At 38.9% G+C, this 72,089-nt stretch overlaps 1 protein-coding gene across 1 annotated transcript; it reads right to left on the reverse strand.

Annotated features, from left to right (window-relative positions):
* Positions 1–11,096: 11,096 nt before the first annotated feature.
* Positions 11,097–37,384, reverse strand: LOC124158151 (muscarinic acetylcholine receptor DM1). Its single transcript, XM_046533335.1, has 6 exons — positions 37,197–37,384; positions 31,561–31,731; positions 28,859–29,278; positions 21,040–21,310; positions 19,599–19,826; positions 11,097–18,690 (listed from the first exon to the last, which is right to left on the reverse strand). Exons 1-6 carry the CDS (start codon positions 37,382–37,384, stop codon positions 17,905–17,907), a joined length of 2,064 nt encoding a protein of 687 aa, XP_046389291.1. The 3' UTR covers positions 11,097–17,904.
* Positions 37,385–72,089: the final 34,705 nt, after the last annotated feature.

The following is a 72,089-nucleotide window of genomic DNA, read 5'->3' on the forward strand; positions in this document are numbered from 1 at the left end:
GGAAGATATTAAAGGGTCTGATGATACCAGAAGAATGTTGAAGAGGTCTTCATTTACCGTAGCAGTAGAGATTTTTCTCGTGATGCTTTCCCTGTAGCGCCTTATATCCTTATTTCGGGACTCCTTTGGCTCTTCGGACAAAACACCAATTGGTAAGGGAGCCGCACGAATGATATCACTTCCATTAATTAGCATTTTATGCACAGATGCTGGCATATAATACCATCCGTATAGCTCCACGCACAACCTTGCCGTCTCCAAAGCATATTGCTTAAAAACTTCCACATCAACTGCGCGTTTTGACGCCACTGTTTTCAACACGATAGGTACCTAATCTTTGTATTCGTTCCTTGCTGATTCCAGTGACTTCTGAAGACAAATCTGGTTGGGCGAAAAATCTCCTCGCTGCATTGCCATCATTCGTGGAGCCAGTTCCCTGCTTCGGAATGTCCACAATCAACCCCGTTTCCACTCTAAATCTGTCCTGGAAAAACTTTTTTCGTGCTGAAAGAATGGATTCATCTTCGGCGATTTTATTTTGCCATTTTTTAATGTCAACTCTATACGAAATGTGAAGCATGCACTCAAAACTCCTTATCCAGGCGTGAAGAGGTGAATGGCCAAACTCGAGTACATCTGTGTTTACGGGTCGTAATAATAATAGTTTTATATCATTCATTTGGTAAGGAGTAGCTTTGCAGACATTGCAAGTCTGGGAAGAAATACCAGTCATAGAACTGACGGCTTTACCATCGACCATCGACAAAACCAAATGATGATCAACTGCCACATTAAACCAATTGGACGGCCTCAATTTATTTATCTCTTCGTCCATGTATGCCTTTTCCTCAACGATTAAATTACTAGTTTCCTTTTTAAAAGAGAACTTGATCGGTAGGCAATATCTTGGCGAAGATGGCCGTGGATTCTTCCATACGGTCAAGTCACTCGATGGTATATACAGACGTAATGGCACAATTGTGATACAAAATAAATCACTGGTCGTGAATTCTTTGTGGGCTGAGTCGGTTAAGGAGTGGGTGAAGAAATGATTTGACCATTTGCTTTGGGGAAGGGGAACTTAAGGAGAGGAGAGTGAGTGAGTGACAAATAGTAGTTCATTCATAAGCATATTTGTATCACTTTGCACAGCTTCAAATTGCTGTAAAAATAACTAGCCTTTTGCCTTATTTTCAAGGTGTAGAATTTCAGGTTGGGAATATTGTAGGGGATCAATTTTTTCTGAATTTATGATATCTTTTACTGGCATATTTGATTTCTCCTTTGTCAATCCTGCAATCAAGGTTACGGTTCCCAGTCAAGTCTAGTAAGATCAAACCATTCTCACAATTTGGCTATTTGCGTTTTCTTAAGGTGTTACGGGTAGTGTCCACAACACCCATTACCTCATTCCAGCTAGTAAAGCAACTAATGTAATCAATCAAAAATAAATTAACAATTATTTATAATTTTATTACACAACGCAATTTTTTATAATAAACTAAATATAAAAATAAGTTTAGATAAACAAATTACACATAAAGTCGTTCCCAAGAATATTTTAGTGCTGATGATTTTTCCAATTTCGCGCGTATCTCACTAGCGCCACTCTGCGGTAAGCTGAAAAGTACCGCTCGAAGATTCGTATGTCACTGTAGAAATTACATTATAATTCTAAAAGGCGCAACTAGGCGCAGCCAATTTTTGCTCAGCATGTTTTATAAAACTATTGCCTACAATAATCCGTTAAAATTATACTGGGGCCCTTCAGGGCTTTTTTTAAATTCGAACACAAAGTACGTTTATAACAATTTTGGTCAGATTGTTTTCAACAGATTGATACTTCAGAATAACAATAAGTTTTGTCCAAACTATGAATTAAGTATAAGGATAAGTCTATTTACTTCCACTTTTCATTAAAATATTCCATCATTATGGTTTCAGTACCTCTGATACTGATGCCTAAAAGTCAGTGACCGGTACAGTAAAATCATGACAAGTCCCGAATCGAAATTTCTAGCCATTACCGTGGATTGCATTTGAAAGAAATCCACAAAAACAGCATACTATCTTAAACTACAACTCATTACCTATTCAATAAGCACATTTCCACGTTATTTATCCAAACTTAAATATTTGACTTTTGTCCAGTCAGATCGGCCGTTCCGACCACTGTGCGCTGGTTGGACGGCAAGCGTCCGTCGTTTGTTTATTCCGTGCCTCATCTTTTAAATAAAACGCGGGTGTTTATCTCCTTATAATTCATGATCGCATAATACTATGGACGGGGCTCATGGTCAAATAATCTGCTGATTTGTGAAATTCAGAAATTAATGGTAAGTAATGATTGAAGTTTTTTTCCCTAGGCCGCTTAGATTCTGCAGAAATTTTCGCCGTCTTGCCTGTTGGCAAGAGTGATCGTCATTCAAAAAGAGTTAAAGACACCGTATTTTCCTCCGATAACTTTTATTTACGTATACATAATTAATACAAATCCATAATTTAAAAAGTTGAGGAACCTGCCACTTTGGGGATGACTAGAGCTCTACAGCGTGGTCTATATTATATATCTACTATTATATCCATAACGGTAGGTGGAATCTGGTTGCAGCATTCAGTTTAAACGAAGTTTCTTTTGAAACATTCTTTCTCCATGCTGGTGCATTTAATAAAATAATCTTCATTGACCTTGTTACAGCTTACAGTACCGTGGAGATCATATCAATATATGCTCCAATGTATAGAAGGTTGTGTTGGGGTAAAGACAAATTTTCTCTATGTCAGGTAATTCCAAGAGCCTATTATGAGAAGGGACAGAAAGAATCCACCTAAACTTTCACCACCCAAATTACCGATGCATTAAATTTTCCAGTTTCAAATTCCGTGGATTCTTTCCATATTTAGTCACTCAAATACAACTCAAACTCAACAACAATCGATGGTCATGCCTCATAATTTATCAAAATAAATTGCCCCATCTTCTCCTAAAGGCTTTTAGGAGGCCTCTATTTTCTAACACTCTTTTTAGCACTTCCTCATTACTTTACTCGGTCAATACATTTTCTGTAGTAAATCCTTGGTTGTAACAGGAAGTATCTGTAAGCTTGTGACCCAAAAATACCCATACTTTGGGACTAAAAACCAAGGAAATGATATGTAGTTGGAGGTTAAAAGCAGAGTGTAAACATTTTAAGGATTTGTATTATTGAATTTCCGACAGACGAGACGAATGAAGAGGCCAAAGCCAAATGGCCAACGATTGATGAAGCAAGAAAGAAATAATCAGTTGAATTACGGAGGCAAAGAGGGCCCTCTTGAACACTGGTGTTCAACAAAAAGAAGAATCTTCTTACAGCTGAGTGTTAAAGCATAGAATTAAGGAAAAAATTCATCAGATACTACATATGGAGCATGTTTCTCTATGGAAGCGAGGCTTGGACGTTGACAGCAGCAGAGAAGTCAAGAGTGGAAGCATTGAAAAAGCAGCTCTTTCAAAGAATTGTGAAGGAAAAATGAATTGACCGAGTAAGAAATGAGGAAGTGCTAAAAAGAGTGTTCTCGCATAATTTAAAAAAACTTAAATCTCGACCTCGGGATTTTAATCGGAATAAATGTTTCCATTAGTCTTGGGTTGGTTAACAATAATAAATCAGTGGACTAGGACTACGCTTTCCTGACATTTTCCCCCTAATAATCTATTTTGCCTCGTGGTTAGAAAATAGAGACCTTTTAGAAGCCTTTAAGAGAAGATTGGGCAATTTCTTTGGATAAATTATGAGACATGATGGCCTGATGACAACAATAGTAGAAGGACAGGTGGAAGGGAAGAAGGGTAAGGGACAACAAAGAATGAGTTACATAGGACAGGTTATAAAGGATGTAAAGGAGAAGAAATACATTGATAAGAAAAGGATAGCGGACAAGAGAGAGGAAAGAAGAGCTGCATCAAACCAATCTTAGGAATATTTACTAATGATGATGAGACGAATCAAGTGTTGCAGCTGAGGTGAGCATGACGCCATGGGGAGGGCTTAGGAGACTTCAGCACGCCCCTAAATGTTTTCCCTGGTGGAAACTACCTGCAATACATCTGCTGAGTAGACCAATGGTCCTGGGATATCCATTCATCCTCTGACCCTCCATTTTTTGATATGGTCACATTTCGTAATAGAAACTTCCCCCCAAGGCAGCCAGCATACCTCCCTCTCACTCTCCAAAGCATGTGTCTTGCTACATGTCTAAGCTGAGAACAGTAGTCGTTTCTATCATCCCATGGCTCAGTGGCTGGGTGCAAGGTGATGAAGTCTACAATTGTGGGCTAGTGAGGTGCATTGTAGCCTCACACCACACAGTAGCCAAGCAAGCATCCCTTACCCTTCAAACCATTTAACACATTCAATGCGGGCCCAATTTTCATTAAAGTTGTCAAAATTGGCCGTTAAAATAAGAAAGAAAAATAGAGGAAGGTTTCCGTGCCATGACTTCCGTTCAAATACTGCTTTTTACAAACAGCGCACAGGGTTCGAAAGAGGTAAGCTTGCTGAGGGCCATATACACGATTGGAAAACTCGGAAGTGGATATTATAGTCATGTACGGAGGTGGAAAAAGGCTCCCGGCCCGACCGGCAGAGCATGATAATAGGGTAGTTTCCTTCATCAAAGAAAATGAAATGCATTGAGAGCAATTCCTTACCCACCATTAGTGTATTCATAACATACAAATTACATATTTGGTTTTAGAAATCCATGTTTAGACGAAGGTTAATGGCCAATTTTAACCTCATTTGAAAAAGGCCAGATTAGCGCCCATGCGATTCCACTCCACGTGACGTCACAGGTACCTAGTTTCTATACAAGTAGATAGGAGTTTTACATTGTCTGAGATTACCAATGCATGCATGAGGCACAGAGCTCAGGGAAACATCTCTTAATAATCACCCATTAAAATTACCTAAGTTCGGAAAGTTTCCTTCATTTGATAGGGTAATAATAATCCTTATTTAAGCCAAGTGCTACCTTCTGGCAGGCTACTCTGCTACCTGCTAGCAGCCTGCGTTGTATCAGTGCTCAAAGCCTCGCCCCAAGGTCACCTCACACGGCGACAGCTGGAACCAGAAATATGTCACACGGACTTTTACCAGCATTCCCACTTAGCCCTCGTGTTTTCGAGCTCTTGAAAATTTTAACATTTCGTTTAATCGCAAAAAATAGATATCGTCATTCAAAAATCTGAGAGCGTGAAATGTGTACTCCAGGAGTAATAATCTTTCGATTTAGGCAATAAAAAAATAATAGGATACCACCCTATTGACGTGCTCCATATCTTGGCTTGGACGGGACCACGACAGTTGATGTGCTCTGCATTGAATGAGCTCAGCTTCATTAGCTACATTGCAAGATGTCCAATCTTTGCAGGAAAATTTACCTAGAAGGCCAAAGCCTTTTTTCTGCCAGATGGGTCAGATCAGGTACATAATAGACTGTAACTACCTCCCAACCCTTTTCCTTAGGTCCCATGGGGAGGAATCAACCCATTAAGGGGCGGATTTGTGCAATACTGGATAGTTTGGTGACATTATTTCATTGGCAAAGCACTACAAAACAAGTTAAAGAAGAAATTTTATCATAATTTTCTGTTCAATTTGATAATAAACACCATGGAAGTTGGTCAATATTTTGACACACTGGTTAAAACTCTTCTTCCCATCAAGTCATCTAACATTAGGCATCCAGTCATCAGAGCCCATTGAGAGGATAATGAGACAAGCTATGTAGTATGTATGTCAAGGCCAGGTCTGCAATCGCTGAGGGCCCCGAGCTTAGGGGCCCCCCTACAATGCTCATGTTTATCATCAAGTGTACATGAAAGTTGTAATAACAAAAAGACTTGGATTACTTGAACCAAAACTTTTTTTTTGCAATTATAAAATTCTAAGTTTTCATCGGATGCTTAACAAGGTATGCATAATCAGAGGTTTTTTAGATTTATGTGCAGTTTCAGGGAACAAATCCTCCAAATAATAGATGATAGAACCCTATTACACTTAATTACACTGTTACATAGGCGGATCCAGGGGGGGGCACGGGGGCACGTGCCCCCCCCAGACCCTTAAAAATATGCTAGATTTTTAATACGGTCCCATTATCATTTCGTTCGTTTTGTATGATGAAGTATCCTTGTGCCCCCCCCTGAACAAAATCCTGGATACGGCCTTGCTTGTGCCCCTCCCAGAAAGAAATCCTGGATCCGCCCCTGCACTGTTATATTTCATAAGTTACAAAATTTTCACTTTTCATAGTATCTTCTCTTATGAAATTACTCTTTTTTGATTTACTTTTATCTAGCTTTCAAGAGCCAGAATGGCGGCAAAATCTATTTCTGGGGATGCAATTTCCTAAACTTTTCTGGTGGAGGATCCCTGAATTGCCCAGTAAGGGGGGCCTCATCATGAGCCCAAGGGCATCAAAACTGGCGGGGGTCAGGGGGTGGGGGGGGGGGGGCAAGACGTGGTTGTTTAAGTTGTAACACAAGAAAGGTTAAGGACACTAAAATTTCAAGAAAATATAACAGTGCATTATTAGTTTTTAAAATGATTTTCTCAAAAAAAAATATTTATTTTTATTACATGTTTTATACTAATATCACTTTTCTTGAATATAAAAAAATACTTTCAATTTGAACTAAATTTACTTTTGCTTCTGGGAGGGGGGGAAGACTGCTGCCCCTCACTGGGTGTGCCCATGCATGAACCCCAGCCGAGGGCCCCAAATTACTGCAGAATTGGTCAAGGGAATGGAATTCGACTGTTAGCGAGCGAGGGAGGGACTACTTTGGTTAATTAATAATGAAAAACACTTTGTTACTTCCACAAAATTCACAGAGTTTCTATTTTATTACAGGTTTTGGCTATTATACCATTTTCAAATACATACGAAAATGGTGTAATATCCGAATGGTATGTATTTGAAAATGGTGTAATATCCGAATGGTATGTATTTGAAAATGGTGTAATATCCGAATGGTATGTATTTGAAAATGGTGTAATATCCGAATGGCATGTATTTGAAAATGGTGTAATAGCCCAATGGTACGTATTTGAAAATGGTGTAATAGCCGAATGGTATGTATTTGAAAATGGTGTAATATCCGAATGGTATGTATTTGAAAATGGTGTAATAGCCGAAACCGGTAATAAAATAGAAACTCTGTGAATGTTGTGGAAGTAACAAAGTGTATTTCATTATTAAAATGGAGCCCTTCCACCACGTAAAAGCTTCAAGTTTCGATTTAGTTTTACTTTGGTTAAGGAGGTAGTGTTACCAACTGTCCCATTCAAGAAAAAAAGTTAGGAGTTTGGGCCATATGTATAAGAAGGACCTAAGAGAGCACGGAAGAAGAGATTATTAAACGCTCTAGTGTATATTTCCCACAGTCACCGATACATTTGTACATCTAGGTATGTCTCCCACGGCTGCGTTAACCTTGTCACTTTTTTCATTGAGCCGTCACTATTCTTTCCTCGATCAATCTCTTCATAGGGAATTCAATTGTTTGGAATTTTTTATGCTCAATGTCTTGAGAACACGTGAGTGGTTCTCTGGAAATATTCCAAATTATCGCAGGTGTCTATTATAATGCAGCTTCATCTCTATGCATCATTCATCAGGTCATCTCCATGCACTGATAATAGGATTACAGTTTCCTTCATCAAAGAAAACGAAAGGCGTTGATTGCGATTTGTTACCCAACATTAACGTATTCATAATATACAAATTATTTGGTTTTAGAAATCCCAGTTTAGACGAAAGTTAATGGTCAATTTTAACCACATTTGAAAAAGGCCAGATAGGCGCCCATGCGATACCACTCCACGCGACGTCACAGGGACCTAGATTCTACATGAGTAGATAGGAGTTTTACATCGTCTGAGATTACCAATACATGCATGGACACAGAGTTCAGGGAAACATCTCCTAATAATGACTTATTAAAATTGCCTTTGCCTTTGGAAAGTTTCCTTCGTTTGATAAGGTATTAAAAATCCTTATTTAAGCCAAGCGCTACCTGCTAGCTGGGTACTCTGCTACCTGCTAGCATCCTGCATCGTAGCGGCACTCATAGCCTCGCACCAAGTTGGCCTCACACGGCAGCAGCCGGATATAGAATGACGTCACATGGGCTTTTCCCTGCATTCATACTTAGCTGTCGTATTTTCGCCTGCTTGAAAATTTTCACTTTTCATTTAATCGTAAAAAATAGATATCGTTATTTAAAAATCTAAAAGTGTGAAATACATACTCCAGGAATAATAATCTTTCGATGTAGGCAATAAAAAAAATAGGGAACCGCCCTAAACCAGGAATCACATTGTTTTGATGATATGTACTTCTTCAATCTCTTCCCTTTCCCATGCATGGAAAATATATAGGAGGAACACACACTCGATACCTACCTTACATCAACCTGTCGACAGGTTGATGTAAGGTAGGTACCAGATCTGGTCATGCATTTATGAATAAGCATGAACATCTTTTTGTATGACTCAACTTTCAGACTGCTTACTGCTTGAAGCTATTGTAATAGTTCTATCTATCTTATAATTGTTGCTGCACAATCCCCTTTGTCATCACAGAGAACTTTCCTTATTGTGAGCAATAGGTACATATGGAAATGGTTGGATAGGAAAGCATTATCATATGGCAAATGGAATAATTGATTCACGTCACTTTTATGAAAAGACTAGTGTAGGCACACTAAGGAGAATTTTATAATGATGGAATGGTAGTCAATAAAAAAAAATAGGGAACCACCCTAAACCAGGAATCACATTGTTTTGATGATATGGACCATCCACCATATGGAATGGACCATCCACCAATCAAGAAAGGTGAGCCAATGAGATGCAAATGGGGTTCTCGCGACGAGGGGATAGGGATACTGAGTTGAAATTGATTCAATGAACGATTAAATTATACACTTTTACTAAACAGGCAATCACTAGCAACAATAGTACTTACCAAAATGGAACCTTTTTTCAGGAATGCACCATTAAAGTTTGAGCATGATTGAATTACGTCCATTCCTTCAGGAAGTAAGTAAGCGTAAATCCATTGCATAATAAATTTTGAGGTAATAAAACTCCTTTGTTCCACATTACTCCGAAATTCCATTCCCTGTTGCTTGCTAGACAATTTTAGTATAAATCCCTAAGCTCGTACAAAAGCCACTCCATGCAATATTTTTAGGACCCTTTTAACATATGTGAGATGAACATATGCACCGGCTACATACTGTATTGAGTCAAGAGTATTGAAACCAAGAGCATTGAAAATATTATCTTAAGTTTGATTTTGATGAAAAGCTATTGCCTTACTGACTATGCACACTTAAATAATTGGTTTACATTGAAAATCTGAACAAATTTTGATCCCATTTAATCTATATACATAATACATATTCTCTATTTCTGGGTTAAGAATTGTGTTGGCACTACATACTTTCCAGCCAAGTTCCATAGCCTGTAAAAAATGATAATCAACGTAAAGTAATTGCACAGGAATCTGGTACAGTAAATTGCCTATTGTTAAGTCAAAAAATAATGCTTGTGAGTGATTTTTTATTGCCTCTTATTTTTTCCAAAGAGTTTATAAACTTCACTGCTCCGTTGGAAGGGATAGGGTACAAGGAGTGAAATTGCTTTACTTGTAGAAATTTGCTGGTATTTTGTTCTCATTTTATTCTTCAAAGGATAAATATTTCTCATAAATTTCTCTTCTTACAAACACAGATATTATTGGTGGATACGATTGTGAATTTGGTTAAATTTATACCATACGCAAAAAGAGAGTCAAGGAACAGCAGTAGCAGGAATATGAATGGCTATATGTAGGTATGTTATTTTCTTCATGAGGAAAAAAGTGTGAGTTAAAGTTCTTAATTTCCAACTTATGCCCAGTGAGAAATGGGTGGTGGAATCCACGTGGAATCCACGTTGAGTGGTGGATATTGAGTGGTTGGACCCACGTGGAATCCACGTTGATTTCAAGTGGATTTGTGGTGATTATCATAAAATGTTAAACAGAATTTCTAATTTGTGGAACTTAACTCTCTGGTGACATTGCGTCATTTATCATCCTGAAACCACGCTAGTTATGTGAAAATGTATCGCACATTCTATTTTTATATAATTCGTGGAAAGGCAGCCATGAGAGCACATGAAAAATCGTAGACACATATATAGAAGGTTTAGATATAGAGTGGTTGAGGTTTTAATGGTTTTAGGACAGAACCAACTGCTGTTTTAATTTTTCCACCAAATTTCCACGTGGGTTCCACGTTGATTCCACGACCAAAAACACGTGGTATCCACGTTAATTCTCCACGTGGGTTCCATGTGGATTCCACCACCCATTTCTCACTGGGTGCTATCTGTTATCTTAAGTCAATATCAGTTGAAACACACATTATTTAATTTAAATAATAATCACGTGTTATATGCTTCAGTGGTTAACATGAGCTTTTACTTTCATTTTACCACAGAATTTCAATTAACCAACTTTTGTTATGTGGAAGAGGATAGTATTAAGTTAGTCATAAATCCTCATTTTAATATGTGCGCTGGCTACAGGTTTAAAAAAAGGAATTGTGGGTTACTTTATTAAACTCTGAGCCAAACATATGAAGTATATATAGTAGCTATAGCTACTCATTTTCAACTGGCTCAGAAGCATGACACTTAATACAGTGAGGAATGATATAAATAGCGTGCACCACTATTCAAATTTTAAGGCTGAAATAGGAGTACATAACAGAAAGATGCTTACTTGCCAGAGAAGGTGCAGGAATTTTTGATTTGTTTAGGAAAATACTTATTATATTTGGTGAAATTTTAGATAAAGCTTCTTTTTAGCATTTATAAGTATTAAAATTCTTCCAGGTCAAAGATTTTTTTGCAGTTGTTCATATGCATGCATTCTCCACAGCAATCGCCAGTTTTCGTGACCATTTTTTGGCAAGGATCAGGAAAGGTAGAAATTTTTTATTGTCTTATAGATATTTTAGAAGGGTAATGTTAAATTTAAGTCTATTTTATGCATTATGTTAAAGAAAAATTTTATTAACATCATTTTACAAACTCATTTTTTATGTATTAATTACAAAATGTTGTACCTAGTGTGCGTCGTTTGTTCAGTGCGCTCATTTTTTCAAACTAATTCGCACTCTAGTCAGGAACACATCTACCAATATGACCATTGTACAAATTATATTCAACCACTCACTCTGATTCAGTTATCCATTCAGTCACACTGTCTCTAGTATGTTGTTTTTAGACAACCCAACGTGTTGCTGCCTGCCCAAATCCTTGGGTGTAGGATAGCTTCATAGGAAAGGGAATGCAACATACACTTTCTAGGTTAATACAGGACGCCCACTGTTCTTCTATAGACACTTATTTATGCTGTTTTAAGGAGCAATTTAAAAGTATTTTAAAATAACAAAGCTCCTGCATTCTAAGTCATTTTCCATGATAAATGCAGACAAATCTAAGCTGGACCAATTACTCAACTTTTGTTTACAATTGCTAATGCAACCATATGTAAGCTTCAAACATACATTCTGTTGCCAAATGGATGTTGTGCACAAACCTTTTCTTTGTAATGGTGTGAGTCAAGGTTACCACTGCTGCCTACAAGAATAACATCATGATTTAAATTCTGGCAGTAGATTAATCATTTTTTTTTTTCTTACTTCACGATGAATTCCTTGAACAAAGAGAGGATTCTGGGAACAATGGAAAGTTTTGAAGTGGTTTTCTTGCAGATTTGTTAGGTTGGCAACAGGCCTCATGACACAAATACTTTTATTATTAATTGGCAAACAACCTCAAATGAATGCGCAAATTTTTCATAGACATAAGGAACAGCAAATTTTTTTTTTAAAAAGACATTCACACATACAGCTTTTCTCAACACCGGAGACACAAAAATTCCACATTAGTTCACAGACAAGCACAAAAGAGATGACTTGCTTTTTTTTTTAAGCTTTTGTTCTTCCCACCAGTTTTTTTTCTCTTCATTTCTTCTTTGATCTTGATGCTAATCGTTATCAAGTAAGATTTCACACCAAAAAGAATGGCTATCCCTGTGTTGTATATCATCACTATATCTTGGCTTTCTCATAAGTATACTGCTCAAGAAACAGACTGTCTTTATTGAGAAACAGCCAAGTCCACATACAAATACTCATAATCATTATTTGAATTATTTTCCTTGATGGAGACACACTAAAAATTCACTTTTATTACGTTGTAACACAAAATTAATTTATGCATAATGAACAGTAAATTGTTAGATTCATTAGGATGATTCCATTATGCTGAGATTTCTTGTGCCAGGGGTGAAATATTTTTTCATGAAAATTATGTGCTGATGAGAATCACATTCTATGAAAAGTATAAAGATTTTTTGCCCATTGATAACAAATGTAATTTTGAATTTATTAGGTCTAGGTATGTACCTTGCAAGTGAATTGAACCCTTTGCCTTGGCTATTAGATGGCATGCAATAAGAAATTGGAAAACGTAAAAAAAATCAAGGATTGTTTTTTTCACCTGTCAGAATGAAATGTCATTAATGAAAACTCAACATTGACTATTCCCTGGCATTAAAATGACAGATGATTGACGTATCCAAACATTTTAATGAAAAAATGTTTGTATGACTCAATAAAAATTGTAGAATTAGCGCTTTTACTCAAGACCTTTTCTTGTCAATATGTTTCCTGCCAGGCCAAAACTATGGTGCGGCTCAACATGCGCCAAAAAACTTCAAGATACCTTTTGATAGCTCACCAATTAAAATTTGAAATCATATAACAGGGCAAAGCTGGGAATGTGTGTATAAAGAGTCATTTTGTGGCAGAGGTCATTTGGCTTACAGGGTATAATAAGTATGTGAAGTACATATTCAGTTACATATCGGTACTGTGCAGTTAAATTAAATATGTCGTTTAATAACATTGTAATCTGGCTCACTGCCTCATCAGGTCAATTTTTGAAGGATTCTTTAGCAGGAGGTGTTTTCATTCCGAAAAAGAAATATATAAAATGTGTTCTAACTCAGTTGACTGAAAAAAAGATGCTTAGGCATGGAATAAATTCTTAGTCAAATAATGAGACGATAAATGTATGAAAAATACGCAGAACATAAGCAGTTATGATAATATTAATTGTGAATTTATTAAACAGATGGCTCTATGACATCAAGACTAAAATTTTCTAAAAAAAATCGTTTCCCCTCAACTGGTAGTTTCTTTTCTTATTTGCATATCTTTACACTCATACTTCCAGCCCAAAGGTTTTTACAGAGTTTTGTGCAGTTACCTTTCTGGAGATAATTGTTTCTTTAGAGCAAGCTTCTTAACATTTCAGGAAAATAATTAATTGGAATATGGAAAAGCATATCACTGATTGCAGGAAAATCATGAGTAATGCAGATAATTCTTTTTAAGTTATGAATTTCAGAGAACAAATAGAGCATTCTATAATATAATTTGAATAATGCAGATGTATATTAAGATGATATTTTCTTGTAATTTTGGGTTCCATCGGACACTTCCATCAATAATTTGATTTATATACAGGGGTGAGCCATGACCACTTTTTTTATCTATAGTAATTATGCCGAACATCTGTAAATTAATGACGAATAACTAACAAAAGAGCAATATGGTGGAATAAAAATGGGAAAATTCAGGTTTAAGATATAAAAGAGTAAGTAAAGGGAAGGAATTATCAAAGCTCACTGTCAACTTGACCACCTTTTACAGTCATAAGTTAAAAGTACAAAGTCCATTACCACATAAGTATTAGTACTCACTGAGCTTCTGCAGCAATAGCAGATTTAAGCGACAAATTATTATTCACTCATTTAGAATGCTAATGTTCCCAGTCAGCCTTAAAAATTTAGATCTGATGTATGCCTCATGCAAGAGGAATGGGAGGGTATGGGTGATTTCTATATCCTTGACTCTCCAACCATTATTGTCATTTTAATTAGAGTTCACGGCGACAATTTTTGGCTTTGAAACCCAAATATTCTTACACTCTATTCATAAAATCTCAAATTCCCTGGCTCCGCAACTGCGGACAATTCAAAACAGATGCTCAACAGAAATATTATCCTGTGGTTTCATTCCCTGGACACACATTATTAAACACATTTTGATTCCTTCCATATAAATTTCAGGGCTAATGAGAGTGGATGAAGTGAACTCACTGGGAAGTTTATTGGTGTTCATTTTGACCGAGAGAAGGGAAACGTCAAATTGAGGTTGAAATTTTTCGTGATTGTCAAAACCTCCATATCAATAAAACTCCTATAATTTTAATCAGTCTCATTTTCTGGAGCTTCGATATATTTTTTCAAATGTTTCACGTTCTTGTGACAGTTTTTCCCTTCGCCGTTAAAAAATGTTTGTTAAGTTTAGGAGAGGCATGCCGAACAATGCCACATAATTGTTAAAAATCACAATTGGACTCTTAAGCCCAATGCTCATGGTGTTTTACTCAACTGTACACTTGATACCTTAAATCAGGATCCCATTACATACACACTTGAGTACAATAATTTAGACATTGCAACCAACCAATGCTTTCATGGATTTTGGTCATAAGGATTACCATTTCCATTTCATGGAAAAAATATGGTTATCACTAACACGTAGGCCTTTGATTAATCTGTTTTAATCATTTCAAGACAATGCAGATTTAGTCCTTGCTAAAGTGATGAATTTAAAAACCCACCTCAAATGACAACTGTGGGTTGTTCGAGAATGTTGATGAAATAATAATTGTGACCTCTTAACCCTTACACTGGTCACAAATAATATGCAAAGCCATGAGAAAATATTTTTGCTATGGCATCAGTACAAAACACATTCAAGATGTAAGTGTGATTTTGAGATATTTTGAGGCAATTTATCATTTCATTAGACCTGTTGACTGACAAAAAGGATTGCACTCTGATTTCAATTCCTATATTCCTGATTATTAGAGCTTTGGTTAAGAACATTAATTTTTTTCTATATTTTGAGTTAAGAACATTGGAAGACAGAAGTTCAGCTGGTAGGACAATACGAGCAGGTACTTGGTTGAGCTTGGGTTAATATAAGGCTAAAAATATCAATGAGGTGTGAATTGAGAAATTTATAACGGAAAGACATGCAAATGGGCACGTAAAAAGTTTGCTTGTGGAAGAATATAGTGATGATGTGCACTTGCTCAGTTTTTATCTCTGCAGTATAATTCAAGACATGATACATAACATATATAAAGCATACACATTTTGTATCATATCTTCATTATGCGATATACAATACGACGAATTACCACATCAAAAGGATAATAAAAATTTATCATGTTGACAAGTTTTTCAACTTATTTCAATCATCTCGTATTGGCGTGGTTGTTTACAATTTTGAATAGCATTTTCCTTTTCCAATTATTTGAGTTCATGAAACCACGGTAACGATGTTCAATGAACAACTTTATGCAGCTAACTTATTTCATTAGCACTCGGAAAATGTTTTTGATGAGACCTCTAATGAACGCTAGAGTATCAATTTCTCTCTTATTGATTCTCAACCAGTAGTTGAAGTAAATATAACAGTTTTGTATGCAACATATTTTAAATAACTTTCCACAACCAAGATTAAAATATTATGAATTAAAAGTTGAATTTCATTCCCCTCTCTCCTGGGACAAAATTTTTCTTGAATATCCTTTGTTATATCATGAAATAAATTTTGTATATTTTCAGCAAAATTTGTTATGTTGTACACCTATTAACCCTTTGGCTGCGGGAACGTTTTGGAACGGACTGCATGGTGAGTGTGGGGAAAATGTTTTTCAACGTTTGACCAGATTTTCTTACCACTGGCAGCCTTTCCTTAAGATTTTATTGCCATCCTTTTCGCGGTTGCTTGAACTCGGCCAAACCTAATGGCAGAGAGCACAAAGGCATCTTTCGAGGACTAGGCACCCTCACCACAGGGAGCGCTATCCGGATTAATCCCTTCTTTGAGAGAGAGCTCCCTGCTCTCCGCGGTGCATTCATGATGAAAACAATTCCAACAAATCCTTGCGTTTCCTAGGAATTTATTTATCTTGTTGTTGTCCATTAGCCGGGGAAACTAATTTGAACGCATTGATCTCTCTTTCTTATACTATCGGTGGTGTGTCTTCCGTCCCTGCATAATTACCAAGGACATATTATATTCATGGTCCGTCATCAGGGGGTAGGGTGGGCAGTCCTGGATTATGAGGGTCCACTACCTGCTGGACACACGCCCGGGGTTGACGGGAAAATATCTTCCCCGCTCATGCCCCACATGCAATGGCAACAAAATTTTGACGCTCCCGCAGTTAAAGGATTAAATGCAATTAAAACTGGATTATTAAAGACACATGACAATGTTCCCCACACAATAATGTTCTCATCAATTTTTTTACGTTTATGATTCTCCACCAGCAATCAAGTAAAATTCTGCATTCACATTTAAGGTTGTCGTGAGTAGATGCTAAAATTTAGAGACACCTGCAATTGCTCATGCTTTGAACTGCGCAGTCACTACGACGAGATCATAGCACTTTTCAGAGAATTTGCAACAGCACATTCCTTCCATCTGTTTCAGAGGGAGTTACTTGTGTTCATCAAAAGCCATTTACCCTATGTATTTCACAACCTCTGAATTAGATGCCAAAACTCAATATATTTTCTGATTCAAAGTGAATTTTACCATTAAAAATATATATATAATATATATCTGTGTACATAACTCCACAAGCAGCTTCAATTTCAAATGGATGTCCGCGGGGTTGGCTCCTGAACTGCTAGAGCTATTACATATTTGAATTATTGGCATGGGTAGTGCCCTTTCATTGTTTTGAAGCAAACTCACCGCTCGGCATTGTGGTTTGAAGGCTAATAAAAAGGGATACTTGAGCGGCCGAGTGGCTTGCAAATGCTTATGGAAGGTATAAGTTACACAATTAAGTCCTTAACTTCATCATTGTTGTAGCATTTATCATTTACATAACCTATGAGTAATGGTTTCCTCAAAGTCTCTCTCGATTATTGACCGCAGTCCTCTTTTAAATGTTCTCTGTTACGGAATAGAGGCCCTGTTTCATCCATCATAGAAATATAATGGAGTCTTGAATTTAGTATTAACCACTTGTGAAGGCTAAGAAACTGTTGGGGCAAAGTGCCAAAAATATATGATTCCCAGGGTTGTAGAGGGATTATTTTGTTTTCGAGGAATGGCATTGGGGAACATTGGTAGGGGTTGGGGATTGTGTGTACATTGAATGGTTATCCTGGGGTATTGGCAAAGATGACATCACAAAGGGATAGAGGAATAGTGGGGTTTTCACCTTCGGAGCCGAAACATCTCATCCAAAAATGAGTTAACTGCTTGGCAGCAACTTTGGAATGCTAAAACACTTGCTTGAATGGTGCCCTCATTATGGGAGACAGGTAATTATTTGGGGGAACTTGGCTTTTTTTCAAGATTTTCCGGTGCTCAACATCATCACTTTTTTCACACTGAAGAAAAGAACCACTAAATAACAATTTCCACGCCTCCTCACCTTAAAACCTGTAGTCATGCACATTTTCTTCCTCCTATCAATGCCCCAGTGAAGTGCCCTCTTTATTTTTCTGGAAAAAAATGGGAAAGATTAGCACTTTTACACTCATGCACAGCTCAGGAGTGCAGGATTCACGGATTTTTTGGATTTTTGTAGATTCAAAGAGGCCCACACGGAAAAAAAGCGGTTATCCCGGAGGAAACTCGTCATGTTATTCTTTCTTTCTCTGCCCTTCTTTGAATCAATCCCCCTATCAGTTGTAGAATCCCCTGTTGACCGCACTCCTGTTCCGATTGTGCCACTTGCAGGTGAGTATACGGACATAGGTCCTTCGGAACGACGCATTGCACAAAGCATAACAAACCGGATTGATCGTGCTGTTGATGTAGCAGAGGTAGTAGAAGAAGTCCCACAGCTCCTGCGGTATGCACTTGGTGCAGGCCGTGAGTGGCTTGAGCAGAACCATGATGTTGTACGGCGTCCAAGTGATGATGAACGCTAGTAAGATGGCCGACAGCGTCTTTGCTGCCTTCTTCTCCGCCTTCTTTTCCTGCGTCTTCTTCTTCTTGCGCGTCTTTACGGCCGGGACCACAGCAGCCCCGCCCCTTGGGGTGTGCCTCGGAGTGGGGTGTGCCGACGATGGCCTCCGGGCCTGCAATGGACCCCTCGGGTGGAGGCTCAGGTCGGGAATGGACGAGGCTGAGGGCGCGGCAGGTAGGAGGTGAGATGCACCCCGGGCAGATGCCGAGTCTGGGAGCATGCGGATGGCTGCCCCGCCGCCTGAAGACGAATCGTTGCCCTCCGACGGCAGCCGGATGAGGATCGTGTAGACGGAGTCTGTGGAGGCGCAGCGGCGTGGTGGTGGGGGTGGCGGGAGGCGCGTAGGGGTGGCCGGGGGACAGCAGGGGTCGAAGGGCCGAAGGACGTTGAGCGAGGTCGCCCTCGAAACGGACGAGGCCAGCGGGGTGTCCGCCGAAAGGGGCGTCGCAGAGCCAGGCTCCGAGACAGTGTCCCCGCAAGCACCCGATGATGAGGGGTCCTGCGGCCGTAAGTCAGTAGGGCCATGTGATATATGGGAGGATTTGGAAGATAAACAAGACATGGAACGTGAGCAACAGTTGAGGTCAATGCTCCTACTAGACTCCTATGAACTCACTTATGTATCTCAGATTTGCCTGAGTAAATTACCCTACTGAAGATTTCTTTCATGACTTAAGAAATTATTGAAAGAACAATTAGAATGTCAAAGGTTCCATACGAATGGAAGTAAAGCATGGTGTGGTCCTGTGCAGATGTTGAGTGAAGAGGGTCAGGTGCAAGGCAGACGAAAGGTATTGGATCAAATTTTAGTAATGCCTGAGGCCGATATTCAGAAATGCTACTACATATTAGCCAATTGATCTTACACCAGTCTAAGTTAGCCCAATCAAAAACTCTATCAGTTCTAAAAAAATATTGCTGAAGGTGCATTAAAAACCTTATAGGTAATGTTAAAAACTCTAGTCATTGACTCAGGGTAGCACACGTGAAGAACATGGAGCAAAAGATGTCAATGACATCGTATCCCCAGCAGCCCAGAAAACCTAAAAAAATATGTGGGGCATACCTGACATAAATATATCAAAGACCCTTCTCAGGTTCTTGCCCCTGAAGTTAAGCTAACCCAGACAGCACACTTGAAATCACCCAGACAGCTGTATCACATGTAATACAGCTGTATTTCATGTGAATTACACGTGATACAGCTGTAATGCATGTGTATTACACAAAGTGTGCTGTTTGGGTAGTTACAGCAAGAAAAATTGTTGTGAATGAGGTTATAAGGTTGAATGATAATCAGCTTCAAGTGCATGTTTTCAAAGAAGGAAATACATATTGAAGTACAGCGCTAAGGATTAATCACACAGCGAAGCTTGAAGAAGCCTGTAGATCAAGGCTGTGACTGACCTGACTGCGACCTCGGTGTCCCCTTCTGCCCCAGAAGTGGCTCCTGAGCTGCTCGATGATGTTGCCCCTGGGCCTCCTTGACCTCTCAGTGACGCTGCGTGGCAGGGGTGGCACAGGGCACGGCACGGGGTCTTCGTCATCGTCAGGGTCCCATAAGGATAAGAGCCATTCGCGGAAACGCCGCCATGAGAAGAAGGGAAGGCCTCTCCTAGGAGCACCAGAGTCACTCTGCACGCAGAGGCGAGACAAGCACATGGAAACCAGAGTGTGAGTATGATACATCTTGCGAGAATTTTATGTAAATGGTATGCAAATTGCAGCTGCTTAAAATGTGAGTCTTTAGGAGAATGGTGAAGGTGAGGTGGGCCTAGAGGAAATGGAATGATGATGTGCTAGACATGGTGGGCGAGGAGAGATAGCTTATGGAAGAGATATGGAGGAGACAGAGGGTTTGGATGGAGTGAACATTAAAGACAGCGTTAGAGGGAAATATGCTAGGTAGGCTTGGTAGTGGGGAATTGGATATTGTATACTTAGACTGTAATGGAATTTGCTTTATTGTGAACTGAAGAGGGAAATCAATGATAGGGGGATAGGAAGTAGAAGGGTGTAATAATTTACAAATGCTACTTGCATGTAACCAGTGAAATGCCTTAATACACAAAGATAATACAAGAATACTCTGGGTTGAGTGTGATAAAAGGTGAACTGAGCTAGTTGGACATTTTAAAACTGATTTGTTGATGCATGAATTTTTTGTTGTATGGTACATATGCAGAGAATACATGTTCAAATGTTCAATAATTAGGTATGTTGTATCTAAATCTAAATAATTAGGTACCTATGTGCGTCTAACTGTTCAATGCACTAATGAAATATGTTTAGGGAAAATTTTTTATATATTATGTCACGTGTACATGATGTAAAAAGGATGGAAATTTATACTGATAAATCAATGATATGACATTTAAACTAAAGTCTTCTTAGCTCCCTTACTCAATCATCTCTCTTCATGTTGTTCTTGACCATGCCACATTTGGTACCATTCCAAGAAAACAGTTTCCACAACTTATCATTACTAGAACCTCCCAATCTGAAATTTTCCTGGTTACAGAATTCAGTGCCACCTTTGTAATATTGCATGGTGTGTATATCTAGATATACCTATATACATACACCAAAGGCATATAAAGGGGAATGGGGTGACAATTTTTAGTATTTAAGCTCTCCACTTCCAGTTCCATAGATTACCATGTTTATTCCTCCTATCATACTTGCTTTTAAATGAAATATGTATCATAGTAACTTTTAAATTTAAAAAAATTTCATAGATGTAAAATATCATGCGGTTACTTAATTAAATCCTCCTAGCATTTATATTGGATACCCGAAGACATGATCTGTACAAGATATTCTTGTAAATTGTGATTTATGTACTCACAGGCGAGGGTAGATGATAGGGCTGCAATCTGTGGGGGGGGAACGACTGTGGAGGGGGCGGCGTGTATGCAGGGAGGCCCTGGGGGTGGTGGGGACAGCGGCAGACGAAGGCATCCGGGTCGTCATGGCCCCCGCCCCCCAGGGACGTGGTTGTGGTAGTCGTGGTGGCTGCAGTCAGGAGTGAAGCGCCACCACTAACCACGCCCCCACCTGTGCTCGACTCAGATCGCGATCTCTTCCACTCCTCTCCAAGGTCTACCGCCGCCTCGTCGCTGTAAAATGGTAATAACACATTACTTAACATGACATTATCGAATTGATGCATCAAAGCAATCAATACATGGAATAGTGCACATGAGATAAGGACGACATACAATAGCAAAATACTACTTGTGATGTATTCAAGGCTTTGAAAACATCTGTTGAGGAAGAGCAAATTTGGGTTTTTCTCTCTTTCAGTAACTAAGTAAGCTCCATCAACCTCCATCTCCTACGTCAACATGTGGACTTGAGACGTCAACACCTTTGCACTCATTGCAGTCTGAGATTTATCTTGGAAGAAGATGGTTTGGTGGGCAACTGATAACCAAACTGACCGGCAATAGGGTGGTTTCCTATTATTTTTAAATGCCTAAATCGAAAGATTATTACTCCTGGAGTACGTATTTCAAGCATTTAGATTTTCAAATATTCTATCTATTTTTTGCGATTAAATGAAAAGTGAAAATTTTCAAGCGTGCAAAAATGTGATGGCTAAGTATGAATGCTGGGAAAAGTCTGTGTGACATCATTCTGGTTCCGGCTGCTTCTGTGTGAGGCCACCTTGGTGCGAGGCTATGAGCGCCACTATGTTGTAGGATGTTGGCTTAAATAAGAATTATTAATACCCTATCAAACAAAGGAAACTTTCCTAACATAGGCATCTTTAATAGGTGATTATAAAGAGATGTTTCCCTGATCTCTGTGCCACATGCATGCATTGGTAATCCCACCGTAGGATTCCCCAAAAAACCTAACCTCTCTTCAAAACCCCTTGAATTTTTTTTCTGCCCATGGCCCTGGTGATAACATATCTTCACTCCATTGTAATAATTTAAAATTAATAAAGAAATGCATTGTGCTAAGTGAGAACGAAAATTTGATTGGTGTCCATCAGACCAGGGGCGCAGCTAGGAATTAAGGCTGGGGGGTATAGGTGCAACTAATACCAGGGAGTGTGGGGGTATGGTATACCCACAAGGATAAGTGGTAGGTGCGAGATTAATAAGTTGCGGAATTTTAAGATTAATGGTTCAAAATGGTGAGTTTTACGGCTTTCTGAGGGATATTTTATTAATCCTTACACTATTCTATTAGTAATATCAATCCAATTGAGTAAAATGGATTAAACTTCAAAATTTGTCTGAGCTCTGGGAGGGGCTTTATCCCCCAAACCCCCCACCTTCCCCTCGCTGCGCCACTGCATCAGACTATATTCATCTTTGCCACACCTCAGAACCTTTTTGGACCGATGCCGTCTGCAGATGTTACATAAGACTGCAGGTGAGTGGCACAGAAATTGAATTTTCAGGGGTGGGTATTTGAATATTTTGGCCGTTTGTAGACCAGAATTTCTCTTGAGTAGAGAATAATTGCATGTCATCCTGCTGAAGAGTTTCCACATGCCTAGTGGGCAAGAATTAGACCAGAGGAAGACTATTAGGATTTTACAGAGGTCAAAAAAACAAAAATACAGATCCATTAACCGAAAAACTGACTTGGGCTCCCTTTAAAATCTACGGATGGACACCTTTGTTGGTATGCCATTCTTTTTGCCACCCCTCTGATCTTGAATGAGACCTTACTAGGTCAATGGTTGAATTTTCGTAAAAAAAATTTTTTTCGGTTTTCTCGTGTCCGAAAACCTAAAAATTGATATCATGGTCATTGAAATTCAGATTTCTTTCTATCTCGATCTTTTAACATAGATATCCCATAAGGCAAATTCAAAATTTTGGTTTGGACCCACATTGTGAGGTCAAAAGGTCAAAATTTTAAACTTTTGGTTACACTCAACAAAATTGAGGACCTTTCCCCATACATATGCCAATTTTCATGAATATTGTTCGAGACGAAGTTACCAAAATTAGAGGTGAAAAAATGACACACGACCTGTGGGACAGTCTGTATGTGCATTCGAAATACGTACTATATTCTATTTGAAACACCCTTTATAACTATAAACATGGGGCACCCATGGTTGTTCAAGTTGTAGGTAAGTTTAAGCATGGAAAAGGTGAATGAAACCAACATTTAAGGAAACTGTCACATCTCTTTATTAGTTTTTAAAATTATTTGCTTTAAAAGATATTATTTTCCTTGAACACATTTGAGATTTTTGCTTCCTGGGGGGGGGGAGTGCAGCTGCCCCTTGCTGGATACGCCCATCGGTCCATCCCTACCGATGAAAATCCGCTAAGGAAACCTCGTTCGACCAAGCTTGAGCGACCAACCACGCTCCTCATATTCCCGCCTCGTCTGCGTACACATCTTTTGCAGTTCCCGAAACTGCCGCTTAGGGCAGATCCCTTGTATAACTTACACAACACACTAAAAAAACTTAAAAAGGAAAAAAATGTTGGAGTTTGATCGTCATAAAGGTTTATGCGGCTCCTCTCATGGAAAATAAACTCACGGTAACTTCACTTTGCAGTTCCCGACGTGGCGATGAGGAAATTCTCGGCGCCGTAAATCCAACGACGTAACTTTTTTCATTAGAGGTCAATAAAATTAAAACTATCCACGCTATGATAATAAAAATTCGTAGACTAAGAAAGAAGAAAAAATAGACTACTGCAAAATTCAAAATGATCCATGGGAATGGAAAATTTTTACATCACTTTTTAAACACGAGCGCCGCTAAGACGCAGCGAATCCATTTAAGGGTTAAAAAATTAGCGCTCGACTTGGATGTGAAATAACTGAAAGCTTGAGAAGCAAAAAAACATGTATAAATAGAATAATGCCTCTTTAAACTATTAAAAAGAAACTGGAGGAAAGCTGTGGATTTAGATTAACTAAAATAACTAATTCAAGCCCAAAAGAACCGCCGGAAGAGGTTCAGAGCGGATGAGGAATCAGACTGCTTCTGAGGAATTGAACGACAAAGGTGAGGGTATAGGAGAGGGCTACAGCTCATTACAGATTGATAGACCTATTAATATTTTTTTCATATACGGCATTTAAACTGAGCCGTTGAATACTTTTCTATCTTCCTTATTTCCGGCGATATGGCATCCTTCAAGGCCTGTTCACAAGGTACGATCCTGTGTAAGTGCGAGTTAATGTGTGTGAAAGCATGAACGATTTTGGTGGACCGAAACGGAAACTACGAATGCATGAACGGAATTAGAAAATTTTCTATTTTCTGTTCATGTATTCTCACAAATTGGGTGGTTACGCGGTGCATTTTCGAGTTCATTCACGCGTTCATACATTTAGATATTAACTCGTACAGGTTAATGTACCGTATAAACAGGCCTTTACGCTCCACTCGTACGTAAGGACAGCATCTGCGATGCACTCCGAAAAGAGCAATCAAGTATTGAGGCCTCCATTCGATCTATTAGGGAAGTTGAAGAAATTCATCTTTGAACTCTGTCCTAAATAGTCGAAGTCTACGGATATATCGCATGCGGAAATTGTTGCTTTAACTACGCAGGCAAAGAATATAATTGCAGATTCTTTTTTTCAATTTATTACTAATATAACAAGAGTGAGTCAACAATTGATTTTATCTTCTCAGAAAGAAGAGGAGACGAAATAATTCCTCCTCCGAAACTTCCCCTTCTTTTGTTTTTCCATATGTGCCACCTCGAAGCGGATTGGCACTCTTAGAACACTTCTATGTAGATAATTGTGGCGAGATATTGTTATTGAGCCACTGATATAGCGAGTTTACTTCGGCGATTAAAGCTGGATCAAATTATGGTCCGCTCACGTAAAAGTGCGTGTTTCCGCAACTAGCGGTAATAGTCCGCCCAGGTATTTTTACGAGTTTTTGCGTCGTGATTAGCGGCTCCCCTCTTCGGAATTATTTTTTACTATTTGGTTCGTTCGAAAGTTCTTGTTCTTTGAAAAAAATAAATAAATATACATTTAAATATATGACGATTATTATATTATTATAAATTATTATGACGAAAATGTGTACTGAAAACGTACATTAGTTCTCGGGTTGTGTGAGTTTAGTTGTATACCTGTATTATTAAATCTCGTATTATTTATCTTTTAATAAGCCCCGTATATTTGTACCTTCCCCGCAAAAAAGCTAAAAATGGACGACCTGTAGGGTAGTGAAATTATGTTTAGGGCGCCAAACCTAAAAGTGTATCCATTCGTAGAAAAAAATCGGACCGGCATATTGCGACCGCTGCATCAATTCTACTAGCCACAATGACATACAAGAAATCTGTCCATCCCAAATACCTGCAAAGTGGACTAGTACCGTTTTCGAATTCATATCTTCAAATGTACAGCACCGACTGACTAGTTTCCGTCAGAAAACAGCATTTTGACAATAATAGAAACATAGTACGAAATGTGTAGCAAAATAATTAGCGCTTTCCATCCTTTTTACAAGTGCGAAATTGATAAATTGACCTCAGGATCCGTCAACACCTGCAATTACCGTGAAGTTTATCTTCCAAAATTTTCACAAAATGTGGTGAAGATTGCAGAAATCTTTGTAAAAGTAACGTATGCATAGTATTATAGGCTTTTTATGATGTTTGTCATCTTTTTCGATAACTATTTCCAGTTCTAATAAGGGGAAGTATTACAAAATAACATTTATTTTCGTTAACCCAAATCCTTCAAAGAAGAACTTTTGCACTTTAATTAACAAAAACGACTTTGCTTTAGGTTTCCTAAAGTGGGAAAAATGAGGTGATGATATGGGGGTAGAGGTTTCTTCCAAGAAAAGTCTCAAACTTCATAATGAACAGCGTTTACGGGCGATCTTGATTGCTGAATTGAGTGCTATGGAATCAAAGCCCCTAATGTGGTTCTCGGAAAAGTTACCATTGAAATATGACTCAATTTCAAGCCCAATGTTAATTTCAGTGCATGGGGCTACCCTTTTAAATTCCAATCGTTTCCAGCGGAAAAGGGCGGCAGGAAGCAATTAAAAGCAGAGACTAAAAATCAATATGTGTCGATTTTGAGTTATTGACCTTGGTCATGGGTGCTGTAATAGCCGAATTCCATGGAAGATGGTCGTACTTCAGTTAATTGCCTCTTTTACCTGGAAAGACCACCGAATTCGGGGAGACATATATTCTATACCGACATAACTGTTCATATGATTCCATTTCCCGAGACATTAATGTTGAAGAATTGGCAGAAGATTAAGATTTTGAATGATGTGTACGAAAGAGGTATTTATAAAAATAGAACAAGCTGACGAGACAATCTTTGTGTGAGAGAGCTAGCTAAGCCTGCAAAGAGTGTTATATTGAGCATAAAATCGCAACTTTTTCTCCGTTAACGAAAAACCATTTGTCGTAGAAAACTTAACTCTTCTGTCAACTAAATAAAATTTTACCTCCTTCAAGTTTTGTTCAGAACATTTTTTTATTTAGAATGATTGGCTATCGTCTTCCTAGGAGAATCTCAGATTAGGTTTCACCGAACAAGGTGTCGTCATCTCAAATCCACATTGTCGTAAAGGAGTCGGAGATCGGACTTACTAAGCCACTAACGGCGAATAAACCATCGGAGCGCTTGGCTTAAAATTTTTGTTGCATAAAAATGGTGAGTTTTCGACGTAAAAATCATTTTTTTAAATTGATTTTTCGAGGCGTGACTTAGTGAAATTGCTTTATGCTAAATAAAAAACTTTGTAAATTTCACATGTGATTTTAGTAATAGCCGTTTTACGCAGGGCATGGAATTGCGCAGGTTAGAACTGCATTCATTTCTAAAATGATGCGGAATTGTGCATTGCGGATGCATGAGTGAAATTAGAACAGGGGCTAGTTTGCCACCTCACGTCCACGCATTCTCGCAATGTGTTCTAGCAATTCACCGCTTTTCACGACGCAATTTTGACTGCGCCTTCGTTCACACGTCAGATTGTGCAAGTAAAACGTGTAAAAACGGCCTTAAAAACCAGCTTCATCGCTGTGCGACATGGTTAAAATACAGGACACAGGGAGATTATGACGTTATATACATCGACTCAGTACGGGTGGGGAAGCTAGAAAGTAGGGTATGGTGGTACTTAAGTCATACCCTCGTAGTTGTAAGTCGTATGCCTAAATAGGGTGGTTTCCTATTATTATTTATTGCCTAAATCGAAAGATAATTACTCCTGGAGTACGTATTTCACGCTTTTAGATTTTTAAATGACGATATCTATTTTACGCGATTAAATAAAAAGTGAAAATGTCCAAGCGCGCGAAAACGCGACGGCTAAGTAGGAATGCTGGGAAAAGTCCGTGTGACGTATTTCTGGCTCCATCTGTCGCCGTGTGATTTGACCTTGGGGCGAGGCTTTGAGCGCTGATACGACGCAGGTTGCTGGCAGATAGCAGAGTACCCTGCTAGCAGGTAGCGCTTGGCTTAAATAAGGATTATTAATACCTTATCAAACGAAGGAAACTTTCCGACCTTAGGCAGTTTTAATAGGTGATTATTAAGACATGTTTCCCTGAGCTCTGTGCCTCATGCATGCATTGGTAATCTCAGACGATGTAAAACTCCTATCTACTCGTATAGAAACTAGGTCCCTGTGACGTCACGTGGAGTGGCATCGCATGGGCGCCAATCTGGCCTTTTTCAAATGAGGATAAAATTGACCATTGCCATTCGTTTAACCGGTATTTCTAATACCAAATAATTTGTATATTATGAATACACTAATGGAGGGTAACGAATCGCAATCAATACCTTTCGTTTTCTTTGATAAAGGAAACTACCCTATTATAACCATATCCTCCTTCCTAGCTTCCATACCTTGACTACCCTTACTGACTCAATGTATACAACGTCATACCCTCCCTGTATCCTGTATTTGAACTTGACGATGTCAAACAGCGATAAAACTAGTTCTTACTAAAATCAAATGTGAAATTTACAAAGTTTTTAATTTAAACGTCCGTCAGGCGCAATATTGGATTTTCCGAGTTCAGGCACAATGTGCGTAACAGGCTCGGATGTGAAAAAAACAATAATAACTCTTAGCATGGCTTAGTGGTAAACTTTTAAAGTTTAAAGCACCATTATAAGAGTAAAAGAACCCTAAAATAATGTCTTATTTGCTATGTATACACCCCTTTACACACCATCATACGGCCATGACCGATACAGCAAGGTGCGATTAAACGTGCTCTGCAGGCTATTAAGTATTATTGTATGCAATATATTTTAGTATCTGAATTCTTTAACGTCATTGTTTTTTATTTTGCTAACTTATTCAGGAAATAATGCTTTTACTTTGCTTTATTGTGCCATTATTTTGCATAACTATGCTAAATAGTCCGCCACTGATCTGTTGGCATAAATGTGAAAAGTCAAAGGTTGAGCATGTCAAAACAAAAAGCTACTACATGCACCAAGGGTCTATGTTGCCTAGTGGCACGAAGAAATGAAAAAAAAAACACTCACGCTGAGCTTTTCAGATCCATTGCGCCCGAAGGAAGGTTAACGTAAACATCACTCGTACTTTTGGTTTCTACTGGCATCAGCAAACCAGGGTTAAAATTTCGCGACACAATTCTTCTCCACCCTGTATGTGGGCACAACATTTCAGATGACATAACAACATTCATAAGTCATACCTCGAGTTGGACCTTCGGCTGCACCCCTCGCCCCTGTCCGCCCCGCCTCCACCGCCGCCTCCGCCGCCACCGCCGCCCCCACCGCCTCCTCCCCCGCCCTTCCCCGCCTGCAGGTTGGGCAGGTCCTTCTGTCGCTTCTCCGTCTCCCGCCAGATGCGCCAGTACAGGAAGATCATCACGGACACGGGGACGTAGAACGCGGCTATCGCCGTGCCGAACGTGATGTAGTGGTTCGTTTCGATGAACTGAATGTAGCACTCGGTGTCGGGGATGGTCCGTTCGCCCTCGATGTAGGGCCACGAGTAGATCCAAGGGGGCCACAGCAGCAGGGAGATGCCCCAGGCACAGCCTATCATCAGGGCCGCCCTACCCGTGGTCCTCTTGGCTCGGTAGGTCAGGGGCCGCGTCACTGAGAAGTACCTGTAAACAAGAGCATAAATCAAATGTTACCATGGTGCAGGGCCGGTTTAAGCGGTAAGCAAAGTAGGGCGCTAAGGAAAAGGGGGAGCTTAAGTGCTCAGTCTAATGCTCAGTGCCATAGGCGGATTTAGGGGGGGGGGGGGCACGCGCCCCCTAGACGCTTAAAAAAGGAAAGAGTTTTAATACAATTATTTTTATTATTATTATTCATTGCTGCAAGTAGGCTATTGCCTGGTGGCAGCATTAGATGTATACACATGAATAAAAAATGTACCTATCTAATACGAAGTTTAGAAACAGAAAAGACACCCAGGGTAAAAAATAATACATTAATTCTAATCTCGTACTACTAAGAATTTAACATTGTCCCAGTAAACCAATTTCAAACAATCCATTAAATACATTAATTCTAATATAATACAACTAAAAATGAACATTGACCCAATTAACCCAATTTCACACTCTTTCTTTTAAACCACTATGTAATTAACCAATAAGTTATGAGCACTTCTTCCTTAAAATTTTCGCATTTGCAGGGAAGATCTTAAAAATACTTCAGGTAGGTCGTTCCACTCCTTTATTCCTCTATGTGGGAAGGAGTTTTTCAAAACGTCTGTTTTCGGTTTTTTTAATACTTAATTTTGAATTTATGATCTTTCTTCCTGTGTAGCAGGGTGAATTCAGCTTCAGACCTATTTCTTTCCAACCCCGCTCATTTGTAAAGGCTTTGTACACCCCGCATAGCCTATTTATGGTTCTCCTCATTTTTAGAGGTTTTCATCCTAAGCTCCCTAGCATAGCTGATACACTTTCCCCCTTTCTATGTTTCCCCTGGCTGCCTTTCGCTGAACTTTCCTTACGTTAGTTTTGTTTTGTGCATGACGGAGCCTCAATAATTTAATTTCGTTACTATAAATTTCACATTAAAATCAAGATAATATTTCGTACGGTAATTTATTGTATTTAATCTCAAATATGAGCAGAATGTTTGCCTTTCAGGCCCTTGTCCTTCTCTCCCCTGGAAAAAGTCGTGGATTCGCCCTTGCTCAGAACTATATTGTTCCCCCAAGAAACCCAACAAAATTTAACAAGTTCTCCTCTTTGCCAAGTTATTTATTTTTTTCTCGTGGATGTAATGTTAGCAATTTGGAAAACAGAATGAGAGTGACGCGCATTTTTTTGGATGCTACCAGTAGTTAGACTGAATTTCGTGGAAAGCGTTTGGCCTTTTGTCGGATTTAATGGTACAAATGATCTCTTTGCTTTGATTATGAGAATAACGAGAAGCCGTACTTTAACACGGACACTCTGTGACGTTTTCCGAGCCAAGTTATTGTCAAAAATTTTCATAGAAATTTTCCACAACGCGTTAATTTGAACGGCGACGTAATGAATGTGGTTCAACGTGAGGGTGATCGAAAGTCATTTATCACCAAAAAAATAGCAAGAATGAACATCGATAATTCGGAGAGAAAAACGTCTATTTTCAAGATATCATCCAATAAATCAATTGAAAATCAATAGGCCTTTTCTGTGCTTAAATTACACGGATGAATTCGAGAATTCAGGGAAGGATAGCTATTTTTTAGTCCTCAACAATTTTCACGTTATTACGACATTCAATTTTTCGCGACGCAAGGATTTAAACCTACCAAATTCAGAGAGAATACACGATGTTTAATATGGTATGACCTTACTTTTAAATTCAGAAATCGTTCAAATTTTGAAGAATATTTATCGAGAGAGAATAGAAAGCAGACTGTAAATCAAGTAAGATAAATGTATTATCTTTGCACCAAATAATATTTATTGTAGTGCAACAAAATTCAAATCCCGTTGTCAGGTTGTCAAAAGTAGGGAATTCAAATCCCGTTGTCAAGTACGATCGTGATCATAGAAATTACCAATAATGGGGCTGTTTGAGGTTTTCAAAATCGCCTCAGGCGTCTACCAGCTACTTGATGCTCAGCAAAGGAAGAGACAAAAGTGTATGTAAAAATCTTATCATCAATTTATTCTGTTGTAGTTGAAAAAAAAAACAGAATATGAAATGATGCATAAAAAGTGGTTTTTCTTCATTACGCCAATATGCGTACCGATCTCGAAATTGCTGGCTCGCTATGGATAATTTAGATTTAGACTCTAATAGCTTTATCATCGTACGGCTTTCTACGGTCATGGGCACCACAAAAATAAAACATTTGTACCAGCCTAAAATATGGAAGGTGGTATAATAACCACTTTTACTGTTCGAAGGGGTCAAACCAAGGATGTATGCTTACCTATCGAAGGAGATAATGAGGAGGTTGAGCACTGAAGCGTTGGAAGCGAGGTAGTCCAGGGCCAACCATGTGTCACATATGTGGGGCCCGAGGGGCCAATGGCCCATTAACGTGTAGACGGTGAACAGCGGCATCGAAATCAACCCGATGCCCATATCCGCAACGGCCAAACTGTGAAAAGAAATAAATATAAGTGCATCTTCCACGGCTAAGGGATCATCGCCCGTAAATTTATTTAGTAATTATTTCAACACCAAAAATGGTACAAAGGCCACTTGACATTGGCTTTACATAGTACACTTCACGTTGGTTGACCTCAATAAATAAATAATAGCTTAAAGAGCATAAAATAAATAAAAGTAATTGCGGCATGCGAGATTTTGTGGAATGAAAAAGAATGATTTACTGAAAAAGCATGAATTTAAGAAATTAAAAAAAGAAACATAAGAAAGGGGCGTATAAAATCGTTTTGCGGCTTAATTTTGTGGTATAATGACACATCCATGATTGAAGCACAAAAATGGTAATGACCGTGGCCCTGACCTTCACGCTCCTCTTGTCGTATGTCTCCTGGTTTCGGCCTTCACTCATTTGTTCACCTAAACTGTTTCCCCCTCCCACTCCCCTCACTCAAATTCCATATGTCCCCAACCTCCTACCTTGGCCTGGGTATATATACCGAGAGAGTTTATTGTTGGATTACCTTGAAAATGACACCAAGTGTCGAAACCAATGTCGGTCAAGTGATAAATAAAATAGTGTGGATATTACCATTTGTGCTTTAATCATGGATAAGAAAGGGGATTATGGGTTGGAGAGCGGTGAATTGTTCAGGTGGCATTTAAGGGAGAATTTTCAAAACAGTGGAAGAAGTATAGACGTTCAGGGAAGGATATTTGGAAGCCAGGGAGCTCAAAAAGTAAGTGATTTGGTAGAAAAGGGATTATTGAAAGAAGGAAAGACGGAATTGGGGAATATAAGGGGCGAGGAGGATCTTGAAAAAATAAAAGATAATATCATTGGTCCGGAGAGATCCGCCGAAGATTCTATGCAGGAACATCGAATCACATAAAACACGGCGGTGAGTTATGTTGGAAATCCCGATGGAGAAAAGAATATAATGAAGGGTTTCTGAGAGTGGGGATTCGATTGCGGGCTACTGTGAGAAAGAAGTTGACAGGGTGGTTAAGCAAATTTAGAGTAGGTAGTGGGGCAGGCGGTAGATCAAATTGGTGAGCAGTATTCCAGGATGGAATGATTAAAAAAAAATAGAATAAAATAAAATAACTTTGTTTTATTCCACAATTTAGTTTAAATAGCACGACCCGGGTTTCAGCATCTAATGCTATCCTCTTTTTTATGTTGTTTTTTCATGATTTTGATAATTGCGCCTCTGTTTTCATTTTGAAGGCAGAACAACCGTATAGCAGAATATTAAATCACCAAGATGAATTTTTATGTACTCTGTTGAAAACAATGATTCGTAAAAATCTCAGCCAATTGCTAAAAAATAAATATATTCCTAAACAGAAACACATGACAAATGATGATTGATTTTCAGCCAAATATGAAGAAAAATGCGCGAATTAGCCACATTAAATGGATTTATTTCAAATTATTGCCCATAAACCAGACACTGTTATCGTCACGCATTTGAAGGAGAAAAATATTTTTTAACACAGTTTAAAATAGTGGTAAATGAAGATAATAAAGTTTATTTTACCATCTTGCATTTTGGTAATTAATTTGTAACAAATTTTGAGTAAAAACGAAAAAAAAAATAGCACAGAACATGTTATCCATGATATTAAGAGCTTTATCACTTAATATGCTTAAAAGTTTTGGTAATGCATGTACCACAGCACACAGGTCTACTGTATGCATATTTCAAGGATTAGCTCATCACGGGTTACAATTATCAAGTGCGCCATAAATGCTACGGCGCTTATAATTTTGGGTTGATGATTCCGAGGTGCAGGTACTCGAGCATTTGTCAGCACAAGTAAGGGGATGAAAGATTTTACTTCACTCTGGTAAACCTTTAGAAGCGATGCAGGTTACATCAACGCTCGGAATTCAAGGATAAATTAGAAAAAGCAAAAACAAAGAGGAGAGAGATGACCAAATAGGGAAGCCATTAGTGTTATCATTTATTCTCTTTTTTTCAAATCTCTCCCTTTTTCTCTTCAGTTTTGATCCTATGAACAAAGCATGGGGAAAAAAGGACGCCGCATAATGGACGGAAATCGAAAAAAGCAGGCGAAAATTCTAAAAATGTTTTTTTTAGTACGGAAACTTGGCACAGTTGTGCTATATTTTAACGCATAAAGTTTTTAACGGTTGTTTCTCTTAATGGTTAATTTCTTAAACGCAAAAGGAGTACCAGAAGTTTTATTTATTATTTTAAGCTGAATTATGAAAAATAATTTAATTTGGGCAACTTACGAGAAAGTTTTGTTCAGCTATGAGGCCATGTATTTTGTCAAGACAAAAAAACCGATAAAAAAAGGCATACGTTAAAATATATACATATGTATTGGCAGCAAGTATGCAAAGTTTTAGCTACCGTACAGTAAAAAATATATTTTTTTTCAAGGTTTTCGCCAGGTTTTTTCGATTTCAGTCCACTACTGTGCGCCGTTGTAGATGGGTGGGTGGCCATTGTTGCCCGAAAACTGGCTATTCATCCCAGAAATGGGACTCGCGAATTGTGGCTGATGGAGTTTATCTCTTTTTTTCCTCTCTTCCTATTATCATTTACTATGTTAGCTGACCAGCGGCAAACAATTGAGCGCGGATTCATTTTGAGTTGCCGTGTGTTCCGTAATGTTTTTTCGACATCCCCGAGCGCCTTCAATTGAGCCATGTCCTTTGAATCCACCTCAATGTGTTCCATCCCTCTCAGCGACGGCATTCGATTCCGGTATTAACCGAGAGTTTGGTCCACTTATTGACTCCACAGAGAAAAGAGAAAAAAATCCACCTTGACCTGGCCACACCTTATCATCCAGTTCGGAATCCGGCCAAGGGTTTTTGACGACAATGATCCCATGTCCCTAGTATCCCAATTCTGACTTCTTCAATTTAATTTTTTTTCTTCGCGGTCGCAAGAAACCAAAGTTCCCGGGAGGGGATAATTAAAGAAACATAAAACAAGAGGTTTCAACAAAAAACCTCCCCCAGTGCCACAGCTCGTTTCCAATGAAGGTTTCATTTAATTTGGGTTTCACAGAGGAAAAAAACCGTGACATTCAGGGAGATTTTTCTACATGGAAACCTCTCATTTAATGTTAATGGAAATATCCATGATAAAATATAAACTACAAATTGCAATTTCCATACTCTAATACAAATATAATATATATTAAAACTTCACTATCGATCATGGTTATGACAAAATGTCATTTTCCCCTGAAAATATTATTAGAAAGGAGTTTTACGCCAAAGTGTGGAGGTTACCATTTTTTGTGTATATTTTATAATGGATATATCGCATTTACACCAGGTGGAGCCTGAAAAGATTCCATACGTCAATAGAAATAATTCATATAAATTTCAAAAGTTCACTAAAAATATTTAACTTACACCTTTTTCTCTTCGATTTTAGGAAAACCTCACAGCTTAGCGTTAAGCTAATCCTTCATCTATCATCTTAATGTCTTTGCCGTTAGTATTGTCGTTCGATTCCCGGTAAAGGGGATATTTCGCAATAAACGATAATTAAAGTCAAATCATGTAATATAGTGGCAATGGGTAAATTCATAATATACAATAAATTTACTTATTTCAAGATTCACTCCGACCACGGGAAAATGCAGCATATTATCTACTATCTTTGGCCAATTTTATTTTCCTCTGATTTTGGTACCCGCACATTCAATTTTGGTGAAAGGCTATTTACACAGAGAGTGAGATTAACACTAGCGATAAGGAAAACAAGGTAAGGAAGCTGAAAGAAGGACTTCTGATTAAGAGGCACTGTTAAACGTCGCGTCCATGAAAAGGTAAACGCTACTCAAGTACTGTGCAACTCATAATTAACGCATAAAGACGACTTAAAAGTTACCATTCACGAATTTTAGAAAAATTCCCTCTAAAAGTAGTAATAGCTCCAAGAATGGAATTCGCCGTGAATTAATCATTTACCTAATCCGGGATTCAGATGTGCTACTAGTTACACCACCACATAAAATTCCACGGCTATTCTCCTATCAGATAGCATTCTGACCGGTAATCAAGAGATCCAAGTTCGTATCCCGGCTAAGTCAAATGATATTTTCATGGTGAATTTCATTCTTGGTGTGTATGTGCATCCGTGTGTGTGACTTTGTACAATGTACAGAGTCACTTGTTATTTGAGATGCTTTGACCTGCAGTATTGTAGAATTATATATCATTCATCAACACGGGAGACGTCGCCAAATTCTTACAGACAATCAGTGCTTTTTTTCTTTGATAAAACTTTTACCAAGTGGAAATAAAATCAGCATCTAACATTCAGTTGCTCCCCATTCTTTTATACGTGTGACAGCATAGGTATGAAGCCAAAATCTAGCTATCGTACAACTGTGCGAAAATTCCACAGGGGAAAAAATTATTCGCCTATACCGGGATTCGAACCCAGACCCCCCCAAAAATCAGTCGAGTGCTTTAGCCAGTTCAGTTATCAAGGCTTTATTCTCCTCTCCTTATATACTCAAATGACTTTTGCTATCACGACAATAGATGCACGCATCCTGTAATATAGGCCACTCTCGTGATAGAAGTGGTTGGATAGTAAGATGACTAGGGCTGAGAATAGGGAGAGTATCGACGGTTGAGACGAGACCTTAATTTCTCGGCATTGTCGGAACGAAACTCTCGGCGCGGCAAGAGTCTCGCCAGGGTCGAGAATCTTGACGAGACTCGAGAAGTCTCGCCCCTTCGAGACTTCTCGACACCCGTCGAGACTCCCAGGTCCTCGCAAAAAATAAAACAATTTCAATGTTACTCCTCTATTTCAGACATTGAAAATAATTTAGCAAGATGATTATTTAAAGGAATGGTATATCTTTTCAAAACCCAAAATAGTTGTTATAAAAGATCTAAATTGACCATTTTAAGCATTTGTTGTTATTTTACTGACCAAAATTGACAAGTAACCATGAACCTTAATTACCATAAGGCATAAATACACATTGATAAAAGGTTTATAAAAATCCTACAGAATTGGATATATTATCTTCTTGATGTCTCCATGCTTCTGGGTTTCACCGCGTGGATTTTCTTTGCGACGACAGTTTCTCCGGTATTCCAACAGGCGTCTTCAGGCCGACCTTGTTGGAATACCGGAGAAACTGTCGTCGCAAAGAAAATCCACGCGGTAGAACCCAGAAGCATGAAGACATCATCTAGACAACGCCGCGGAAAACTACGCATCATATTATCTTCTTTTTTGTTAATTTACAACCGAATGTTTCTTGTTTATTATGTCGGGACGAGACTCTCGCACGCATTACAAGAAATGTAAGTGTCGTCTCGACTGTTGAGACGGGACTCTAGCACAGCACTATTTTAATTTAATATAAGTTATAAATTTTATTTAAAATAATATAAATTTATTCATTCATTCATTTATTCATTCATTTAGGACTCACCTGAATAGGAAGTAGTTGCTTATCGTCTGCAGCTGCTTGTCTATCTTGAAGGATATCATGACCATGGAGTTGCCGGCGACCGTGACGACGCTGAGGGCGCCGGCGACGATGGCGATGAGCACGGTCCCCTGCACGGAGTAGTGCCCCCCCCCCTCCGCCCCCCGCCGCCCCCTCCCCCTCCCCGACATCGCCCCCGCCGCCCAGGCTCAAGTTGCCGCTCGCGTTCATTCCACGCCCCCCCCACCCTCGCTAGGGGCCCCCCCACCTCCTCCCCCGCCCCCGGCCACCTTCCTCACGAAAAGGCCCCCACCTTCTCTTCACCCACCTCTCTCTCTTTTTCTCTCGACCCTCCGAAAAAAAGAATAATAAGTTTGTGTGTGTCCAAGTCTGGGATTTGCTTTAAAAAAAGTGAGGGCTAGAAATAAAAATTTATGTTTCTTTCACTCTTTTTCTGCCGCACACACTTTCCGATTCGGACCGCGGACTTTGGTGATGAATTCGGAACGTCCTGTGCGAGGTACTCCCCGAGTTTCACGGTGAGTCTCTTGATGCAACCCCGTTCCGTTCACCTTCTCCGTCGTGGGATACTCCCTCGCGGTGATTCTCCTGTTAAGAGAAAAGATAAAAATAGTCAGCTATACTGGTGAAGATAGAAACACAACTTTGAGCCAACCAAATTTCACTTGCTCATTTTTTACTGTGTATTATTCCATTTTAAGGTTTCTCGGTTGTCGTAAAATCATTCATACCTACTGACAGTGGCGCAGGAATTTGGGGAATAAAATCCCCACCAGAGCTCAGAGAAATTTTCAGTTTAATCCATTTTAATTAATTGGATTGAAATTACTATTAGAATCATATAAGAATTAATAAAATATCCCCGTAGAAAAGCCGTAAAAATCACCATTTTGAACCATTTATCTTAAAATTACGCAATTTATTAATCTCGCACCTACCACTTATCCTGGTGGGTATTCCATACCCCTACACACACCGGTATTAGTTGCACCTAAACCTGGCCGTAATTCCTAGTTGCGCCCCTGCCTACTGATGATGATTATTCATTGAAACCCGGATCGCTTTATTTAAAAACAGAAGTGGTATAAGACAGGGGCGCAGCTAGGAAATAAAGCTAGGGGGGTTTAGGCGCAATTAATTCTGGGGGGTCTTGGGATATGGAATACCAGCCGGGGTAAGCGAGAGGTGCGGGGGCTCTCCCCCATAAAAAATTAAGATAAATACTTAAAATGGTGAGTTTTACGGGTTTCTGCGGGATATTCTGTTAGTTATTACACTATTATACAAGTAATACTAGCTAACCCGGCAATCGTTGTTTTGCCAAATTTATTTCTAGTGAATATTGTTAAGTAATCAAATAAAAAATAACTGAATTATGTTAAGGTTGTGGGGATTTGGTATGTGACTCAAAGAGGAATGGAGCGCTGTGAATAATTACGACTAGTAAAAATAAAAAAAACCACCAAACATTCATTATTCATCCTATTCTATAACTTTGTACTTTTATTATCTTAATCAATATATTTTAAAATACGACTCTTTAACAAATATGGAAATTAAAAAAAATTAGCATTATCAGTCTCTTAGTGCAATGTACCGTACCGTACCGTATGTACCGTAAGATATTTTTAGTGAGTCCATATTTAGCCATCACAAACAAACTGGATGATTTACCCGCGGAGAGTATGACACGTATTATTGTCCGTGTCAAAAACATGGTGTACCCAAATCTAAGCCGCGAACAGAAATTGATAGGCCTTGAGACTCATTGACTGTCTTTGCGAATTCCAATGTAATTTGACAATGAATCTGTTTCAATTATATTGGCACATCTGTCGAAATAATAGGGATTCGTGGTAGTAATAAATTTTCTCCTTAGAACTTTCCAATCAAAATGTTCGACAACGTTTTCCGTCAATTTTTTAATGACTAATCGCGCGCGATTGCACTGCCGTGGTGGGTTCAAATTACGAAGCATATTTAACTCGAGATCCAACTTTGCTGTAAACGGTGCGATGACATGCCTGGAAAATCCAATAAATCCAAAAACTCGAATGGATAATTTAACGTTTCGCTGGTATCGCAAACTGTATCGAAATAAGAGATGCCAAACTACATAAACAATACTGACGGTCGTCAAGGGTACACTAAGCCAAAAACGCTAAAATTTCAGAATTTTTATGCATAGTATATCAAATTTTACCGTAAATCATGTGGAAAACAAAAATCGATTGCAAGAATAAGAATTTGCATTTTTTCTTCTTTCCAATGGTATGTGTCTCAACTATATGTGACGATTATCACCAATTAAAATGTAAAAAAAGGGCTGCAGGGATTAATAACGAACTCTACTTGTATTTCTTATGGAAATGATTCAGGGCCCAATCCAGGGTCTCATGGGCTCTGCGGAATAATGAAAAATAGTTTACATCCTATTCTCAGACCTAATTAATATGCACACAAAATTTCATAGGAATCGGTCCAGTCGTTTTGGAAGAGTTTGCCTACAAAAAACCGTGACACGAGAATTTCATATATTAGATTAATTCAATTAAGTAAAATGGATTTAACTTAAAAATTGCTGTGAGTTCTGGAGGAGGGTTTATCCCCCAAAACTCTCCTCGCTGCGCCACTGGTATATGTATTAATAATATTAATAATATCGTTTATTTTCGTAGGCACTGGGGCCCATGAGAAAATATAAGTACAGGTTTCTCCTAGTGCATGAAAAAAAACAATACAATATTTTCGACAAAAAAATAAAGAATCGCAATTAGATATAACACATTAATTGCAAAATTTAAGGTGACAAACAAAAGAAATATGAACATAAGTAAGTGAATATAAACAAGAAATATGAACATAAGAAAGTGAATATAAACAAAAGAAATTTAACTTGGGGTTAAGGAGGCATTCCTCAGAAACCAGTATGTGCTATGTTTAAACCTATTGATATTTGTACTGCTTCTTATTTGGGCTGGGAGAGAGTTCCATATTCGTGAGGCGGTTACTATGAATGATTTGTTCATATGAGGCGTGTGATTGCGTGTGAGGCATATGAGGCGTGTATTAGTTAACCAGCTAAGAAACATTTTTAACCAACATCCTACGAATGGACTTAAGCTCAGTAATCGATATTTTGTGTAACCGTTCAACTGGTGAAATCTTGACAAAAATATTATTGCGCGTTCCACAGATTTATTATTAATCGATCCAGCATTCGACAAAATATGTCCTACATAATATTCGAGGTTAAAATGACAGCTTGTCGGACCCAGGTATAGTGATGGAAAAACGTCGGTCAAAATCAACTTTCCGAGAAATCGATTTTTAATCGAAATGGAAAGCTCAAATTTTGAAAAAAAATCAAAATTTGAACCAAAACATCTGAGAATCGAAAACATCGCCTGCTAAAAAATACAGTTGGCACAAAAATGTTAATTTTATATTCGAAAATCAATCAAAATGCACTTTAGAGTTCAAAGAAAAATCCTAAAATCCTACGTAGAATACATGCGTGCATAATTTTTGCCATAATAATTCACACGTAAAAAAGTTTTGGCATCGCCGCTAGGAAATATTTGGCTTCAGAAAAATTTTAAATTTCAAATCTCAACTTTGGAATTTTAATCGGAATCTAATTTTCCAGCAGTCTTGGGTTGGTTAGTAATAAAAAAATCAGTTGACTAGGACTACGCTTTCCTGTCATTTCCCCCCTAATAATTTAGTTTACCTCGTGGTTAGAGGTAGTCTGGAATGAGCGGATAAAGGGGCAGTTTTCTTGTTTTCTTCAATTCCATACCTCCCCCTGCGCCTCGGTGGTATGCAATACTTCTAGGCGATAATGCCCCTGAAGTCTGATATGCGCTGACAAGTGGCTTTTAGATATCCATCACATATTTTTAAACGTTGTTTTTTAAGCTGGTGAGATAAAAACTTTGGTCTGAGAACTTTTGAAAGACTTCCATCTTTTCAATTTTTCCAGAAATTAGGTGAGGCGGCTATCCTCCCCCCCGCCATCTTAATTTACCACAGGGTTCAGGGGTAGACAGTATTCCCAAGCCTAGATAACTTGAGACTAAGGTCTAAATCTGAATAGATTTCCTTTTTCCAGAATTATCTTGGTAAGTGAACGGAAGACTGGCGAAACTTTTCTCTGTTTATTCAATAATATCAGTGGACATTAAAATATGTCGGAAGACCAATGCCTAAATAATGAATTTCAAATAAATTATCATTACAGGTAGAATTTTTTAGTCGTCAACAAATCAGGAAGAATAGAATTCGGGAGAAAGAAAATTAGCCAAAGGATTACCTACCAAAATCGAGCGTGAATTTATCATACAACATACAATTTAAAAAATTAACAATATTTAATAATTTGAAAATAATAGCTAACTTTTTTTATATATCGGTAACAAGTAAGATAATTCTAAAATAAAATGGGCGTCAAAGAGTTGATCCCTACAAATTCCAACGCTTAACAGCATAAGTAGGAAGCCGAAATCTAGCTACCACGACAATAAGTTCTTTCATCCTGTAGAGTAGGCCACTATCGTCACAGAAAGGAAGCGTTGGTTGGGTATGTGCACGGGGTTCTTTCCCCTGCTCATGGAATCATGACTCAATTATAGGTCTAACAACTTCAACTAAGTGGTGCAAGTGAAATTTATATTCTGTTATCAATTTTTATGTAGCGCAAGATTCAACCAAAACAATGTCCCTCAAAGAAAAGGTATGCTCAAGAAAAGCATAGCGCGTAATCGTATCACGAAGAAAGTATATTTCCTTACTTTTATTTAAAATCCACGTAATAGATTTTATAGGTATTTTATGCAGACAAGGTCATGTGAAAAGAATGCCAAAATGATAATGAAAAAAATCGAATCCGAAAACTTGTTATAGAGGAAAGCTACGCAGTTTCTTTGTTCCTGTGAATCGATTGTAAAATGTAGTCTTAAAAGTACTTTTTCTTATTCATGAAAACACGCAAGACGTAGTCCTAATAAATTTTATTTATTGAGTGGGATTGAAAACGAGAGTAAAATATTTTTTCATCAACGGAAACTCTTTTTTGGTCACATAACTAGACAAAAATAACTTTCCGCGAGACTTTGTTACAAACCCTTCGAAAGTAGCTCTAAATGTATCCTCCGAAAATAATTGTCACAGTATAAAAACTCCGCATATTATGCCGTTACTTAGCTTTACTTTTGGTATGGACCAAAAAACTTAAAATTCCTTATCTCTTTAGTCTAGGAAATTTCATACTATGGTAGATTCATTTGGGACTCATACGGTTATTATTTTAAGTATAAAAACAAAATTTAGCAAGAAATCTTTCTACCTTCGATAGTTAATCTAAACTTCCGTCAATCGAGATGAAAAGAAAACAGAAAATGTTGCTAAAAGTGGTTTCGAGTGGCCAGAAGATTTTGAATTGTTTTTAGAGGGAATGACAACAAATTAGGGCTGAGAACAATAGAAGAGAACGGAAAACTATATAACACCATTTTATTTGTTCGCATTTTCTCAAATAGATCCAAATCAATGTGCAATAAAGGAATAAAAGAAATTTTTACGAGACAACCCCAGTCAATAAAATTCATATTTTTCATTCTTAAGCTTTACGGTTTCTCCATCAATTATGATTTTCCATGTCCGACTTTTCAATGCCAGAATCGAGCATTGAAACGTGGGCCATTGATAATCTCAACCAGAAGAGAACCCCATAAAAATTCCTCCACCTTACAGTTTTTCACGTCTTCTCGGATCTACTAAATCGAATCTAACGCTGGATTCGGGCTCAAAATTTATTCCCTCGCCTTAATTCCTTTACCCCTAAAGTTGTTGGGTGAGACAGCGAGAGGCCGGTAGCTGCGATAAGCCGAGAGTGTTTGAGATCGTTTGCGAAACCACGTCAAGGCAAAATCTTGACCGAGGCGCAGCCAGTCATCGCTCAGGAATTTGGAGGTAGAGAGTCGCTCTCCCTCCTCGGGATGTGGGCCGAGGGCGATGTGTGGTGATATCCCTCGCATACGCTGCCCCTCCCACCTACCGCACCTTGCTCGTGTGAGCGGCAAACCCCTTTCCGCAGGCATGGGGGTGTTGTCTGTGCGGTGAAAGGGAAGGATAGGCAGGTGGGAGGGGGGCGAGGGGGGTCGGTGGATCGCTCGGGATGCGATCCGGAGCGAGGACCTTTGCCGAGTGTGGAATGCCAATGATTCGCGTCGGCATGCTTGTGCGAGTGGAGCCTCAGAGGCAGGCGGCGACGGCGGTTGATACAAGCCTCGGAGGATAGAGCTAAAAGGAGAGTATTGCGAGGGGACACAGGTTATCCCATCCTTTGGTTAGAACGCCGAGTTACATCAGAACTACGTGATTAGGCGCACTTGAGCGGAACTTATTCCATGCATTTTCACAAAGTATATTTAAACATCCAGGTATTTTCGATATTTTCATGCCCTTATCATCGTATTCTTAATAATGACTAAAGAATGTCATATACGATGGGGCACTTGGATAAAATGTTAGCCTCAAAGGGAAATGGTGCGAAGGGATGAAGGTTACTCCATTCTTTGTTTAGAACGCGGAGTTACAATACAACTACGAAGTTAGGCGCACTTGCGTGGAACTTATTCTGTTCTGTAACTTTTAGTATTTAAATACTCTTGATGTTTAATTACTTCTGATATTTATTGGTGGCCCACAGTGTTTCATTTGTGTGCCGTTTTTCTTATTTTGGCGTTAGATACGTGTGATTTTCAGTAGCTCCACATTATTTAGTCCTCGAAAGCCTCCCATTGTTGTTTGTTAGTAATCGGCACCAGAATATTTTTGTGGACCTGAAGGTCTTCTCATATTTGAGATTAAAAACCAAATACAACAATTACTGTTGGGAATATTCTCTTTATTTGATATGAAAATTATTGATATTAAATTAAATTATTGAGGCTCCATAATATACAAAATAAAACGAACGCAATGATAACCGTATTAAAAATTTTGTCTATTCATAAAGTGTCGGGGGGGGGGGGGGGGTGGGCACGTTCCCCCGTACCACCGCCTTAAATCCTCTTATGATCGGAACTATATTAGAAATAAATAGAGGTGGAATGAAGGGGGGCGTGACTGGCCCACGTGTGTGGCTCATGCGCCTAACTGCGTAACATTTTCTGTCATCATCACTTAAAGCTGTGCAAAAATTTTTGTATGATATTTGTCTGCTTTGGCGTGTAAAATCTATTCGCCACGTTTAAGTTACTTTTATGGGTTCCTCGGCAAGTGGCCTGCTCTCTTACCTCCTATGAAGGGGAGGGGGGTCGGGGGGGGAATTTTGTTCAACTATTAATTACAAATGTGCTCCCAAGTGACAAAAAGTTCACTAAACAATAAAAAAGTCCAAATTTATTTCTTCTAATTTTTTTACAGAATTTTGAATACTTGAGGACATAAAAAATTGAATTATGGCCACCAGTGTGACCCGCGTGCCCAACCGCCTAAAAAAATTTAACGCGCGTACTAAAGGGTTGAAGCTGTATTTTTGATCGTTGCTACAGGTTTTTTTAGACCATGGAAGGGGCATATGCTACGAAAATAATTTAATATTTGCATGTGAGCCACCATAGGGCCACCCTTCTCCCGACAGGAACGTTTTTCACAGTGGAGAATCAATACAAATTTCTTACTTTAAAAAATCATTTCGCGTTGGTTTTATGTTAATTCGGCTTAGGCTATATATGGAAAATTTGCTATTTACATTTTAAACTCCTTATGATCAAATTTAAAAGCCAAATTCTTCTCAGAATATTATTAATATTTTATCCATATGAACTGAGCTGAGTAATATGTCATTATTAGTGTGACAATACTATCATTGTTCAATCAGCAGAATTAATTTTGCTTTACCTAATAAAATGTCTAAAATTTACGACGATATCCGTGCATTTGTTAATTATCTCGCTGTGTATTATTTTAACCTTTAAATGGGCCAAGGAATTTTCCCAAAATAATGCTTCTCTTTAATGCTTTTTCGTATCATACACTTGACTAATTAAGCTAAGAAAAGACTTTGAACATTTAAAAAAAAAATTCTAAAATGAAAAAAGTAAGAGAAGCCTTACCCTTACACCTTTCCTCATGTATGACTTCTATTATTACTGAAAAATGCAGCCATATATCTTTTTTCATCTCAGAGGCCTATTCTCCCGACATAAGCTGGAAATAATTCCATTTATGCAACAGGATTTATAATATAGGAATTGGTTTCTTCCCTTATCACAATCACACCAAGAATTTATGTTAATTTTCACCATATTTTAATGCATAATATTCGTAAAAAACGTTTTTATATTATTTCTATATGGTATTATAGCACATTTTTCAAATGCATCAAGGGATACGTGACGTCCATTGTTCGGCACAGCTTTCAATTATTTTGGGGGTGCCTCAAGGCGCTATCCTGGAACCAATATTTTTCCATAGCAACGGATCCGGCCTTGAATGACCTCAGCTCCACCACACGGAAGAGAAATAAAACGAAGTGGGTCGAGAAATCACCTTTGTGGTGGCCGCTCCCCGCAGCAGCAGCCGTAACCCGGCCCGCCCCGGGCGGCCTCCTTGTCTTGGTGGTGTCGGCGGCCGCACCCTGTTCGTCAGAGGCCGCCTGCCTCCCTGCCGCTCCGCCTCGCCGCCGCCCCCGACCCCATCATCTCCGCCTCCCCCGCCCCTCGCATGCCTCCCCCTCCGCCCCCGCCTCCTCCACTCCACCTCCGCCCCTCGCCTCCCCGCCTCGCCCGCCCCTCAGCGCCCTTGGGCTGCCACCTCCGCCTTATCCCGCCTCCTCTGACTACTGCCCCGGCCGCCGCGGTGGTGGTGGTAGGATGGGTGTCGGTGTTGGTGTTGACCCAGGAGCCTCCGGCCCCGCCCGTGGCCGCCGCGTTGAAGGGGTCGAGCGGGGCAGAGCCCATTTGGAGGGGTCCCGCACGGAACCCGGATGTATGCGCCTGTTTAATAGAGAGAGAAATGGTGTTATTATGATAATTCTAATTGAATATCTCGGGGGATGGGAGGTATACAGGCGAAAAGGGTATCGTACAAAAAAAAAAAGAATCTACTAATAGACTGAGAATACAGACATAAAAGTAATGAAAAAATTCATCAGATGATACACATTGTTCATAATACATTGGTACCTATGTGTTTCTACCTCATAGTTTCTTTAAAAGTTCTCAATTGTTGGATATTTTTTATCAAAGATGTCCAAAAATAATAATAGTTCATATTTCTCTCAGGGAACAAGTTTCCCATGCCTATTTCACTGAAATAAAAATATAGGAAAGACGGAAAGCATATATACAAAGAGAACCATGAGGATAAAATTGCTATTTGCTATGAAAAAGTAATGCAATTCTGTAAAAAATGACAAAATACTGTGAAATTTGCAAATAAAGTAGTGATTTTGTTATCGATGCCATGTCTTCAATGCTCTCAATTTAGTATATAAGTTTCTACTATCAAAAACAGCATGCTACCCCCAACAAAAAAAAAATGCGCTCAAAAATTATTGTGATGTCAACGTGGTGACATATCGGGACAGCAGACTCCACGGGTACAGAAAGTTAATTTTAATGACAGGATTTATCTAACTTATTCATTGAACAAAAGGTATTGCATTGAAGGAGAGAAAAACTTGCATCGGCTCATCTACTATGGAACAAACTTACTACAAGAATCATGGATTTTGCCCTCTCAAATGATAATACCAGTGCGAGATGCGTAATCTAATAAAGATTCGACTGACAGTAAGGATCGATGATTCCAATTATAGGCATTTTTAGGGCAACGAATTGAGGACACCACGTGAAAACTGCCTTGAAAGATTTAGCTCATCGAGAGAAGGGCAAAAGAGACGCCGTCCTATGCCGAGTAGTGGTCATAAAAGGGAGAAATTAATACCGAAGATTGGTCGGGCGAAAATTCGCGTTTTTGAGAGCGCCTAAATCAACCGAAACGAATCAAAAGTCAGATAAGGCCTTTTATGAATTCAAATTGAAGGAGAGCTCAGCATGAAAACTTGGTTTGAACTGTAACCGAACCATAGTAGAAATTGAGGAGAGGAAAAGGTTATGTGAATGCAAAAATTAGGGTAGAAAAGGAAATAAAATTTGTTCCGAAACAATTCTTTTTACATTCTCATTAGTGCGTGCTACCTGATTTCTTATAACGGTTATTCTAATAGCAGCTGTTAAAATTCAAAATCCTCGTGTGATGATAATTACTTAATAGGAATTTCAAATTTTTGGAATTTCAAATTTTAATAATGAAAATGGTTATTTCTGGTGACTGGTATGTCAGTTTATTAAAATACGACAAGTAGTTTATTTAGTAAATATACGGCTCGAGTCTTCACTTCCCAATCATATCTTACAGCCATTTCCGTCGAATTACATGTGATACATTTGAATTCAAAGACTGGGCGAATCCTTGCCTTAGAACACCGATAAAAATTATCGATAGGTATTCAAGTCAGCTAGGGAAAAGTCCTTGATTTAACAATACAAAGGTTTATTTATAAAATAACTTGAATGCATAGAACTCAAATAAATACAAGTAAAGTTTGAGGCAGTTTCTTTGGTCAAGGTATCAAGTAAAGAAATACATTACTAAATGACACCGTCAAAGTTATAAAATACATATTGAGAAAAATAGGTGCAATATAATCTATTCCACTCTGAGAGTTGTTTATGTCCTAATAACGCCAGTCAAACCTTGACGAAATGAACGTTGTATCTACTCACAATTTAATGCCATAAAGTTTCCAGTTCCAAAACAGTACAGCTAAATTATTAAAACAAACACCAATAACTAAGGAGGATTTCTAAGATAACGATGGTAAGATGCTTTGCAGTGGGGTAGCCAGGAATTTTGATCGGAGAGGGGGTTCCAAAACCAGGGGAGAACATTTTTAAAAATAGGGTACTAATTAGATGGGTTTAAACTAATTTTAACACTTTTCATAATGGAAAGAAACTCCATTTTTCAGATCAATATTTTGTAAATTCATGATTTTTCAGTATTTTGTAACATTTTCTGGAGAAAAGTCATTTTGATTTTATTTTTAGAGGGTGAGCGGGGTCCGGATACCCCGGAACTCTCGTCAGTTAAAATATTAAAACTGTTGTTATATTTTCTGGAGAAAAGTAATCTTGATATTATTTTTAGAGAGGGAGGGGGGTTCCGGACCCCCCGGAACTTCCCCCCCAGCTACGCCACTGATGTTTAGCTGGATATTGTCCTATCGGTGCGTATTTATGCATTTTAGCAGTAATTTTTGACAAAAACAGAGGGCAATAGTTCGCGTATCCCATTCGTAGGGAGCATTAATGAGATGACCGCAGGGAAACTATCTTGGGAAAAAAATTAGCACAGCTATGGGGTGGGTACGTTCAACATCAGAGACGCCTGCCGAGAAAAGTGGGAAATTAATGTCTCGATAATTGGTCGGGCGAAAATATATATAAAAAAAGAAAACTTTTCCCATCGTTTTGATGAAATGCACGTAAATGAGGAAAAAGGGAGGGTTATCAATCAGTCTCCATGGTTTTGGCATGGGTGACGGTTTGGCCGGCTGGCTAGGGGTTAGAAATCGAAAGAAGATTTATGCGTTCGCGGATTGGAGAGAAAGGAGGGATCTGACGGAATAATGGCCCGAGTAGCGATCCGGAAACTATTATTTTTTAATTTTTATCCCCCAACCTTCCCCCTCTAACCCCCAAAATGTTCCACATTCTGTTTCTGGGCCTGTCATAAATAACGCTCCGATCCAGCCGGGACGCGGTCATGGGCGCTGATGGCATTAGGAGCGAAGGGATTGGGATTTTGCGTCACGTCACCGTATTGAAAACCGGTCGCTATGAAGCCAATCAAATCTGCGTTCACGTTTCAGGCCCTCTCACCATAACGTAACATAAACTATTGTCGTTGCAGAAAAGGTAGAACGCCGAACTTTAAGTATTTGTATTAAGTTATACAGAATCTCCATAAGGTCGTATCATATAATCGATGGCTAAGTTCTAATAACACGTATCTGAAATTCGGCAGGTTTGAGACGGTTATCATACACAAAGTGTAATAAAAAAATAAAATTCAAGCATAAAGCAACTCTTTATTCGCAGATGAATGCTTCTTTTACAGTTTTATGAGCTTGTGGCTTTTAATTTCAATGTGCAAGAAAAAGAAATTGATCGTTTTTTTACTCTCCTGAAAAGTTACTATTTTTGAGATACGTGTTGTTAGAACTTAGCCATCGATATATCGTTTTGCTCATTGTTTATTCGACTGCAACTATGAGTCATTAAACATAGGTTAAACCTAAACGTTTAGCTTCTACGGTCAAAGGAATTAAGAAGAACACGCGAAAAACTATGAAAACGGCGAAACGGTCGTCTTCTTCACCTCGTCGTGGACAAAATATTTAATTTGCGCATTTCATAATATTTTTTATAGAGAAAACGACATCTTCGCTTATGAAATACCTTTTTAAAATTAAATTTTAGCCATTCTTTGATTTTTAAAATGGTTGCAAGGTAGACTTCAATTTCCGAGTGTAAAAAAGTATATAAAAATCGAAGTTCCGTATGCTACAAAAGAAAATATTTCCAAACTTATTATGTAAGGAAATGTTTGTTTCTCTTACTTAAAATAAACCACAAAGACGAAAATCACCCCGTAGCAATGCGCACTACCAAAATGGTGATTTTCGTATTTGTCGTTTGTTTTAAGCAATATTTTCAATATCGCCAGAAATTACAGGGATCGAAATCGAATTTTCTATCCCTAGGTGCTACCTACTCGACCTCTATTAATCCTTACTCTAAAGTTGTTAACCGCCAGGAAAAAATCTCTTCATACAATAAAAAAATATAAGCTTTATTGCTTTGGATGAGCGATTTTTCTTCCTATAGAAGGCTGGGGTGGGAGGGGAGATTAAAGTTTCTTGTCATCATGTGCAGGGATAAGAGTGTATGTGCAGAAGGGAGAACTTGCATTGGAGTGGGTTTTGAAGGAAGGAGTGCAGCGCAGAGGACAGGAGTGGAACTCGAGGCCCGCGTCTGCAATTATTTGCTCTTAAACATGCACCCTCGAGAGAGCGAAATGAAAGAAGTTTGAAAAGAAATGGAGTCCGCCAGAAAAATTATTTTTATCAGAGAAAAAAATGAGTTTTGAGGATGAAATTAAAACATGAAAAATCGTTTCTAACGGCTTCCGGGTGCAGCTGAGTGTTGCGCTTTGTCGTGCAAGCTTTCGCGACCGTTACAGGGCGCATCATCCGGCGATGAATGAAATTACGGAATTTGTTATCAATTAATATACTCGTCCAACCTCCCCCATCCACCGGAGTAGTGGGGGAGGAGGGCGGAGCTGACGTCAGCAGAGCTCTCACCCCTGTCCTTGAGCGGCGTGCGGACTCTTCTTCTAATCTAGCGAATAACCTTGTTGGTAACATATTCGCCGTTTTCTCCTTCGGAAAACAGTTTTCCACGTCTGGCTGAGTTTAACGCCGTCAACTCTGTTGAAATTTTGGGGGAATTTTTCAATCTCAATAGCCTCACGAAGTAGTCGTCGATGATAGAATTTCTCTTGGGCTAACACTCTGGATGGGGGAGGTTGGACGAGTATATTAATTGACAACAAATTCCGTAATTTCATTCATCGCCTGATGATGCGCCCTGTAACGGTCGCGAAAGCTTGCACGACAAAGCGCAACACGAAGCTGCACCCGGAAGCCGTTAGCAACGATGCCCCTCGCTGCGAAAACCTACGTTCAAACCTAAGACTTGAAAAAATTCAATTCGCCCTTGTTCCGCTCCTCTCTGTATCAGAGATCTTGAGTGAGATCGGTCTTCGAGAAATCACCGATATTACCGATGATTATGACTATGTATCCTGGCATTAGTTTTCACTTAGGAGGTTACCACAGGTTTTTCACGCCCCCCTCCTTGTTTGGGCGGTTTCCTGCAGAGGTTTATTTCGCTGAAGGATACTACTTCCTTATCCTCATTTTTTCCCGCAAACAGAAAAAACTTTTTTACACAAAATTTCCGCATATATTTGTCTATCTTGTTTGACATTTCACTAATAGTGCATATTGTACTTTTTGTATTTTAAACGTTTATTTACCGTTTTAAATATGTTTGCAATGTCGCTAATGAGGCGTTAAATGGAAGAGAAGACTAATTAGTCTCAACCTCGCCTGAATAAAGGCATCTACTATTATTATTATGTATTATGATTTTCCGCTTGAATACGTGAATTAATTCACTGCCTCTGATTTACGGTTATCCGCGTGAATGGACTCACTGCCACGGGATTTTGTAGTGGAAACTTTTGAGGGATAATCATCATCAGCAGCCATCATTCCTGAAATCAGTATGCACGATTGAAGCGCATCATCAGTCTATAAGTCGTCTCCCTCAGGAGTTAGACAAGGCTGTGCTTTATCACCCGTAATTTTCAACATCTACATTGAGAAAGCCATAAATGAAATCAAAGGAAAATCCACGGGAGAGGGTATCCATTGGGAAAAAGTTAGCTCGCTACAATTTGTCGATGACATGGCTGTAACAGCAGAGGCACAGAGGGATTTTAAAAATATTGTGGTACATATGTGTAGGCTAATGGATAGATATCTGCTGAAAATAAGCACAAAGAAAACAAAGATATCAGTTTGCAGCAGAAGAGAAGTAAGATTAACACTTTGATGGGGAAGCGAAAATTGGTACAGGTGAGTAAATTCTTTTGTTTGGGAAGCAAGATAACGAACGATAGGAGAAGCAAGAAAGAAATTGTCAGCAGAATAGCGTAGACGAAGAGACCATTCCACCAAAAGTAAGATATACTTACAGCGGGAAATTTAAATATAAAATTAAGGAAACACTTTATCAGATCTTAAATATGGAGTACGCTTTTCCACGGATGCGAGGAATGGATAATGACAAAAGAGGAGATATCTAGAGGCCTTAAAAATGTGGTGCTACAAAATAATGTTGAGGATCAAATGGATCGATCGAATTAGCAAAGAGGAAGTCCTAAGAAGAGCAGGAGAGAAGTGAAGCCTCATGAAAACTGTGATGAGAAGATGGAAAAACCTTATAGGCCGTATCTTGAGACATGATGAACTGATGAAGAAAATCATTAAGGTATGAGCAGATGACAATAACAGAAAAGGAAAACATCGAAAAATAGGGTATGGAACCGGTAAAGAAGGATATGAAAGAGAAGAAATACTTGGGTGTGAAAAGATTGGCGAAGAGGAGGCTATCGACAACTCAGCAAATATGCACCTTAGGGAAAGATGGAGAGAAATACGGAGGTGACTTTCACTTGATATTATCGTATAGCGGCAAGTGGACGACACCTACAAGTCCCATCCGACGGACGGAGTGTTGTACTTGAAGAGCCCTCCACAAAGCACTCTAAAAGGAATGGTGCATCTCCTGAAAAATCTATGCCACTGATGGGATTCGAACCTGGACCCACGCAGTGTGAAGCTAACATTCTACTCCAAGGATGAAATTTGCCATGAAAAAATCATTTGGCTTGGGAAACGAACCCGGATCTCCCGATTACTGGTCAAGTATGCTACCAGTTCCATCAACCAAGGCGAAGGGGTTAATCGAACAAGGTGTTGAATGTCACAAGTCCAAACTGTGCTAGAGGAGACGGAAGTCGTGATTACTTAATTACGTGACGGAAGTCACTGTGGGAGATAAACCCCTTTTAGTCGCTATTCCGCGACGGACGATTTCAAAAGCACTGCTTGAAACAACTGCCTTTGCTCGCAGTCATAAGCGGTCACGTGGGCACGTGCCCCTACCAGACGATAAAAAAAAATGACAAAATTTTCTAAACTTTATCCTTACGTTCGTTTTCTTATGTGTATTACGGAGCCCCAATAATATAATTTCATATTAATAACTTTGATCGGTAGCCTATCAGACCCTTGTGCGCCTCCCTCAGAAATAATCCTGGATCCGCCCGTGGACGAAGTCACACAGTGCAAAGGCAGTCCAAAGTTAAATACAGCAAGGATGAATTTCGCCATCAAAAATCATTCTAGTCACCCCACCAACTCGTTTCCAGCATCGAAAGATGGAGGAAAGATATTCGGAACGCCGGAGATTATGCTGCGCATGGCGGGGACGGCGGCCTAAGGAGAATTCATCGAGTGGCCGAGGAAGCATCAAGTCGTAGAAAAAAAGCGCCATCTGCCCGCTCATTAGAGGGGCGCCTCCGCTTGGCCATTTGCGGTGCACCGAGACACAATATGACTTCAGCAAACATCTCTAGGCGAAAAAAATGCCCTCTTCGTGGTCACTCGATGGAGGCGAAAGAAAAAAAAGAAAGTAGAGAATGCGGTCTTGAGGGAGGAGCATATTAGTGTACTTGCTTTGAGCTTCGAAGGAAGGCAGCGCCTCTAACGGGCAGTGGGAGTAAGCTTCGATTTGAATGGAGCTGAAAACGAGCCGAACTCGAAGCCCACGAATATTACAATAGAGGGTCCTCAAGTCGGCCTCATAATCTGTTGTCGACCACTGCGCATTTAAATAGGCTTACAAAAATTGCCACTTGCTTCGCTGACGGACAAATTGTACTGAGTTCCACGGGGAAATAAGGTATAATTCAGGGTGTTAACACTTTGAGCGCCGGCTGCTAAATTTAAAGCCCTACTGAAAAATCCAGCAATTTTTACTATATTCGTACATTTTTTAAAACATTAGCATCAAAAATATATTTATATCGATGTGCATTTCAATAAAAATGGACTTTGCTCTTCTTTATGAACGAGTTAAATAGCATTTATTGCTAATTTTTAAATATATAATTTAACAATGAAAACCTACTGTTTTTGAAAATTAAAATAGTTGCAACAAATGCTGTACCACCGTAACAAGCATAATAATTTTTAATACGCTCAATTTGAACAATTTAAAGCATGTTAATCATAAAAAAGCATTGTTCCAAGCAAAGCATTATAAATCCTGGATGACAAAAAGGGTCAATGTACCCTCAACGAACGGTCCATTGGCCCAAAGAATTTTCACACTAAGTGGCCTAAGATGAGGATGCCGGTAGCTACAGAGGAATTTTCGTCCTCAAGACATAAAGTGAACTCTTTTTCCATCGAGCTGTTGATTTTTGAAATAGCAGAACCACTAAGCAGTAAACTGGAAAAGTACCACAGGCGAAATATTACGGCTTCACGCATACAAAGCCAGTTAAATGGAAAGACGTAATATTACGTCCATGGCAATCCTCAGAAGGATTAGCACGACGTAATATTACGTCCATGGCACGCAAAGTGTTAACTGACAGTTACATGCATGATGATGTAATCTATCAAGTTCAAAATAGTGAAGTCATGGCAAAATTAGCAGTGCCGGAACACATTTTCCTTAACTTTATTTTACAAGTGGCACATTACTCCGTGTGTTTTTTAAATTAAAAGTAATTTTTAAAAATTTCAAACATAAATTTTTGTTTTGGGTACGAATGTATGTCATAGAATTTTTGAGGTAACAAAATTTATAAACTGTTATTAGACAATTATTTATTTTCTAACAAGTGCCGGAACGGCGTTTTCATTGCTATCCCTCGAAATAGGGTAGTTTCCTTCATCAAAGAAAACGAAATGCATTGATTGCTATTCGTTACACACCATTAGGGTTTTCATAATATACAAATTATTTGGTTTTTTAAATCCCAGTTTAAACGAATGGCAATGGTCAATTTTAACCTCATTTGAAAAAGGCCAGATTGGCGCCCATGCGATTCCACTCCACGTGACGTCACAGGGACCTAGTTTCTACACGAGAGGATAGGAATTTTACATCGTCTGAGATTACCAATGTATGCATGAGTCACGGTGCTCAGGGAAACATGCCTTAACAATCACTTATTAAAATTGTCTAAGGTCGGAAAGTGTCCTTCGTTTGATAAGGTATTAATAATCCATATTTAAGCCAAGCGCTACCTGCTAGCAGGGTACTCTGCTACCTGCTAGCATCCTGCGACGTATCAGCGCTCAAGCCTCGCCTCAAGGTCACCTCAAAGGGCGACAGCGGGAAACAGAAATACGTCACACGGACTTTTCCCATCATTCCTACTTAGCCGTCGCGTTTTCGCGCGCTTGAAATTTTTCACTTTTCGTTTAATCGCGAAAAGTAGATATCGTCATTCGAAAATATAAGAGCGTGAAATGCGTACTCCAGGAGTAATAATCTTTCGATTTAGGCAATAAAAAATAATAGGAAACCACCCTATGACAAACATTATAATGCAAAATATTAGAAAAAAAAAATGTTTCGCACTTCACTCATAACCGCGCCGTGGACATTTTTGAAAACCGATTAATGTGCGAGAGATGTGGCAACAGAAATCAACTTTCTGTGGGATGGAATCGGACTTATCTATGAAGTCTCTTTCCGGAAGGCAATGAGGGGTACGGACCTCCACCCGAAATATGAAAACACAATTACTTTTCTTCATAAAAAGAAACAAAATATTGAAAGATAATGAATTTATAGAACTTTTCGTCGATTTTTCGCTTTTTCGAAGTTTTTTCGATTATGAACAGAGTAACAATTAATTTAAAACCCACTACTTAGTTAACTGTTTTTCAAAAATTCTTCTTACCCCCAGTATGGGCCCCCTCCCGAACGAAACTCCTCCCTACCTCACTGAGATGGGGCACTATGCGCCAAGGTAGAACACGGTGAAGTGGCCACGTCATGAGAAACGACAATAGGGTGGTTTCCTATTATTTTTTTATTGCCTAAATCGAAAGATTATTACTCCTGGAGTACGTATGATACGTATTTAGATTTTTAAATGACGATATCTATTTTTCGCGATTAAATGAAAAGTAAAAATTTTCAAGCGCGCGAAAACGCGACGGCTAAGTATGAATGCCGGGAAAAACTCCGCGTGACGTCGTTATGGTTCCCGCTGCCGCAAGTGAGGTGACCTTGGGGCGAGGCTTTGAGTGCTGATACGACGCAGGATGCTAGCAGGTAGCAGAGTACCCTGCTAGCTGGTAGCGCTTAGCTTAAATAAGAATTATTAATACCCTATCAAATGAAGAAAACTTTCCGACCTTAGCCAGTTTTAATAAGTGATTATTAAGACATGTTTCCCTGAGCTCTGTGCCTCATGCATGCACTGATAATCTCAGACAATGTAAAACTCCTATCTACTCGTATAGAAACTAGTCTCTGTGACATCACGTGGAGTGGCATCGCATGGGCGCCAATCTGGCCTTTTTCAAATGAGGATAAAAATTGACCATTGCCATTCGTCTAAACCGGTATTTCTAAAACCAAATAATTTGTATATTATGAATACACTAATGGTGGGTAATGAATCGAAATCAATGCCTTTCGTTTTCTTTGATTAAGGAAACTACCCTATTATGAGGGAAGCATTTGGAAAGAAAAATTGAAAAGGGAGGTCACGGAATCTGTCCGCAATACTAGTGGATACTTGGGGCAAGTCTGCAAGGGCCCAGGGGAGAGGAACCGCAGCAAAGTATGAGAACTGGCTTTCAATGAAGCTGCAGTAGACCAATATTTGAAATGAGAACCTGGATGCATTTAATCACTTTGAACTTTAAACATTCACCTCCTCCTCCCATGCACTTCTTTTTAATTTCCATACCACCCAAAACAGCACATAATGACCTTTCACATTAGGGTTTATGTAACTATTACTCATGCAAAACTATCATGCCCTGGATAGGTGCAACCTACCCTGGCGGAACTCAAACCCGCGGCCTGTTGTTTGGGAGGTGAGGACTTTATCTCGCAGACGCCGAGGCTGGCAAATTGCCCATAAGGAACTATCGACGAAGTCTTTTGTAAAAAAATCAACCATTCCCACCGTTTCAAAAAATACCATCGTTGCAATAGAACTGACAGTATTTTGGTGTCGACATTCATCGATGGCCTACTTTAGTTCATACGGTCCGATATTTTTTCGCATTATTTTTATTTCCAGTCCTCGGGAGGCTAAGTGCCCAATACTTTGCTTCTCTAGATCGATGCCTCCGCGATAGTTGCAAAGTATCAAGCTTCCCAATCTGCGCATTGCCTTCTACTGGGGGAAACGTAAGCTTTGCTTTTGAGTTCCGACAAGAAAAGTCATGAACAATGGCGAAGAGAGAGCGTTTTTCTCCTTTTTTTCCCAAGGCCTCGTCAATTGCAGCGCCGCCTCACATTTCCCTTCCACTCGGCCCACTGCACTCCAGCGCCACTCTCTAAGGATGTGCCTGCGGCGGAAAGTCACGCCCTCAGAGGGCTCTCGGAAGAAATATACACAAGAGCGTGCATGCCTCTTTTGGAGCAGCAGGTAGTTGAAGGCAACATTTACCACGCGATGTGGTTCTTTTCCCAACGAGAATTTTAATCTGTTTCCTTGGTCACGAGGGCATTACTAGCGCGATACTAGAGCTTTATTAATAATAAAAAGGCATTTTCTATAAAGAAAACAAGTGTAGGAGGTGGCAGTGTAAATGGCAGTAATGAAGATAGTAAAGTTTGACACCATTTTGCGATTTTTTATCAATCAAGATATTTATATTACGATTCCCATACAGCGAATTACTTTTTTTGCTGTCAATTAGTGGAAAATACAAAAAAAAACACAATAAAAAATTTCACCATTCTAGTTTCACTCAAGTTGAGTCGTTACTGTTCTCTTCATTCCACCTTGCTGGCATTATGATGATGGGGCTGTTAAATCAGGGTCCTGACTGCCAGGACTTACACTCTAGCCCAACTTGTCCAAAATAATACAGAATTGAAAATTGACCATTTTCTTAAAATAAAATTGATGGTTTTAAGGCGTGACTTGATGTAATTTCTTCATGTGTAATAAAAAACTTTGTAAATTTCGCATATGATTTTAGTAACAACCGGTTTCGTCGCTATGCGATATCGTCAGGTGTAAATACAGGATGCAGGGAGAGTATGACATAATATTCATTGAGTCAGCAGGGGTAGCCAAGGTAGGGAAGCTAGGAAGAAGGGTACGGTGCTACTAAAGTCATAAAAATTTGCCAAATGAGAGGCGCACAAGCAAGGGCAGATGCAGGATTTTTTCCTGGGGGGCGTACAGGGGTCTGACAGGTCTTATATTTGAGATAAGAACAAAATACAACAATGGGGTGCTCTCATAAAATTAAAAAAGGTATTTTTTTTTACAAGTTTAGATGAGTAAGTTAAAGTTAATATCGTACGTAAAATATGACTTCATAATTCTCAATATAATACACATTGGTTTTTCTAAAACTGGCACAAAAAGTCTACTGGCACCACGTAAACCTGTAGTTTACTGGACTCTGACGTCACGGTCAGCAAACATGGCGATGGGTCGTTATGAGCGCAAGATTAATATACAATTTTCAAATTGAAATTTTACGAATAATGCGCAGGTTAGAGAGGAACTGCTTTCACTGTAATTTTCAGCGCGAATGATGTTTTTTTTATCACATAATCATGCATTTTCAGTGGAATTCCCCATTACTGTAGACATTTTTGTAAAAATTTTGATATGAAATTTGTTAATTTTGAATCAAATGATTGAGGCTCCGTGTTACACAAAATAAAACGAACGTAATGATAACCTGATTAAAAATCTTGTCTATTTAATAAGCGTCTGAGGGGAGGGGTGGGACACGTGCCCCCGTGGTTGCAAAATGGAAGGCATACAGTGATAAAATATGGGCAGAAAACATTGTAACAAAATGACACACAGTATAACAAAGTCATACTCTCCCTGTATCCTGTATTAGAACCTGACAATGTCGCAAATTGACGAAACTGGTTGTTACATTCGCACTACATTCGCTTTCGCTAGGAGGCAAATCTGATGTATTTTAACTAGCAATTATTATTTTTATAATCTCACATGCACACGACGTTTTTCGTTTTTGATATCTGAAATGTACTTCTAAAACTCATTTTACTTTCTCAGCTATCACATTTGAAAATTTCAATAATTTAAGGGGCCGGAGGCAGTTATTTACTTTTTTCAACATAACGTGGTTTTCATATAAATGTTATTTTTATACTTTAATGTTATTTTTAGAAACTTTTTTAAATGGCTGTAACTTCGCGAAAAAGTTATCAGTGGAAGCTTCTCGTTTGAATTTAAACTTTTCATTTATTTTTGTTATTAGGAAAATATGGCTTCACCGTTATAAAAGAAATGGTTTCCTGTTTAGTGTACGTTTGGGTATACGCAGAGTCATACAGATTGTCTCATAATAACTTCGAAGTGGAATCTTTGGTGCCCACCATTGTTTTCGCATATTACTAACGGCGGAATATGTTGAAGAACAGGCGCCGACAACTGTGGAGCTTGTTTTTGGAGTGTGGAGAGAAATGAACGATTCGTCATCGATAAGCTTTTCTAATAACTCCATACGTTAACATCTAATTTCCGACGTTTCCCGAAGTTGTCAGGCCTCAAATGTTTGTAGTTTAGATCTTACAGGATCCGAAAATCATCTCCACTCTTATTGAATGCCCAACGATCTTCAAACGTTCAATAAGCTTAAAAAATGATAAAATTTTAAGAATTTCCTCATCATCACTGGTCAGCAATCCTAGGATTTGTTTGACGCCGCTCTCCACTCAGTTCTCCAATCAGTTAATGTTTTCACACCTACGTATTTCTTCTCTTTCACATCCTTCTTTTCATGTTCCATATGTTTTGTTCGAGGCTTTCCTTTTCCGTTCCTGCCTTCCACTTGTCCCTCGACGATTGTCTTCATCAGGCCATCATGTCTCAAGGTGTGGCCCATAAGGTTGTTCCGTCTTCTTGTTAAGGTTTTCAGGAGGCTTCTCCTCTCTCCTACTCTTCTTAGGACTTCTTCGTTACTAACTCGGTCGATCCATTTGTTCTTCATCATTCTTCTGTAGCACCACATTTCGAAGGCCTCTATCCTTGCTTTCTCCGCTTCGGTCACTGTCCATGCCTCACTTCCGTAGAATTTCCTACTATAATTTTACTGGTTAGTAATTTAATACAGCAGAAAAAAAATCTGCACGGGATTGTTAGATGTAAATTACTACCATATAGTGGGTAAATTATCATGCTATAATTCAGAGGACCTAGGGATCAAGTCTCAGAGATGATGATACTATACACAATGATGAAATATTTCCTACCGTTATAACTTTGTAGAACCTAGTGCGAGGTCCAGAGGATGTCGCATTACTGTTTGATTCTTAAGAGCATTTAGACGCCAATGCAGTGGTGTAGCGAGGGGGCAGGTCCGGAGGGTCCGGGTTTCCCCTCCAAAATATGAAAAAACAATTACTTTCCTTCATAAAAGAAAACAAAATATTGAAATATCGTGAATTTACGAAAGATTTCTTGTACAAATGAAGTTTTTTAGATTATAAAAAAATGTTAAAAATTAGTTGAAAACCCTATGCTTAGTACCCAGCTTTTCAAAATGTTCCCCCCTGGTTTTGGACCCCCCCCCCGGAAATTCCTGGCTACCTCACTGCGCCAATGGGATTTGTGCTAATTTCCTCCGTCACTGGAGGTACTCAAGCCTTTGTACCGCTTAAAATTTTTGCTGCCATCCAGATATTGTCGGCTGCCTTTTCGACTCTGCCCCGTAAGCCTAGGGAGTGAGAAATTAGCACCACTGTGTATCGTATCATCAGTCCTGTACCTCAATTCCTAACAGGGATATTGACGTTGATATTCGGTTCGTTTACCACTTGAGAAACTCCTGAAATTTAAAGCAGAGCCTCGATAAATTCGAGTACTTTCCTTCAACGAGATGGCGCAAACTTGTTCCCCTCTTGACGGGAAATGTTCGCACAGCAATCTGAAGTGACACGGCAGTCGCCTCCCCGACGCGGCATCTCCATTTCGGAGCGGAATTGAATTGCGCCGTTGTGAAGTGCCCGATTTAATTCGAACCAGCCCCTGCGGCTCGGACATTTCCTCGTGGCACGAGCGAGGCTAAAGGCTGCCTCCAACATTCACGCCGCTCATGTAAACTTGTTCTCAGTCCTGTATCCAAGGAAACACGTAAATAAAAATGGAATCGCTGAGGTACTACGCGTGCAAGCTAACGGCCGCGGCTAATGCGGGCCAAGGGGACCACATTGAAGACGCCCAATTCCATCCCATAGAAGGCTGATTTCTGTTGCCACTTCGGTGGCATTTTTTTCGGCTTTCAAAAATGTCCGCGGCGCGGTTATGAGTGCAATGCGATCCATGTTTTTTTTCAATATTTTGCAATATAATGTTTTTAATTGCGAGGAATAGCATTTAAAAGTAATAAATCTGATAGATCACATTGTTATGTGCAAATTTTGGTTAATATTCCTAATTAACCTTATTTCCTTGTGAAACATGGATCATTTTGTCCGACTTTAGTGAACCCATTTATATGCGCGGTGCGTGACAACACATTTAGAAGCCATCTTGAGAATCCTATTTTGTAATATTCGTGTACGCGTGAAAGCTAATGGAAAGGAATGATTAGAAACATTATAATACCAGACAAATGTTACGGAAAAAAATGTATTGGTATTTAAAACAAACTTTCGTTTTGGAATCTTTTATCTACTGATCTCAGTGTCATTGAATCATATCAATATTAATATATACGTATAAATTAATCCATATTTCCATAAAGTCGTCATAAAAAGCATTGTTCATATCTGTGGAAATTTTCGGATAAGCTCTAACGCATCACTTCATTGTCTTTGTGCATAGCACATTCGGCTCTTATACGCAAAAACCATTTCCAAGATGAATTTTTTTATCTGAAATGCATTCATAATGGAGATTTTTTTATCGAAAAGGTTTTCAAAGATATTTTGAAACAGCAGAGAAGTGGAAACATTCGTAAAGTGGCCCTGCGGAAGGATATAAGAATCAAATAGATGAAAACTAGGTTCCTGTGACGTCACGTGGAGTGGAATCGCATGGGCGCCAATCTGGCCTTTTTCAAATGAGGTTAAAATTGACCATTAAGATTCGCCTAAACTGGGATTTTTAAAACCAAATAATTTTTATATTATGATATGGAATTACAAAGACGAGTAGAAGGTCTTATGAATGAGAATATTTTCTAGCCGACTCAGGAAGCAATAGGGTGGTTTCCTATTATTTTTTTATTGCCTAAATCGAAAGATTATTACTCCTGGAGTACGCATTACATGCTCTTGGATTTTCAAATGACATTATCTATTTTTCGCGATTAAACGAAAAGTGAAACATTTAAAGCGCGCGAAAACGCGACTGTGACGTCAGGTGGAGTGACATCGCATGGGCGCCAATCTGTCTTTTTTCAAATGAGGATATTATTGACCATTGACATTACTCTAAACTGTGATTTCTAAAACCAAATAATTTGTATATTATGAAAACACGAATGGTGGGTAACGAATAGCAATCAATGCATTTCGTTTTTTTTTTTGATGAAGGAAACTACACTATTATAAAAAAACAGACGTGGACAACGCTCGGCACTCAGTATCACACTTGATGACGAAAGGAGGCCGAGCTTTCAAAAGTAAGGCCAAGCCTTCGTGACCGCTATCAACACACACAAGATATTAGTCGGATGACAGGATTAAATGACGAGTATGTGTTTCAGAATTTTCGTAGTTGTGATACAAAGTCTCAATTCCACGCTGTCAGACATTCGGTACAGGAACACAATGTTCAGATGTAACAACAATTTTGTTCAAGCTAATTAGAATGACTTATTTTTACCCCGTTCCGACAATAACTCATTTCAACGATTAAGTATTAATCTTATTATATCTATTTTTGGAGACTCTTGGTATTTTTTAGGAATTACGATAAAGTGTCTGTCTTCGTTGCAATAAGCTAGAATAAAAAAAAACTTCGCTTGCGTTAACTTAAAGTGGAAGCCATCAGACTACGGCAAGTGCAAATTAAGCCGCTTTTAGTTATTGTGAATCTATCACATTCTCCTCTCAAGTGAATGACTTGCCAGTCACGCACAGTTGTTTCCCTCTAGGAGGTTGCGAATGATATTGTAGAAAAAAATCAACGCAAAGCTAATTGGCGTTTGAATGCGGCCAGCTCAGGAACTATTTGAAAGGGTCCGTTTTCTATAAGGTTGTCCTCGTAATGCTCTCATACAACCGGGAATTTTAAAAACAACAAACCCCTTTTTAGTGAAATTAATCGTATCCGCTGCAGTATGACAACGCGTAAAAGACGCAAATACGATTTCTTCCTCATATTCACCGAAAAAGGCTTCGCCCACGTTTCACCTAGATTGGAGTTCACCCTCGTCAGAGCATCTGTGAACGCAGTCGACATATCGGTAATTGAAACTGTTTTTGTGCACAATACAATCCGGTGATATCCTGCTGTAAATATTAATTAACAGATTCTCAATTCCATTCAGTCCAACATTCGGTACTGAAGCACAATTCTCAGATGTTAAAATTTTGTTCAAACTATTTAACTTTAGTTATTTTTACTCCGTCTCGACAAGTAACTCATTCCAACGACTAAGTATCTTGATTAAAATTAAGACTCTTGGCATATTGAAATTCACATACCTTAGCCTTGATGCGATGTGTACTCTACCTTCACCTATCGTAACCAACCTTCGGGTTAAATCACCGATTGAGCGAGTGAAAGATTAATCCGGTGATATCGTGCCGTAAATATTAATGAATAGATTCTCAATTCCATGCAGTCCAACCAACATTCGGCACTGAAGCACAATTCTCAGATGTTAAAATTTTGTTCAAACTAATTAACTTTAGTTATTTTCACTCCGTCTCGACAGTAACTCATTCCAACGATATACCGATATAGAGAAGGAAGACTTCGAGATGCTTCCGATTGGCCCACGTCGTTGAAGGAATGGCTATATCATCTATGTATTTGCCTACATCTACGCCATGGATAAAATGTATTTTGAACGTAACTAAGCCATCCATCGCACACATTTGAGTACACACAAATATATGGACATACCGATTGGGTATGAAGCGAATTTGGAAAAGCGACGAGCATAATTCTCTTCGTTGAGTGCATCCATCGCGAGTGTGCTCGTCGCGGACGCAGGGGGAGCGGCGGCGGAGCGCGCGGAGGGCCTTGGAGTCCTTTCCGCATCTGCCTCGCGACCGCGTCGCCGAATTAATGAAATCGATTGCTCCTCTGTCGAGAGAGAGGGAGAGAGAGAGAGAACCTCCCACCCGCCTCCCTTCCTGAACAGCGCGAGCGAGCGAACAGGAGAGTGGGAGGGGAGCACGTCGGGTGGATTAGCGTGGAGAATGGAGGATTAAAATTGGCGAAAAAATTAAGAAGTGGCGGGGTGGTGAGGATCGTGTCGAGAGAGGGAAGACTTCGGGATGCTTCCGATTGGCCCACGTCGCTGAAGGAATGGCTATATTATCTATGTATTTGTCTACATCTACGCCATGGTTAAATGTAATTTGAACGTAGGTAATTATTTAAAAAAATATTTTATTCTCAAACCACCGGATACAGCTCTAATTGGCCATTTAATACATGTAACATGTAGACATACACGAATAACCAAGCCCTGGTCAGGGGAAACCTACCCAGGCGGGACTGGAACCCACGACCTCTTATTTGGTAGGCGGGGATGTTACCCCGCCGCCACCGAGGCCGGCATTAAACCATCCATCGCACACATTTCAGTATACACAATCCGTAAATAATAAACACAAATTTGGATACGCTGAATTATAAGTCATGATACGCTGAATTATAAGGCAGAATGATATTATACAATATTAGCCGGTGATTCTTACCACCTTGTTCGCGTCATATTTTAAAAATATATTAGGCTCGTATATAAAACATAATAAAAAATAATTGATGCACGCTCACTTCGTTTTTAGCTGAATACTATCATATAACATGGATTTTAATATTGAAAAAATTATCAATAAGTAGATTCGCCATGGCAACTCATCTGGAAAAAAGCTTGTTAAAGTAATGAATGTTATGGAATTTCATGACTTGGATAGTAATGAAATATCAGGGATGTTGACAAAAAACAGTTAAAAAGTAATTTTGCATAAAATTTCAAATGATATGATTTTCTCACCCCTTTAGGAATACGTTTAACTTCCGGAACTAAACATACGATACCAGACATACAAAAATCCAACATACCATTCAGATCGTGCTCCTCGTACGTTGAAATTTATTATATTATCGTGACTAAAATTATTTTTTTAAACAAATACTTCACTGTAGGTACGTAATCTCATTTTATTGCGCATAAAGATGAACATTTGGTAAGATATGTATGGCATAGAAAATTGCGGGAAACGTCTGGTGAGTAGGCAAAGGTAAATTTCGGGAAATTTCAATTTAGAATTTGAGTGGACGCCGTGTGATAGTGCGTGGTGCTAATGACCTCATCCGATGACGCAACCAAGAAACGCAACTCTACTACATGCCACGAGGACCGTTCGGCATGGTTTGTGGGAGAGTTTCGACAGAGTAAATATGAAAGAAGAGGCAAGGATTGCACTAAATACCTCAGAAGAGGTAGACGGATAGGTACTCGTTGTTGTATACTTTTCCTGAATGGCCGGATTGTTTTAACTGTGTATAGAAATGAGGGAAGTAGCATGAAGTGAGCTAGTCCTTTAGAAACACTGCGTCGGCATTAATCTGCCATCAACGAAAGGCGCAAATTGAAATGTCTTCAACGCGACATTCAAGCAGGGATGGGGTAATATCTGAAAATTCCCTGCCACCGCCGGGATTTGAACCCGAGCCCATCTCGTAAGACAGAGGCAGTAAGGATTGAGATTGTGGATGTGGGGAAGACACAAAATTACTATCGATTACCATAAGAAGACACACCTATTATTTACTTCTTATTATTATAATAAGAAAAAAAATCTACTGCTACGAGATCCAGGCAGCATTGTTAATAGCAAGAGCTGGAGTGTAATAAATGAGTATAGAGATGAGGGAAGTGGCAAGAAGTTAGCTAAATGCCTCGGAAGAGGGAGACAGTGAGGAATGAGACTGTTGCTGAGGGGAAGACACAAAGTTACTAATGATTGTTATAAGAAGACACAAAATCACTATTGATTGTTATAAGAAGGCATTATCACTATTGATTGTTGTAAGAATACACAAAATCAGTAATTATTGTGGTGAGAAGACACAAAATCACTATTGACTGTTGTAAGAAGGCACAAAATTACCTTTGATTATTGCAAGAAGACACAAAATCAATATTGACTGTTGTAAGAAGGCACAAAATTACCTTTGATTATTGCAAGAAGATACAAAATTACTAATGATTGTTATAATAAGGCAAAAAATTACAACTGATCATTACATTAAGAAAAAAACAAATCTACCGCTACGAGATGCAGGCACCATTGCTAATAGCAAGAGGTGGAGTGTTTTAACTGAGTATAGAGATGAGGGAAGTGGCAAGAATTGAGCTAAATGCCTCGGAAGAGGAAGACTGGAAGGAATGAGATTGTGGATGAGGAGAGGGGAGAGAGTATGGGGGGAGGGCGGGGGTGGTCCTGAAAATTGGAAGGGAAGGGGGGACAGATGAGAGGGAACCTACGGGGGCTTTCGATGCAATTAGCAAGCAAGATGAGGGCAGGTAACGTAAGACTGCGGAGTGGATTAAAATTCAGGAGACGCCCGAGTCGGAGATGGTGCCTGTCCTTGTGAGTGTATGTGAGTGTGGAGAACGGAGTGTAGGTTCGTTCCGAGGGATACATACACGCGCGAGAGAGCGTACATACAGGCGGCGGGTCGGTATGTACACATATTTATATGCATGCACAGTGTACACAAGAGCGGGGGCCTTGTGTCCCGTGGAGTCGACCGGGATAGATTACTAGCTGCGTTAAAGGCGTAGCTGGATGGGGTTCGGGCGTAAGGCTAGCGAGGAAACTACCTCTCGCACGCGCGCGTATGGGAATTAAGCCGCCTTAAACGAGAAAAAAACGCTTCGAGCACCCCCTCGACAGCGGATTAACATGCTAGAGCTCCGGTTCCAGCCTTAACCGTACGCGAGGCTGACTTGGAAGGAAGGGGGGGAGCACGAAATCTTCGAGAAATTTTATATTAGCCGCAGTGGCGAATTGGGCCCGTTAAATACCCACTCTCTCAGTAATTTAATAGAGTATTTATAGTTGTGTACCGGTTTATGACTTGATTAAATATGCATCGGAATTGAATTAACGATTTGATGAGCTTTGAAATTGAGAGGGCGGACCTTTAAATTGTTTTCTTGCCCCATATTAACCAAGATTCATCGGTGAATTACTTCTAATAGAATAGTAGTCCCTGGCAGGATTTGTTTATGGTGGGACGATAAAAATTTGACATATGTATAAAATATGCATAGTCTCAAAGTAATGTAAAAAAACGAAGTGTTCCGACTTTTCTGGAGTTAGAATTTTCATTCATGCATTTTGCCCGCTTTCCTGAAAATCAGAAATTTTGCAGCCGGCGCAGCTACAACTTTCTCTACAACATTTAACAATGTCTAACCCTACGTAACTTTGAAGCAATATCAGATCTGACGGTCTGTCACTAAAGAAATGGGTGGCTTTTCAGCTCTATTATAAATAGGGAACTGAATTAAGTGTTATCTTTGGGTGCAAAATTAAGTGTTCAAATATGTAGCTGCTATTTATATTCATGATTGAGTTTAAAATGTACATATTTATAACAGTCAAATCTTCGACTTTGATTTTCATGACTAAAATTCCTGGGTTTGGAAGGGTTAAGGAAGTCGTAAGTTACTTCACAATGCATTGCTTTAGTGTATTTACGGTATACATATATACTCGGATATTTTACAGCATTATAAGAGACGCTATGTGGAGGGCGTGATAGTGAGACTTACACAGGTAGGGGGGGTTGCAAAATCTTCGAGGAACATTATGAACGTCGGATACGAGCAGGAGGTAGCCCTGAGAGAAAAAATAACATGAGAGAAAGAGAGGACTTTCTCCTCGAAGCCACTTTTTGCTCCTCCCAAATCCCACTAATTACACCGAAAGGAAGGGCTTACGGGGGAGAGGAAAAAATTACAAGTCTTCCTTCCCTTTTGGTGCATTTTATTCAATTAAAAAAGGTGATTATTTTTTTTCTCTCTCTCTCTCTCCTAACCATAAGTTTGGTACCGAGAATGAACTGATTGTCTGTGCGGTGCGTAATTTTTTTTTCTCGTAAAATCCGTCCATATCTCATTTTCATCCCTTCGCGTTTGGCGAGGTCATATGGCAGCAAGCGAGTCGGGTTAGTTACGTTGCGTGTACCCATGCATTTATTTCCCATTTCATTGCGAGTCATTCATTTCGATATGAAAATGTGTTCGCTCATAAAGTCCTACGATTCAAGCGTGAGGGAGTGGAAGTTTTTCCATATTGTAATAAATTCATGGAAACTTTCAAGATTATAACATTTATTACGACCTAACTTTCAATGTTATTACATCATCTTCAAGGTATGAATTGTGTGTAGAGCATTCAATTTTTAACTGGAGAGGGGAAGTGAGAGGAGAGATGAGGGGGATGAGATGGGAAAAGCTGGAGAATAAAGTGAACGGAATAGAAAAGAGAGCTCTACAATATTCCGTACACTTTCTTCTTCAGGTTTTCCCATCTCCTCTCTTCCTAGTTAAAACGCTCCAGCTCTTGCTATTAAAAATGCCGGCAGAATCTCGTAGTAGCAGATTTGTTTTATTCTTATTGTAATAATAAGTGGTAATTTTTTGTCGTCTTAGAGCAATCAATAGTACCTTTGTGTCTTCTTATAAAATCAATTGTATTTGTCTTTTTTATTACAATCAATAGTGATTTTGTGCCTTCTTCGAAAAATCAATAGTACTTGTGTCTTTTTATGACACTCAATTGTAATTTATTGTCTTCACATAAAAATCAACAGTAATTTTATGTCTTCCCCAAACTATAATCTCATTCCTCACCGTCCCCCCTCTTAAATCCCCTCTCCAGTTAAAAATTGTACAAATTGAATGCATTTCACCTAATTTGTACCTTGAGGGTGATGTAGTAACATTGTAATCGTGATCATCATCATAATTAGTCTACAATCCAAAGATTGGTTTGACGCAACTCTCCATTCCTCTCTCCTATCCGCTAGCCTTTCCATAGCAACATATTTCTTCTCCTTTACATCTTTATAACCTGTACTCTGCATATTTCATTTGGGACTGTCCGTTGCCCCTCTTCCCTTCTACCTGCCCTTCCACGATTGTTTTCATCAGGCCATCATATCTCATAATGTGAGCAACTAAATTGTCCCGTCTTCTGCTTAGGGCTATTTGAAGACTTCTTTTTTCTCCCACTCTTCCTAGCACTTCCTCTTTACTTTAGCTCGTGGTTAATTTTATAATAATGGAAAATTACATGTATTTATTTCATTGTATTTGCTCTAGTTTTGTTTAAGTAAGTCGGGGTCGTCATTGGAAGGGAGTGAGGTAGAGGGAGTTCAATGTTTGTGTTTTAAAATATATATCTTTAGGGGTATAACTCTCTTTTTCCTTTTCAGATTATTGTTTACTTGCGTCACTTTTTATCGTCAAGGAAACTCAAGTAATTCTGTTATTATTTGATAGGCTCTCTCTCATTCATAGTAATGCAAACCTAGTATTGGTACTATCTTACGCTCGGCGGCTTTTTCTGATCATTCCGTCAGCTCTTACAATTTTTGTCTCACGTTTTTCCTTAAAGATCGTTTTTTTATATGTATATTTTATATCTAACCTACTCAAAGAGAATCCTAGGAGTGCCGAACAGGTCTTTATTTAAAAGGATTTCTGACTGTTTCATGGTGTAGACTAATGGCTGCCACGATGACTTTGGTACCATTAAAATAATTCTACGCGATGTCCAAATTCCTCATTGCCGTCGATTTATTTGACCGCCAATTGCCCCCAAAAAAGTAAGAGACAGAAATAGCTTGCAACACTGCAATGCATAGAAAATTTAGTGTAACAGTTCCATAATTTTTCCTGAGGTTTCAAACAATTTTAGAGGGGAAAAAGTCACTAACTCTTCGAGGTCAGGAAGAAAGAACATTTAAGTGCTTACAAAAATAACAAAGATGATAAAAGTAACTTTGCTAAACACTTAATATGCAACTGCCATAGGAACGATTTTTAAATTAATATTTTAAAATTATGCAACGACCGCTGTGATTTAGACTCTAGATAGCAGTTGGAAATTTTAAAAATTATTGAAAGTCAGGACAGCACTCTGATAAAGAAACATCTTTACTCATCCTTTTCCCCTATTCTGGCGTCCGTTTAAAAATTCATCTCCTCCTCCGATAGGTAAGTAGGTAAAAATAAGAAGATAAATGCATCATAATTTATGCCTAAACATCCCATGAGGATTACTCATAAAAATAGTGGTATAAGTAGAAGTGAAATATCCAAGAAACCTGATTTTAGAGGGATTCGATTCTGTAACATTTTGTCGTATCTCAAATCGTTCATCCCAAACATTTGATGAATCTAAAATAAAAGGTACTTTGTACTTCCCACACTTATTTTAATAACCGGCAACCGGTTTCGACGTGATCTGCCGACGTCATTCTCAAGCGCAACAGCGCAACTGTCTAGGCAACTTTCCTTTTCCAACCATCCCTTTCCCCTATTTCGACGTCCGTTTTAAAATTCATCTCTTCCTCCGTTAGGTAACTAGGTAAAATTAACGATAATGATAAATTTAATTCAAGCACCATCAACTTCATTTGATGAACCAATGGTTGGAAGTGGGATTTATAGCAAATAGATACTGCTTCCCACCATTTCTCCCTATCGCAAGTAGTGCATCCCATTCCCAAGTTCCCAAAGTAGTGCCTCCCATCCCAATCCCAAAAGTTTTTCTTCCTTTCCTTATTCTTACATCCCTAAGTATTTTCGTCTTGGCCATCCTCGTGTGAGTTTTCCTTATATAAATCCCTCCATCATTTACCTAAAACAATTACTATTTTCCGATATCACCTATCCACACATTCCGTTCCCTGTTCTTTACTTATGATGTTCCACAATACTCTTTCTTCTCTTAATATCATTATTATTATTATACAGAGCTTGTTTCTCACCCTATCCGTCTATTCGATCTTCAGCACCTTCCGCCAGCGCAATGCCTCGAAGGCTTTATATCTCTTATGATCGAGTAAACCAATGTTCCATGCGCAAGTTTACCTCAGGTATATGTTATCAAAGGGTTGAATGCTTCAAAGAACAAAAGATCCCGGTGTTTTTAAAAATATAACTAAGAAGAGTTGATATTACCAAATACTAATCCCAATTCGTTAATTTGTTTTCAATATATTGACTATGCTGCTGCAATAAATAAACTTATTCCCATTCGTTAATTTGTTTTCAATAACTTGACTTTGTTGCAGCAATAAATTTTCTTTACCACTAAATAATAACTTCTTGTGTCATTAATAATTGTAATACGAGCGAATACATTTGAGAGGACTTTTTCCATAGTTTTTGTAAAAGAAAAAATTATTATGAATTATTTATATTCACCCATATGCAAATACCACACATGCAATCCAAATAATTCTGCACCACCAGATGTAAGCGTTTAGTTTTTTTGGGTTACGATAATAAAGTCAATCGTAAATATTCAACTCTTTCTCGAGTTTAGGCGTTTACTCTAAAACAAAGTCGTTTACATTTATGTCCACGTAAATGATCACATCGCGTTCGATATCAGATAGCCGATATTCCTTTCGTGACAAAAATAATTTTAAAACTCTAAAAATAAGTACAACCCGTCCACT

This window comes from Ischnura elegans, chromosome 4 (assembly GCF_921293095.1).
Source record: "Ischnura elegans chromosome 4, ioIscEleg1.1, whole genome shotgun sequence".
Taxonomy (NCBI): Eukaryota; Metazoa; Arthropoda; class Insecta; order Odonata; family Coenagrionidae; genus Ischnura; species Ischnura elegans.

What these genes read in the sequence shown, in the direction of transcription:
- LOC124158151 (XM_046533335.1), bottom strand. Translation starts at nt 37,384, where the DNA reads ATGTCGGGGAGGGGGAGGGGGCGGCGGGGGGCGGAGGGGGGGGGGCAC. An exon ending in AGCCGAAGGTCCAACTCGAG is followed by an intron (nt 21,311 to 28,858) that starts GTATGACTTATG and finishes ACCATTTTACAG; the next exon opens with CGACGAGGCGGCGGTAGACC. An exon ending in GACACCGAGGTCGCAGTCAG is followed by an intron (nt 18,691 to 19,598) that starts GTCAGTCACAGC and finishes TTACGGCCGCAG; the next exon opens with GACCCCTCATCATCGGGTGC.